Here is a 69,937-nt window from a genome sequence, read left to right as displayed (position 1 = left end):
TCGTGTTCGTTTATTTCCATTGCAGTAAACGCTTTTTTAAGAGAAGCTCCAAAGCCATGAATTAAAAAGAATAAATAAATTACTCAAATTCTGAGTCTCGTGTAAAATGTAAGTTCTAAGAGGAATCGACGACGGATCTGAAGTTTTCCTTAAATACCGTTTACAATAAGCGTCCTACTTCAACTGTCATGGCGACCTGTCTGCTGATTTTAGACATCGTTAATCGTCAGTGGATTTCAACGTAACAAATGAAGCACTCATCAGTGTCGATGTTGGCCATCTGCGTGGTAACCCCTGGGGTGGGGTGGGGGACATACTGCCTCCAGCTTTGCGTCGATAAAACCCAAAACACCGAAATCTGTCTTTACCACCGTACGGACCTGAAATGTCAGCTGTTGGACAGAAATTGATTCTACGTTTGTCTGTCGAACTTGACGAGAACTTCTGTTCGAGTCTTCCTGTTTCCACCTTCGCTCAAAGTTAATTTCTCAAGGTCTTTGTCGAGTGCCTCCCTCCACGGGGTAGCAATTTCGGTCCACTGTTGGGGGTTGCACCTCTGCTCCGGTGGGTGGTCGCTTGAACTCTAATGTAAGGGCATCACTTCAGTAGACCGAATGACCCAAAGAAACATAAAGCCATGACCTGTTCTTCCTGTGCAGGTGGAAGGGGTCGACTCGATCGGTCCGCGAGAAAGCCATGGCACGGCAGTGGTCGGTGTCGACATTTACGTCATCGGTGGTTACGACGGCGAAGAAGTCTTAAGCTCATGTCGCTGCTTCAACGCTGTTACGAAGACATGCCGCGAGGTGGCGCCTATGAATGCCCGAAGGTAAGATGCAGCTTCGTAACTAAAGAAATCCTTGGAACAGAGTCCTTCTTAAAAAGCTGATAGTCGCTGTCTTAGTCAAGATATAAATGTGGGCAGGGGATGTAAAATTGTACCACTCACATTCAGGAGCATCGTGCAGAGTGTGAATAGGTCGGAGGACTTTCGCGACGTTGATTTTAAGAATACGATTTGCCTTTGAATTCATTTGAGTTAAGATTTAACAATGACGAGCGAACAATTGCGTTCTGCGAGAGGAAATGCATCTCCATCAGCAATAAATGAGCATAGCAGAGATTGTAATTTTTTTCGTTTCAGATATAATTTAATGGTGGCAGTTCTGCGAGGTGCAGTGTACGCCATGGGCGGTGGAGTTGATCAGACTCACAGAACGGCGGAAAGATACGACTGCAAGGCGAACCAGTGGTCTTTGATCGCTCCCATGAACACAGAGCGAACCTGTGCAAGTGCGGCTGCACTGAATGGTACGTAAATCCTGTGAAACAGAAATTTGTGAGTTAGCGCAGAAGGCGAGGCGTCTGTCTGTCTGTCTGTCCGCGTGTAAGAACGCAAGAACGGTTGAAGGAATCGCGGGATTTGAGGTTCTCACGGCGGCGAGTACGAAGATGGCTGTCGTTTGGCTGCCGCCGACGTTTCAAAGGAACCTTATGCCTTCATCATCAAGGTATTCCTCTTCGCTCTTGATCTTAGTCTCCTTCATTCCATTGTCCCATATTCTTTCAATATCTCTTCTTTTATCCGTGCCACGGACTACGTTATTTCACAAACTGCAACGGCTTGAAGTTCCGAGTGCGTGATGGTTTCTTCGGCTCTTGTAAGATGTCCCTGTGCGTCGTCTTCTGTCTTTTTAGTGTGCACTAGGAGTGAATGCAAACAACCATCAAACTGTCAAAATGGCTCTCATATAATACAGATGTAATATGTTTTTGAGACAGTCAATAATCTCACGTAAATAGCACATTGTATTACAAATGTAGAGCACCTTTTAGCAGCTCGTTCCGTACATCTCTGGCACCAAATTTAATAAAATTCGTTTCACAGAAGATGTTAATTACCATCATCTCCATTATGCATTAATTTAAGCACTTTGTGCTGTTTATTGTAAATTTTATCAGTTAAACTCATTTCCTTTGACACGCCGATTGTCTGCTTTCGAAACAAAGAAACAAATGAACAGAGACAGCAGTGTCTGTGCAGTTTCTGTGACTCGAAGGGGGATTTATTAGATTTACAAATTTAAGTACGGATTGTCCCATGTCTGTGCTCTGTGTCATTTAGCTAATTTGTTTTTACAGACAAAATATACGTCGCTGGTGGAAGACATGGTCAGAATTGTCTAAACTCGGTGGAAGTTTATGACCCGGACACCGACCAATGGACGTTCGTTGCACCAATGCTTTCTGAACGTTCGTTTCTTTCTTGCGTCGAGTTCCACGGCTTCCTGTACGCCCTGGGTGAGAACTCTGGACATTCCGAGTGAAGCTCCTCTGTCCTTACAGAACTTTCTATTGTGAAATGATTTCCTGGTTTTCTCTGAGTGACTGAGATTTTATGAACAGAATTTTTCTCCCGTCATCACAGAGTTTGTTTGTCAGTAATTTTATCCCTGATTCGTGGTTTCGATTACATTTTCCAAAAAGAACACTTAACTAACTAACTAACTAACAACGCACAACCCCTTGTGGTATCCAAAGTAACATAAGCCCCATTTGTCACACAGTCCCAGTTTTAAAGGTAAATATTTTGTTCTTTTAGCAAGGAAATTTCAGTTTGCCGCGCTGTTATCCCCAAAAAGCCGATGGTTTAAAGCAGTCCCTTCGCAGTCTTTGCTTCAAGTACGAAAATTAAATTGTAGCTGTTCCTGGAACTAATACTGACAATGCAAGAGGGAATGAATTTTCTTTGTTGAATTTCATTCATTCGTTCCGTTTACGGAATAACAAATTTTAAGAGCGTAAAGACGGACGGAGTGTGAAGCATCGAAGTTACGGGAAATACAAACATCTAGAAATTTGTAATTGGTAATCTTGAAGAAAAGATACCACTTGTGATACATTGGCGTAAAAGGAAGGATAATATTAAAATGTTTTAAGTAACTCGAGTATTTGGAAAGGGTTCAACTACAGACATTTGTGAATAAGGTGATGTATCTTGTGGCTCTATAAAGTTCAAACATTTCGTGGCCATTTGACAGAGTAATGAATATCAAGACGGGCCCCACTGAATGGGGTTAGAATAAGTTGCCTTTGGCAGCTTTTCTTTATATACTGTGACCTGTTACTGAATGTGTGTATGTACAGGAGGATGGAACGAGACATCTGTTGAGCTCAGAACCGAAAAGTACGACGCTGCAGAAGACACGTGGACCGAGATCCCTTGCATGAAATACTATTCATATGACTTAATCGCAGAAGTGATGGACGATACGATCTTCGTCATCAATGATTATTATAAACAAGACGACCTCTTCACCCGTGCCGCATATTTCAATGACAAGGAAAATCGATGGTTTGTTTCTTTGTTTCTTTGTTTGTATGATTGTTCAGGGCTGTATAATCACAAACTGTTACTTCCGAAAAGCTCTAGGAAGTGAATCATTTCCGGTCAATGTATCCGCGATCTTGCGGATGCTGCGCCATGTAGTATCGAAGAAAGTGACCGACGTTTCGGATGTTATTCCTGCTCTCTCAGGGCGTCGAATAAAAGCACGAAAATTGGGCGAGTGGATGGGGTAGAATGAAAGAAGGCAGGGCGACGTTGCGGTCAAGCTGATTGGTTAAAGCAGAGGGCGAATGACTAGGAAATGCTAATCAGACGTAAGCCGTGACTGCATTAATAAGAGGCTCTTTGATCAGTGGCACTCTCTTGGGCAGGAAGTGTCTGGCGTTCAGCACATCAGCATCGCCACAATCTTCGGCTTTCGTCAAAGTGTTAGGCCAGTTTCAGGTTTAACGACGCCTACCGTTTCATGTTCCCGTTTCTGATGGACGTTTATTTCAAAATGGCTGTCTCTTGGCGTGTTCGACCACGCAATCTCCTGAAATCTGTTGACGGAGTTAAATAAGGAGCTCCAAAAACATCCCAGTAGACACATTTCTTCATACTTGCTTGTGCAAGAGCCAGAAATCTCACGGAAATTCATTTAATTTTGGTTTGTGTCTGTCTTACGTCTAGCAGAACTACTTTTGGAGGGACAATTTTTTTTTTAAACATATTCCTAAAAGAGGGAAATATTGTCATGGGCGCATGTATCAAACAAGACACGCGTATCTCTCCAAATAAAATTTATGATTAAATTTATTATTCTGACCGAAGGTAATGGCTTAATGAAGTGTACGAAACGTCGCTAGCCAGAACACACGTCATTTGACAGCGTTTTAAAATAGTCATAACCTCTCCCTCCACTTCGATGTATTAACATGTATTACGTTATAATAGCACGCTGACCCATGTTTTATGTGCATCTGAGTAAAAGAGAGATCACGTGGGAACTGTTCTGAAATATGGTGAGGCATTGAATTCCGATTGGGGGAACTTTTGTTAAGGTTGTCAGGAAACAAAATACAAGCAACGACATTTCGGTGGAAGCTGTGCCCTTAGCTTCAAGCAGTTTTCCATCCTACATAAAGGCAGAGCCAACCCATCAGACATGGATATTTTTAGGGCAAAACATTTTACGACTCACAAAGATAATTCTTTTTACTTATTCTACATCGAAATATCTGATATTTTAGAACCCCAAAAGTAAAAGTATATATATACATATTTTCTGTAACTGTGTCCGCGAAATGTGGTAAAAATTGTCTTGAGTGCAGATTATACTAATGGACGATGAAAGAGGGTTTGTTTTCACTTTCAATATTTGAAATTGCAGGCACAAGGCGGCAGACATGAATGTTCGTAGAAGAAATATGTCGACTTGTGTCATCAGGAACCTACCGAATGCAAGCGACTACGCCTACAAACACAGAGACAAATTAATGGAGGAGAAATGCAAAGAAATGTTGGATTCGGAATGTAACCGTCCATCTGCTGATGTAGCCACGGGTTCGAACCCAGTAGCTAGGCCGGCGCTGGTGCGGTTAAAACGTTTGTTACTTCGGTGCGCGGAGAGGGTTAAAGGTCTTCTCAGGATACCTTGACATAGGGTCGGTCGGTGGGCGAGGATCTCCGACTCTCAGGGAAAATACGGAGAGGCCTTAATTGGAGCGGCGCTCGCGGGAGGGCAGTGAAGTCGCTGAGCTGGTGCAATTCTTGACGACACAGTTGTTGTTGTTGTTGTTGTTGTTGAAATCACTCAATTTATTCACGAATTGAGAGACGCTGATGCAAAGACACACTTATGTTCATATTCAGGCAGTGCAATGAATCGGCTGTTTATGTACTGAATCTTTGCGAACAGAACACGTCTGCACGACTTGAAGACCGACACTTTTAGAGACACCGCAACAACACAAACGCGCTATAAATACCCCAGCAACTTAAATTTAGTATTTAATATGGCGATCCGATTCGTCCCCCAAAATCACCCCATAAGGTCGCAAACGCTCCGAAAAGCCACATTAGAAATTCATTGGTCCCAGTCGCAGTGAGTCGACTGTTCTAGGGCAAACGTCATTCCATATCTGGAAAGGCTTAAGTTTTCGCCTCGTAAACAACTTTTACGAGGCGAAAGCTTTGTGAGTGTCACGGAAGGTCTCGACGAAAGACGTTGAAGCAACTGACTGTCGCCACTCTCTTCCAATCCAATAAATTAACAAAGCCAAAATTCATAAAATCATTCACATTTGCATAAAGTAAGGCGTTCAAAATATAATCTCATCGCGCCTCCTTCGTTTGTACAAACCGGAATAATACGCCAAGGCCTGGTTTACCCCTCATCTCAAGGTTCAGCCCGTTCGGGACTCGAACTACGAACCTGGACTGGCACAGGAAAATCAGTAGTTTGCAGTTTATTACAACCACGATGAACACATTCATTTTAATCACTTTCCTTACGAAAATAATGTAGAAAACTAGGAATTGATGTGGGAACTACAAAAAAAAAATAAAAAAATGAAAAGAGAAATATTGTTTGCAGCAAAGAAGGAAAAATTATTTCGCCTCGTTGTTTTCTGCTCAAGAAGTCTTATTGAAATTAATTATTTTAAAGACGTTTAATTTTATCTAAAATATTACCATTCATCAACACACAACAGTTTCTCTTTGCATCTTGTATTAAATGAATCCACTTGTGGCGATATGTTTCGAGTTACGAAACCGTCTTCATGGTATTAGGGGAAGATTCATGAACATCGTTTACAAAAACGTCATTATTAAGGCAACAGACTTCGAATTTTGTATCGATTTCTGATCTACGTGTGATATTTTAAAAAGAATTTTGAAAATTCATTTGGCTGAGTTGCTCCAACATACCGGGTATTGTGTCATGTGCCTGAGGAAGAACCAACTGTAATCGTCTAGCCATGAGGTCGAGCTCGGACTACGACCACCCATCAAGGACGAAGCAATGTTTCCGTTTTCAATACATTCACTCCCGCACATGTCGCGAAGGGTCAGTGGAACATTTGTCAGTCAGCTGTCCTTTCGAAAAATCCACATCCAAGAAGTTCGAAACTTCTTTCAACTGGCCATTGCAGTATTTCACCCCTGGGAGGTCCGATCCCTATTAATTGAGTTTATACAAGAGTAGGCATAAGTGACCTAGCGTCACCACGCGATGTAAACTGTCAGAGTTGACCTCGGGTATCGAACCGACCAATCAGAGACTTGAATTTAAAATATTCCACCAATCACAAAACTAAGCGGGAAGTCCAACCAATGATGTTGCAAAATTTCAGATTTCGGAATGAGTGGGAGAAGTTAATATATTTGAGACGCAGACTTCTTCTGAGAGGAGTCGGCAGTTGTTGCAAGTTGAAACGGTATCACGGACTCATCGGTGTATTACATTGACTTTGACCAATATCTCCCGGAGAATTTAAATAAGCTTCACCTGAAAATAAACAACTAAAGCCTCAGCTGAGGCGATCTTTAATTAAACCCCGTAAACCCAGCAAAAGAGTCTCATAAATCCGTTCATCGAACCCGATACCACCTTGGCAACAAAGCAAAGAAGAAGCGAACGGTTACACAACCTCTTCAAATGCCATGCTTTCAGTTAACAGATGTATTTATTTATTCGCGGTATTTCGTAAGGTACTTTTATGTATTTTAATGAATAAGTTCGAATACTACCACAAAATACACAAAACCAAGAACTTGAATTTCGTTACGGCACATACAGAGTAATAGGAAAATGAGACAGCTCTAATGAAACGGGGAATTCGAAGTATCTGTAGGAGATAAAATCAAATACAGAATCAGCTTAACAGATCATAAGCCAGACCTGAAAGAAGACTTCACGCACCAATCCTGCTTCTTAAGGGCTTTGGTTACAGAATGCCAAAGCATTTCACAAGAGAGATGTGAAACTTCTATAGGACAGACAGTCCTAATTGTAATGTAAGAATGTTGCCACCTGATGTCGAGACCTTTTTATTTTCACAGGTTGAAGTCTTTGGGTAAGAAATGCCAAAGCATCTCACAAGAGAGATGTGTAACTTTCCTATGCCAGACATTGCTAATTGTAATGTAAATATGTTGTCACCTGATATCGAGGCTTTTTATTTTCACAGGTTTAAGGGCTTTGGTTACAAGATGCCAAAGCATTTCACAAAAGAGAGATGTGAAACGTCTCTAGGACAGACAGTCCTAATTGTATTGTTAGAATGTTGCCACCTGATGTTGAGACCTTTTCATTTTCACAGATTTAAGTGCTTTGGTTACGAAATGGCAAAGCATTTCAGAAGAGAGATGTGAAACTTCTCTAGGCCAGACTTTGCTAATTGTAATGGAAGAATGTTGCCACCAGATCTCGAGTCCTTTTTATTTTCACAGGTTTAAGTTCTTTGGGTACGAAATGGCAAAGCATTTCACAAGAGAGATATGAAACTTCTCAAGGCTACGGTACCTGGTGGCCTTTTTATTTTCATAGATTTAAGTGCTTTGGTTAAGAAATAGCAAAGTATTTCAGAAGAGAGATGTGAAACTTGTCTACGCCAGGCGGTACTAATTGTAATGGAAGAATGTGGGACCGGATCGCGAGGCCTTTTTATTTTCACAGATTGAAGTGCTTTTAAAGAATGGAAGTTGTAATTTAGCAAACTGAAAGAAAGTCCCTTGGAACATATCTGCAATAATTTTACAAAATAAATAAAGCATAAGATCAAGATTTTGAACATCACAGATTTATGTTCAACAGAATATAATGCTGAGCAAAAGATGCAGAAACTCCCCGAAGCATAAATATTTTGCAGATGTGATGTGTCATGACCTTTCTTCTACATGTGATACTGCATTGGCCACTGACACTAATGCCATGTTAGCAGTGAAAAAGTGGTATTATACTCCTTTGCAATATTCATGTGTGACTCACTGCTGGATGCAGAAAAGCTTAAACAATAAGCACAAAGTGTGACAGAAAAATCGTAAGAACAGTCTTTGGTGTTCAACTGCCCCCGCTGAAACGGTGTGACTACACAGAATCTTACTAAACAAGAGCTGACATTAGGACAACAAAATGTCAGTATCAAGTACTAACAGAAGAAAAGAATGGCATTACCATTCACCTTGCAAACTATTTAGGGTTTGAGGTTTTCATGGCAGTGGGTCTGAAAATGACTGTCTTCTGTGTTATGTAGTCTGGTAGAAGTTTGCCAACATTTCAGAGGTCCTTGCTGCTTCCATCATCGTCGCCCGGATGACGTAAGACATCCATCTTCATCGCTGAAACCATCCGTGTCTAATACAGAATGAAGTATTACACTGCACCATACTCGAGTACTGCAAGGGAGAGAGCAACTCCTTCCTCATTTGACTCAAAGTATTTTGTGACGAGACACAGTTATCACTTACAGTGGAAAGATAATGCAATGGCACTTAAAAATTATTCATACAGCAGAAATACTTATGATCATAAACCACCAAAAACCAATTGTTACAATACAATGGAATGTACTAACCAGTTGCTTAAAAATTATTTTCCAGATGTAGTTCCAAAAGAATCATATTTCAGGGCATTCCATTTAAAATGAAGCCCAGCTCCTATACATGAAACCCTTTTACAAACAAAATTATGAAACAAATGGCGATATTAAAGCTGCAGTTTGCTACTACAGATGATGAACTATTTTAAATTCGTACAGTCATAATTTGAGGCATATTGTCGCTCAATTAATAATTGTCACAGACAAACACTTTCTCTATCTCAAAACTTTGTTAACTTTCTGTGTATTGTCTTATTTTGCACTTCCTTCAGAGGATATACATTGCTAAATGCCTAACAAACAGCTGAAAATTATTCTGGTGCAAAGAAATGCTTGAGAATAAACATCTTCTGCTCATGATATACCTTGTTTGCACACGCACAGCCCAACAGCTGTGAGCAAGGGTCTAGTAACCAGGAGGAAATTCGGTGGAATGTCATGGGGAAGGTTGAGAGAGTTCATTACACTGGGAGGAACATGCTTCTGATTCCATTTTTGTACCATGGTACATGATACTGGGTTGCATATTCAATGGTATAACCTACATATAATAATTTTACAAGAAAACTTTCTGCGTTATCTTAAGTTATCTCACCAGCTACCTCACAACTTATAGCATGTTGTGTTGCTTACCACCATTTCAAAGGTACATACTGCCTCCATCTTCACATTCATAGAAAACAATGGCAATGTGACTGCATAGTGTCATAATCCAGAAGACCACAATCTGTACATATAAATCTGTCTCCCAACGTTACCACGTTTTCTCAACTACCCCATGCATTTCCTTCCAAGAGAGGGAAAATAAAGCCAAACTTTGGATATAAGGTTTATTTGTAAGAAATTTGGCAACAGAATTCATTAACGTACCCAGAAGCCAAGCCAAGCCCAACTTCAGTGTACACGGGTACTTTTCGCATATGACGGAAGAATCAGAAATATAAATCAAGTTGTCATCCCTGGAGAAATGGACTTGCATGCTGCATCTATACATAAGCCATTTGAAGCTGCAATGTAACACAAAACAAGTGATGGTTGAATTTTTGAAAGCATTCATTCACACCAACAACGAAAACAAGTGGCTCAACACTTGACAGTTTTGCACGTTGATAAAAAGTGAATTGACATTCATGCTGCCTGTGTTAACTTGAAAAAGAGTTTTAAGAAGTTGATGGCACAGAGGATGACCACTCATGTGACAGCAATCCTGACCATTCAAATCAGCTGATGATGGCAGCAGTGGAGAACAGTAATTATAAGTATACTTCTTAAGGGCCGTTTGAGTAGCAAGTCATTAACATACACCACTTTCTTATTTCAGGATAAATGCAAGTATGTGAAATGGACAGGGTTGTCCTCAGTGGTCTGGCTAGTAGTTGTGCCACCAGTCCACTAAAACTGGAGGAATATGAGATGTTTTCTCTTCTCCATTCTGCACAAGCTTTGCTGTTTGCTTGGACGTGGCTTTATGAATTATGTAACTTAACTGCTACATCATTTGATCACGTTTTCATGCACTAGAGGATCAGAGTTTCCAGGCTTCGCATTCATTTGTGCCTCACAATGAAGGAAACTTAGAGAATTTGCCCTTTAAACATGGGTAGACTGTGTGGTCCTCACCAAAAAATATCTCAGTTGAGCTGTGTACTGTGCAAATACTTTTCCTTTCTTGAAATGACAGTAAATTAGTCCCTTTGTTTTAAGAATATTATTTTTGGCATCCTAAAACCCTTTGTTACTAAACAGTCAGTTTTTGGAAACTAGATAGAAATGCTATTCCATGTTTTTTAGAAAATCTATTGTCAAGAAGAACATTCTTGGAGAAACTAAAAACATTGAAATATGGGAGACACTGCCAACCTACATACAACCCTAAGAGTGAATATAAGGAAAACAAAATGTACACCGGGAACCTTTGTTTTGCAATATTATTTTTACCAATGGTTAACAGCTTGCAACAATCTGAGAAAAACTGATTTGCTGGCAATGCTTGATGTTTCAAAAAAGTTGAAATGTTTTGAATTTCAGGGGCCTTTAACAACCATATGACTTACGTGCTTCACGAAAATAAAAGAAAAACATGAATCTTTGGCAAAAACATTTACAGTACACGCTGGTCATTCTTTATTTAAGCCACCAAAAAAATTATGAGCTTCTGGAGATCCAACTTACATTTAGTAGTTCAGAATATAATAAAAGAGTTTGTAAAAACTGAGAAATATTGAAATGGGTCACATGACTTGCCAGATCAAGAACTGCCATTGAGAGGTCAAGAATAATCTGAGTTGCCCCTTGACAGAAGTAATTGTACAGAATCTTTCCAACTGCTAGATCATTATGGTGCTCTGCTGAATGAGCACTGTTTCCAAAGGCCATTCAAAAGGATTTGTTAAAAGCCCTCCATGAAGTGAGCTAGGTGACATCTCAAGACAAATTCAAGAACCACATAAGATTGGCTGAAACTTCTGACTTTCATTTTGTCGTGAGGTACATTCATGATAGTAACAGGTCTTATTGCTAGAATCCTTTCTTTCTGTGTTCACAAATTCTTACATTTTGGTTCATATATTACAGACAGAAGGTCTGGGTATAGATTTTATTCACAAAATAAGAGAAATTCAAAGTCACATGCAAAATGAACATAACACACTGTTCTTAATTTTCTGACAAAAACCAGGGAAATGAAGAAGGCAAATCCTGACATAAGAAATTCTGCAGAAGAGAAGTACAGAAAACTTTTCTACAAAATTATTGATAACCAAATCAGTCATCCATCAGCTTGTTTCTGAAGTACAGAAACATGAATTTTCCTGTTACTACATAAGTGACAAATTCTACATACACAAGTTTATGGCTGCCTTTCCTGAACAGCATACACAAAAACTGCCCGTGTATTTTTTGATTTTGCATTGCTGAAAAACAAACTGTCCTTTATGTCTCTGGTTACTTATCTCATTGTGCAAAACAGAGTAGTTTCTTCGCAACAGTATGGCCATATTTTTTGAACAACATTACAAACTAGTTGATTCAGTATCCACCATTCCAACTGCAACACCATAGATCCAATGAAGCTTTTCAGCTCATAAAAGAGGTAAGGTGACAAGACATTGGTCATCTCGCTCTGTAATCAATATAAAAGCCTTATTTGTAGACCTAATGAAGAATCCTGTTTCTATGATCACGTCATTTGAAAAAATCATGGCAGTGCAAACCGCAGCAGAGTTGCATTCTGAATCTTGACATGCATTTTCCTTAGCCCGTAGGCATATGTTTCAAATCCTGGAGTGTGACTGGCAGCCTGTAGCATGGAATTTAAATCCTACATTCTTGTGCAGTAGAGGTTCTTGCCTGAAATATATAGGAGTGTCCAGAAAACATTCTAGGATTATTCAAGCTTACAAAAACAGCAGATTCTTATCAATGTTTTTCAAACATAACCTCTCTTTTATTCAACTCCCCACACAGTTTAAAGACATTCCTTCTGAATTGAAACCTTGTCACTTACAAATCATCACTGATAAATTTGGGCTGTTAATACCACCATTGTTACACTATATTCACATTCACATTTGCAAGTAAATCTACTTTCTGTGTTATGCAGACCCAACCATGTTTTCCCACACTCTATTGACAGCTCTTAAAATAACAAGTTCAGATACTACTGAATCAGCACTAGCCAATACCCACAATATATCTCTCTTTTATATTCTAAAACCAATTCAATTAGTGAATTAAATAAGGCAGAAATTTAGCACAAAAAGCCTCATACATAATATACAGTTAGGTTAGAAAATTTCTAACATACCAACCAATCAACCAAAAATAATTTAAGCTCATTTCTATTCTTATATAAATGCTCTTGATTCTACTTTTGCAATTAAACTTTAATCACCCACCAAGTAACATCAAATAAGGACACAAGAGTAATCTGAATACTTAGTAAACCACTTCAGTATTAACTGTGTTTCTAAAGCACTTGCCAAGGTTATGTATTACAGGCTAAGCTATCAAATGAATACTAATCAAAAATTGCGGCCAGAACAGTTTGGTTTCAAGGGATAGCCACTGAAAATTTTGCCCAAAAATGTATTCACCAGTTTCAAATTATTGCTACAGCAAACAGCTAGTATCTCCGAAAGCAGCAATAACAACCTGTTCTTTGTAGTGTTTATGGGTTGAGTTTTCTTTGAGGTAAAGACTCAATATTTAAAAATTAAGCTCTAGCATCGCAGGTTTAACGAAATTGGGTGGTAGCCTATACATTGGTTTTATATGGCTCAGGATAGGGGGAGATGGCATGGTCTTGTGAACATGGTAAATAACCTTTGGGTTCCATAAGAGGTGGGGAATTTCTTGACTATCAGAGTGATTACCATCTTCTCCAGAACTCTGCTCTGTGATGTTAGCTTATTAGTAGAAAACAATGTTGGTTACTGTACATGACCAAGGTCTCAAAAGCAGCATGAGTAGCCAATCTTAGGTTGTACTTCCTATCATATCAGTTTCATTTACATGCAAATATTTTTCAAGTTTCTCAGTCAATGGTTTACTACATTTTCTGGGTTGAGAAAGCTGGAAATTTATATTGCAACACATTGACTATTCTAAGCTTTGTAACCTTTGCCCTTCTTCTAGGCTTGGGTATAAGGAATGAAAGTAAAAAAAAAAGTAAAACATGTTAGTAATTTAAGAAATTAAAACTTTAAATTTAAACATATAAATCCATTAATTTGTATTAGATGTAAATAGAACGCAGGTAAAGAGAAATAATCTTCCTTTAATGAGTATTTATATTGATAAAAATTACCTTTACCACAACAACAGCCAGATGTTTCGTAAGAGCCCGCACTTCTTACATAGGGTAATCAGAATGGTTTGCTTGGTCAGAGCACAACTTACAGGACCCTGATATATGAGTATTGGACAATGTTGAAATGATGATTTATTATTATTTAGTGTTCTGTCTGACGACAGGTCCATATGAACAGGATCCTTCCATCCTTTTCTCGGACTGGGACCTGTTCATATACGTTCTTGGCAGATGATCCAGAAGTGGTTTGCCATTGCCTTCTTCTGTGTGTGAATGGAGTAATTGTTGGGATGCCACGGAGGAAAACTCCGTGTTGCCTAGACCACGGCCTTGCCCAACACAAGTTATAAATTCGGGCACCGCCGGGAATCGAACCCGAGACCCCAGAAATGATGATAGGAGGGATAATTCAACAAACTTAAATCAAACCCTGGTTGTCTAGCCTGCAGGCAGTCACTGTACTGACTGAGGAACAAAGCAACTCTAACCAAGGGTCCTCTGATTTTCTCAGCATGACACGGATATAGTAATTTTCTATTGCTCCTGGGCATTCTTCATCAGGGGGTTTGCTGTCTTCAGAGCCAAGGTCAGCATCCAACCTGTAACACACCACAACACACAAATATAAACAAAGCAGACATAATGCGGATTGGTAGAACATACCACGATTAGCAGTTTCTATTTATAAGATACATTTATCACACCATGAATTTAAACAGTGGCAATAATATAACCATTAAATTAAATCCGTGGCGTAACAGCTCCAGAGAGCCAAAGCCGACTACCTTGGCCTCACGTTCTCATGCCTAAGCAGAGGTGAACGATCATCCTACCAGATACAGGGTGACGTGTGGTCAGCACAACGAACCCCCAGCCATTGCTAGCTTTCCTGACCGGATTACGTTACTTATTGTAGCTCCCCAATTTCCTCACTATGCTGGGTTGGCACCGGTCCCATACACTGGTCGAAAGCTCACGAGAAAATTTCTTCTCCCCCGAGACTCGAACCAGCGCGCATTCCGTCCGAAGCATGATGCCTCAGACCGCGTGGCTACGGCGCGCGATAATATAACCATACAATTAGTATATCTGTGTCTTTATTCATTTGAATCAACACAAACTTCATGGTGCAGAGCTCTCCAGCTCAGTCCATTACGGAATTTGTTACCTTTTATTGAACTCTGATATGCTGACAACAGACCAATATTGAACCCTATCCTGAGTTATCTGAATAAAGACTACATGCCTCAGATCTTAATTCAACAACATCAATGTGGGATGTAGATGTTTTCTTGGATGTTACATCATGCTGTGTTTACCCTCATGATGGTGGCATTAAGCTCCTATGAAAAGTATGTCAACTTCTACCAGACTACACGGCACAACATCTGACCCACAGCACGAACCTGAAATCTCATCATTTCTAATCTTATCCTGCCATATACACACACGAGGAATAAGTTTAGTATAATTACAATTTTGTTTAACTTAGCGTAATGGTATCGAAACATCCGGCTGTTTGATCACAAATGATTACTCAACATGCACAAGTACATTTTGTGTTGACACACAATAAATACAATACGACACACTCACGCAGAACAAAATGCTTCAACACAAACTTCTTTACACAGCATTAAACTGTTTCCAGTCATTAAACCCACCTCATCCTTTTCTATCTCCAGATACGCAGCTCAACATAACATTAAATCTACTGGGTGTCCTATATTCTCATCATGGATAATACCAGAAGCCTGAAAGAAAGGATTAACAAAGTGTTTCTGTGTCACACATTAAACTGAACAATGGGCCTATAAAATTATGGGCTTCAATGTTTGTATCTTCCATTAGTATTACATAATAATTAAATAAAGTGATATTATTAATATTTATATCTCACAGCATGTCTTAAATTTTATTTGTTTATTTAATAATGTTGTCAATAATGGATAATTAACTGGAAGGGACATGTGGCCTTAGTTAAGGTACTATCGTGCCATTTTCACCGAGGGGCTCGGAAAAATCACATGACGGTTGAGCCAGGATAGCTGGTCGCAGCCGAGATCTGAACCTGTAGCCTCAGTTATAAAGCATCACGCGAAGATATCAGTTCAGGACACTAAGTAGACAGGACATATAATTGGCTAGGATATATGGCCTAATGTAAGGATTCTGTAGTGACGGTAAAGCGGAAATTTTATAAACTGGACAGTTTGTGACTTTCTACAGCTGACACCATAATGTAAGATGTATAATTTTATTTGCACTATTATTCGGGTGAGTACCTATAATTAGCTGTACAATTTCATGTATTCAACCTAAAATTCAGTATTTCTGATGGCATATTTGCATATTAACTAATGCCTTTAAGAAAAGTCTAAAGCATGGTTGGCTGATAATGTCCGTGAATCTTTTTCCATCCCACATTGTGATGACATAAATCACAATTCAATGAATATAGCAGAAGTGTTCACTTCAAACTCTAAATAAACACTGATTAACAGTTATTGTAATAGTAATTTAAAAATACCAGTCAGATTGAAGAGGAGCAGTATTAAACTGAATGATAAATAAACAGTGTGGATCTGACTTGACTGTCTGAAGATGTGGTTCAGGTTCTAGAAGGTGGGGATTTACGTGACTATTTGAGTGATTATCAGCATCTGAAGAAGTACTCCACTCCGTGGGATTAGCTAATTACGTTTTACATGGCAATGCATATCAAATATTGAGTCTTGCAATCACAGTGCCAATCAGCGCTGTGAAACCAGCAGAATTTCAGTTCTATCGCACACAGATAAAAAAAAAATACTGTGAAAAGATATTGCTCACTGTCGGTGCCATTCCAGGCCTGCAAAAAGTTTTTGTCAGCCACAAGCAGCACTTCTGCGTACTTGGTGTCCTCGTCAACAGATTTCTTGTCATTAAAATCTGCTTGCATAGAATCTGAGGGCCAACTTCCAAATTGAATTCTCTTCTTTGGCTGTACTCAGATTTTTATGGACCTGACCACGCACTTTCCCAGTCTGCTGAAAAAAAAATATCAGGATATTTATTTGTAATTTTTATTAAACCAATGACTATTCTTGAAATTTCACTCTCATTGTCACCATAATCATCATAAATTAACCCTTTAAATGCAATGTTCGTCTAAATAGTATTTAAGAATTCAGTCCACACCAGGAAGAAAAATAGCCTTGTAAAGCAGTACAATTACTCTGTTTATGTATATCCACCCCTTTATTTAATTAGTCAACTGTAAAAAGTTTTACCACTTACCATTTTTAATCTCAAACATTTAACAGTTCAAAATTGATGACTATACAACTTTGAAGCATAAGTTATCTTAACAATTCAATATGCATTTCTAAATTGCAGAATGAACCTTCAAACAGCATTCAAGGTTAACTTCCAAGTTCTTTTTTCAAGAACTGCAATTCTGATGACTTCACTTTGAAACACACTCAATTTTCTTATTTAAAATTTCAATAAGAAATAAATTTGAAGGGATCATTTTTGTTTTTTGTACAGGAACCTACTATCAGAGAAAGAGACCTCTATGTGTCAAAGTCCAGAGAACCACATAAAGTAAGCCTACTTACTTCCCCATTAAATGCTGAAATATCGTACTCCGCATTTAAGAAATATTATGCAAATTTAAAGCAACTATCTGTAGTATAAGGGTAAAACTCGAAACATTACCGATTCATCGATCTCATTGGAGCAAATTCGCGTTAACGAAACATACGTGATTGCGGAGATGACTGTATTTATAATTTTTATTCAAAATCAGCGATGTAAGAATTACGATTTAGTATAAGAAGCAGTACGAGAAACATTGTAAAACATCATAAATAATAGTAAAATATATTTCTTTCACTTTTTGACTTTCTGGTTTCAAAATAGGCGTTATTCTGAATCGACACAAATCAAGGGCTACCTGTATTTTGCAATTATGTTGATTAACTTATGAAGGCTTTGTGTCTAGAACAAAACCACATAAATCCATATTAATTTTAAATTTAAGTTAATGAAATTCTGCCATTCATTTCAACATTGCATAAACCATATACTTATATCTAAGTTATAAACAACCCTTACTTCCATGCCACAGAAAGTCCTGATTTGATGATGAGGTTAGTACAAAGGGAATTCACTTTTACTGTTACAACCTTTGCATTTCTGTCTGGAATTTCTTCACCAAAATCCTTTTCATCCTCTGAATCAGAATATTCCTGTAATTAAAACTACACATGAAATTAAACTCTTCAGCATCTATACGTATCAAAGATTCTCAACACATTAATGGCCACAGTTCATTTCAAAATAATTCAAATGATAAAAGTCTTTACATTGATATGATAAACAGTCAATAAAATGGAGTGTCTTGCCTCCTACCAGCTAGACAAAATAGTTAACAACATAAAAGAGGTAAAACCCCTAAAGAAAGAGATCAGCAATGAGATCCATTGGTAGGTTTTAATTCTAGACTGTGAAAAGCAAGAAGTTCTAATGTTTCCAATATTGGATAAATTTTGGTAACAAAATAGTGTGAGCTTGCAATGGTTTTGATTTATAACGTCTACCAGGTAAATAACAGCCTTTCATAAATAAAATTGTTTTCATTACAAAGTCTTCCTCAGAACTGACAGAACTGTGATTATTTAATTATTACAATGTTACTGGCAATATTTCTGATTCTGCATTGGAGGAATAATTCAATTAAATTTCCTTGATGGATTTCTTGGACAATGTTTCGAAAGTACCGAGTCAAATCGTGCAGAAAACAAATTTTTATAAGAATGAATACATTCACACGGTTTATTATATTTGATTTATTTGCCTCCGTTGGCTGAGTTCGTTTATTCCCTGTATATTTATTTCTCACGTATTCTAGGTTAGGTCCGTACACTTTACACAAACTGTACCACGCCAAAGCTTTCAGAGCACATTTCAAAAATGTGTCTGCATTTAATAACTTTGAATGTAGAATACGAATCTAGTTTTTCCTAAGTGTTCTACAGAAGAGAGAATTGATATTTTAACCTGTACCAACGTATACACGTACGAAATCCACGGCGAACAACATGATTAACGTCGGTACATCATCAGTTTGACCAACATACTTGTTAAGAAAATGACTGGTTCTAACTAAACATGCGTTCCAGTGTTACTTTCATAACAAATGCATTTTCAAGTGTTCTTTATGCTTTCGCAGAAGCTAGAAACACTTTATGGGCCGTCCACACCAGTCTCTACAAAGAATGGGTAATTTGAAAAGTTAGACTGCGTTCCCACAGCATGCAGATTTTCCTTCGATTCAGAAAACAACTTTTAATAAATATTTTTGTAATTTGCATCACTGTGCCTTAACTAAACATGCAACACAATTCACTGTGTGAAATATGGCATGTACATATAGAATTGCTAGTGATTTCGATTTTTAGAAGAGCGTCACATTTCCATAGCAAACACGCAGCTTCCTCAAATAAATGCTCGCTTAAATATACAAGTACAAGAAACTGAGTTCACAAATCATAACTGTAGCAAATAGTGACGTCATGACTAACAAGGCGAGGGAAATGGCAAAAAGACAATCCACTACAGAGTCTGACGGCAGCCTTAAATCCGAAATACATTCTATGGAAAATGCCCATTACACACACCATAACATCCAAAATGTGCTAAAATGCCGTGTGTTCCCATGGCCTGACACCCAGGAAAAGAAGCATTAAGAATTCTGCCTTTAATAACATCGTACTATTTAAAACTTACACTTAATTTTAAAATAAAATATAAATGTAATCAGGCTTGAATTAATGTCCTTGTGTATATTTTGCATGCAAAAGTACATGTAAATTGTAATTTATGTGCACTTATGGAGAAGTTGACAAGCAAAGCACTGCTTGTCCATGTAACAAATAACAAAAACTAACCCAGCAGAGCATGTGCTTCCACTCAGCACGCTTTGATGGCAATCGGGTTCAAATAAATAGGTTCCTCTAAGTAAAATTTTCTGAAATAAAATCCCTTAGAATATTTGGGTGTGCATTCCTGTTAATACCTCAAGTATGCATCAATGTCATTGAGCCTGCTTAGAAAAACTTTCATCTCTGTAGATGATAAGCAGGACACATATGTGAAAATTTAATAGCAGTTTAATTGAAGAAAAAATCGACCTAAAACATTCTGCAAATTTTTTTGTTAAAATACAAAATAGCTTTCATGCTTACCTCTGCATAAGAATCTGGTACTTTGTTTCACCTTACCACGGACTGACAGAATCACAAAAATAATCCATGCAATACCCCTGAAATGACTGAAAATATTATATGACACATTTTCATTAATTGTGTTATCACCTATTAATTAAAACGTAAGTTGTCTGTGATACTTTTTAAGCACCATGCCATGATGATATATGAGAGAGCAGAGGTACAGCTCCATTGTTTCTCGACCTCAGCACTGGGAGGAATCAAGTGCTCAGCTTCATGCTCCAGCTACTTTATATCTCAGGAAAGAGGCACCCACCACCCACTGGAAAGGAGGCTGAGTGGGCCCCTGAGCCAATCTGGATGTGGGCACTAAGAGAAAAACCCTTTGCCCCAGCTGGGAATCAAATCCTGGCCATCCAACTCTTCGTCAATCATTATACTGAGCCCTTATTATGCGTATTAAATTAAGCATGAGGTGAACAGGACAATAGGAGACAAGAAACTGCAAGACATGTGAATAATAAACTCATGAGTGAGGAGAATGAAGACAGAGACATCACAGAAATAGGTTGTGAATATGTCAGATGCACTGAATTTGTTCAGGAAATTGCACAGTGCTTACACTGAACTGTTGTATTCCATAAAACCTGAAAATGTACTGACCAGCCAACCACTGAAGGAAGTCAGTCTGACACTAGAAATGCCGAGAGAAATCACAGTTCACACAGGTACCAGGAAAGGAATTGGACCATTACAAAACACATCAATAACTCTAATAAAAAAATATATTATATAACATAATTACATGATACCTTATATAATGAAGACTTTATACATCTTAAAACATGAAAAAGTTGTATAAAGATATGAACATAAAGTGGCAAGGAAAGAGAAAAGTCCTTCCATGTGAACAAAATTGTTTTGTACTTAATTATTTCAAAATTTCTCTTATTCAAGAGCTCACAATGTCCGGTCAGCATTTAAAGCATCAACCTGTCTCAAGCAGGGAGGCTAAATTTTTTCTCTGCTGTTTCAACAAGAATGGTGAGATTGCTAAACAGCCACTCCTTGCGCGCACTCTTACATGTGTGGCACAAATAAAAATCTTCTTGTACTCTAAGGTACCCGTTTTCACAATGCACTGACATAACATCCCTCTTTAAAAAAAAGTCTGCAATCCTTGAGTCTGGGATGAGAGTTTGGTGGATATCTTAAATATCAAATGGTAACCATATTTATAAAATATGATAAATTAGTTTTTCCTTCCTCTGTCAACAAATTTCAGAGTCTTTTAATTTTGAAATTTAAGCTTTCTTTAAATTTTCCCATATTCTGATTCACTAAAATAATTACACCAATGGTCCTAATTAAGAAAGACAGCTTATTGTTGTACCAATTAAAAGCATCAACGGTAAGAAATTGTAAGGTACAATTTTAGGGTAGTCGCCTATTGCATAACGTCCATACCAAATTACATCCAAATGCATCAGATGTTCTCAACTTCAGTCATAAGGGCAGCCCTACATGTGTTTATTTCAGGCTTCAGTAGTTTGCTAGCAGTGGGTCAGTTTGGGAATAGGCAGTGACAGCCCACAGCAGCATTAGAAATTTTGAAATTGACTTACAACACATATTCATAGTTTGCTTTACCCAGTGTTCAAAGTTTGCTGGTCAAAGGTCAAACACAACTTACGATGATCTATTCCTCTTTAAATTCAGCAGTGCATAGCCCCAACCAAGAGTTCTGGGAGACTCCTCTTCCTCCACATCCTGCAGAGGAGGAACTGACACAGGTAACCTGTTTTGAGTGCGAAAACTTGCCAGTATAGATGCTCTGCCAGAACCATGACTCACGGTTACTGCAGATGGGGGACATGCAACCACTACAGCTGCAGCTCCCGACTGTTACAAAGAGAATCAAGCTCATAAAATGATAAATTACAGACTCTTCAGTCCTGACATCTATAAATTCATAAAAGGGCACAGGTGGAAGCCAACTAGAGATACCCAAAGCTAAATACCGTACAACCAAAAACATTCACAATGTAAAAAAGACAAAAATTTTACCAGCCACACATAACAATTATTCAGGGCAATTACAAGAGACACGGGCATAATAGGGCCAAAAAATTAACATAGTTATCACTTAAATTCTATAACAAACCCACCAACCAAAAACAACAATTCACTGTATAGTCACAAATTAATGAGTACATTTACAGCATACACAGACATAAAAGCAAACTCAGCAACCAACAACTGAAGACAGTCACTTCTATTTCCAAGTAAGCACAGCTCATGAAGCCAACAGGCAATCAGCTAGTCAATAAATTCCCTGGCCTTTATGAAACCCCAAAAGTTCATTACCATACACACAACAGCCTGCCATCTTGAGCAAGATTCCTCCCTCTTCACGACTGATTTTAATATTATTCTCCCAGCTATGCTCAAGTCTTCCTGATGGATCTCTCCTTCAGGTATTCCAACTAGAATTGTGAATGCATCTGTCGCCCATGTGCGCTAAATACCTTGTCCAATTCATCCTCCTTAACTTGATCATCCTAAAATATCTGGTGAAGTGTACTAACTACGCTCTTATTATGCGGTTTTCTGAAGCCTCCCACTACTTTAAAACATTTTCCTCTGCACACTGCTGTCAAACACCAACACTCTGTGCTCTTCTAGTAATATGGCGAGTGATAAACTTTTCTTTACACTATGAAATGGCCCAAAAATTTAGAAGCCAGGCACTTTTTTGCCCTCCAAAAACTTACAAAAAGTTTTCAATATGCTACTCAAGAATGGAAGAAACTGCCTTTTCAGAGGCACACAGAGCACCTCAAAGTCAGTCTGAGTATTCATAGCTATGCATGAGAAACACAAACACAAATAAACTGATTTTGATTAAATCTGATACTGAGACTTTTACAAAAATGTATCAATCATTTTTAATCTTCAGTAAAATTATATTAACATTATACATCGTGTCCCATTCAAAATAGTCTTAACTACTATGCATGAACTCCTACATGCACAAAATGATAAATCCAATGGCAATATTAAATTTATGCAGCCATATCACGTTGGTGCAGCCGATGTACTACTTGAAATTGGTACAGCCATAATTTCAGCTGTTCCGTCATTCAATGAACATTTGTAACATGCAAACACTACCCAAGTCCTTAAACTCCTTTTACTAGCTGACATATTGTTGTTTTATTCAGTACTTCCCTGCAGCAAACAATACTGATGCAGAGTAAACATACAATCTGCTCTGAATAAGCCATGTTTGAACCTGCACAGTTTTTGCAAACTGGTGTAAACAGTGACCTAGCAACCAGAATGATCTTGACTTGGACATACGATATTTTGGGAGAGTCTATTACAAGAGGGTGGACCTGCTTCTGATTAATTAATAAACAGTATTCCACAACCAATGTGCCATTAGTTTTTATAACAATTTGTATATTCACTTTATAGACAAAAAAGGGGCAATTTGTTAAATGAAATTATTAAATCTTAAATATTTATTATTTCTTTCATCACCTCTTTTCCTCATCAGAAAGCAGCCCACTCCCCTGCTCTACCAATCAGCACCACCAAATTCCACTTCCACCTCACATAACACTTCTAAAAATACCCTGTCACCACACATTCACCCAGGAGATGGCAACTGCAGTGTTTGCCAAAACACTGGATAACTATCAACATTTGACGCAGCCTATACCCAAGAGCCAAAGTTGAAAATTTAAAAATAAAAAGTAATGTTGTCCCACTATACACCATGTAGGCACTTGGGGGGAGAAGAGGTACAGCTCCTACTCATTCTTGACCTCGGCACTAGATGGTGTGAGTGGTCAGCATCACGGCCTGGCCGCGCTTTACCCCTGGGAAAGGACACTGATACCGACTGGATGGGAGACTCGGTCGGCCCCAGAACCAGTTTGGACGCAGAGGCTAGAGGAAATATCCTCTGCCTCTGTCGGGGATCAAAACCCCGGTCGTCCAGTCCATAGCCAGTCACTATAATGACTGAGCTATGCCAGGCTCATGATGTGAAAACTTAAGGACAAGAAATTCAAATAGTATCTCAAAGTGAAGCTTTGGGCTACTGGCTGCAGCTTAAGGCAATATCTAGAATACTTAATCCCAGAACACAGTAACAATAAGCACAAAGTATTTCTCAAGCAATAAAATCTACTGATCTGGACCTCAGAGAGTAAACACATTGCTGATGTACTTTCCCACCTGACTCTTATCAGCTTCAACTCCTGGTCGCTGCTGAGTATGGAAAGCCTCCAATATTGCCCCATGACCTCCACGTCCTGCCATAATTTGAACTGTGAGTGGAGAAAGATTTGATTCTGAAACAATATCAGAGCTACAGATATGGAGGAGTGCAAAAAGCAGATGGGAGCTCGACAAAAATATGACGTAAGTGATCTGAAAACAAATGATATTCTTATGGCAACCTATAATATTGAGAATCCAAGATTTTGAGGATACTGGTATGATCTTCGCATCATCACAGTTAATACAAGAAGAAGAGAGAAAGAAACTATTGGCTGTTTATATGTAGGAAGAGATGCTGTACCCTTAGATAACTGCAAGATCGTATTTTGTGATGACATACTGAAGATTGAGAAGCCAATTCCAGTGGCAGATAGGAGCAAAGAAGATGACAGATTGATGCAAACACAAATACCTTTACGTCAGAGCGCTCTAAATTGTCTGAGCTGCCATGACAATCCACATGTAAAGTGCAGGGAGTGCAGTTGTTATGTTTGTGGTGGAAAGGATGATCCTGCTACGCAAATTCTGTGTGATGAATGTAACATGGCTTACCATATCAGATGCCTTAATCCATCTTTGGAAGCTGTTCCAGACAGTGATGATTGGTACTGTCCAGACTGTAAGAGTGATGAAAATGAGATTGTGAAAGTAGGTGAAAAGTTGAAGGAGAGTAAGAAGAAAGCAAAGTTACGACGTATGAATCCCAAAAGTTCACGTGACTGGGGGAAAAGAGTGGCATGTATGGGGCGCACTAAAGAATGCACATTGGTACGACCAAATCATTATGGCCCAATTCCTGGTATAGAAGTTGGAACATCCTGGTTATACAGAGTGCAGGTTTCTGAATCTGGTGTGCATCGACCTCATGTCGCCGGTATTCACAGACGTGAGTCTGACGGCGCATACAGTATCTTACTTAGCGGGGGTTACGAGGATGACGGCGACGAGTTTCTCTACACAGGTTCAGGTGGACGTGACTTATCCGGAAACAAACGCACAGCAGGTCAAAGCCGTGATCAGACACTCACACGCCTAAACAAAGCGTTGGCACTCAATTGCAACACTAAACTTTGTGATAAAGGAGCTAAAGCTAACGACTGGAAAGGTGGGAAGCCTGTGAGAGTTGTCAGAAACTACAAATTGAGAAACTATTCTGAATATGCTCCTGAAATTGGGAATAGATGTGATGGTATATATAAGGTGGTGGAGTATTATCCAGAGAAGGGGAAGTCTGGTTTCATCGTGTGGCGATATCGTCTTCGCCGTGATGATGATAGTCCAGCCCCCTGGACTCCAGAAGGTAAGAAGCTTATTAGGCTTCATGGTTTGGAAAAGGCAGAAGTACCTGAAGGCTACCTCGAGGCTAAGGAAGAGAAACTGAAAGCTGACGTGCAACAATCCAAGGAAAAAATAAGGGAGTCCAAAAAGAGGTCGTGTGAAGCCCTGGAAGATTCTAGCAGCAGCATTAAGAGAACCAAGGTTGTGGAATTTAAGTTAGATAACATTTTAAAGAAGCTGATTGAGCGTGATATCAACACAAAGTTATGGAATTTTTGTAGTCAGTTCCTCAAAGGTGGGAAACAGAAATACATTGCTAAAGTGGCTGAAACATTTATGTGCATATGTTGCCAGGAGTTGGTCCATAAGCCTGTCACCACTGTTAGCAAACATAACTTCTGCAAGCGTTGTTTGCAAAGATCATTTTCAGCTGAGGTTTACAGTTGTCCATGTTGCCGACATGATCTTGGAGAAAAGTACAAGATCACTGTGAATGAAACTCTGTCTTCTATACTGTGCAAACTTTTCCCAGGTTATGATCATGGGCGATGATAGATGGTGATGACATTCAAAAACCAGTGTTCTTCATGTCTGTTGAATGTTGCATGCAACGTCAGAATACCACCAAAGCAGCCTTATTGTCTTCGTCTTATACAGGTTATTCTGATGTTGGCATTTTTTAGTGAACTCTTTATTGAAAAGGTGTATGAAGTTGGACAGACACTTTGATGCAGCTGCTTCACTTATTATTACACACTGTTCATCAACGTTTTTCATAGGTGTTTGTTTAAATGAGTGATGTATCATGTACTTGACAAAAATATGTTTCCTTTAAAAAACAATAAATCTTGGCCAATTTATTTTTTTGCATTTCATTACAACAATGTTTAATTGTAATGAATATTATTTGTCATCCACAAACAAAATAACATTTTTTGAGATGTTACTATACAAAGAAAACAGAACATAATTTGTTGAAAAAAAGAAAACTTGGGGGGAGATGGGGGGAGTAAGGGGGAAGGAGAAAACCACATATGCAAATGTAGAGACAATTGTATATAGCTAACTAGATGGCTTACGGAACCCGAAGGTTCATCACCGAATTAACCAAAGCCCTGTCCTGGGCCAACAAAATCCAGTCTCCTTTAACTCCTATCTCCCATAGATCCCACCTGAGATTATCCTCCCATCTACGTCTAGGTCTCCCAAGGGGTCTCTTCCCCTCAGGTGCACATCTCTTTCCCCATCAATGCTTGCCACATGCCCCACCCATCTCATTCTTCTTGACTTAATCACCCTGATAATACTGGGGGAGGAGTACAAATTTTTAAGCTCATTATTATACAGTTTTCTCCATACCTCATCCTCTTCTCATCTAGGCCCAAATATCCTCAACATCCTATTCTCAAACACCTGCAATCTGTGTTCCTCCCTCAGAGTGAGAGAACACGTTTTACATCCATACAAAACAATTACATATAAAAATCACCTGCCAGTGATACAGAAACAAATTTAATTAAAAATTGCTTATATCTGAAGTTCCAGGTGACTCTGAGGGACTTATATCTGTTCATCATTCAGTAATAACCCTAGTTAAGAAGGAAAAACTTTCAGACAGTAATCCAGAGATTCAGCTTATCTTTTCCTTCTAGTAATGAGTAACGCGTACTTAAACCTAAGTGTGCTCATTTCATCCAAACTGCCGATAATCTAAGATTGTCAGTAAATGACAACGAATTACCCAAAGACAGGAATACAGACAATGCATTTTAGATTTGATGGCGTCTAACAGTTGATAAATACCTAAGATTAAATCAAGTGTGTCTTACATTGATGGAGTCTTAAAATCAAGGCAATTAGCAATGTCCAACATAGTCTTAGAACAAATCAACTAATATTACATTTTTAGAGGGTCATCAATTATCCTGTAAAAGGTCCTTAATGGAAATGGCAGGTCCATGCCACTGCAGTGATACACGCTGCAACAAAGTTAAAGAAAGAAAGAAAGAAAGGAGAAAACTTTCAAACATTCACAGATCCACAAAAATGTGCATGGAATTCAATGGGAATTAAAAGCATAAAAACAAGGCTTACCGGAAAGTCTGGACAAACTATCAAAGGGTTGAGTGGCGACATCTGTTTAAAACACTTCTTGTATTTCTCAATATTTAATATCACGTCTTAAAATAAATTTAACACAAAACAGAAGCGATATTCCACGAACAGTAGGCAACAAATGCAATTCCCTTGCACTAGTTTACAACGGACACTTCAAAATCTATTCAGCAGAGCGGAATTGCTTCATGTGGACAGACAAATGGAGATGCAATACTCAGTACCTGACAATACTCACACAACTCACCTCATGCTCCGCCTTTATTACTGGAAATGTTATCATGACAGGATGCTCCTCCTCTTTCACACCTCCGACATCCTCAACTTTAATATCGATGACTTGATTGTCATCATGAGAAAACCCGAGACTCGTTTCACCATAAGAATCAGGTACAACTTTCTGTAAATTGATGGAGTCCTGTAAAATAACCACACTCAATACGAGTCCTGACTGTGCTCTCTCACTGCATGAAATGGATTAATTATCAATACAATTTTACTGCATCAAACTAATAGCAGCTGCAGAACATCTTTAAAGGAGCCTGACGATGGTGCATTTCATTTAATATTCCTGTTTTTCTTGACGTGATGTTTTAAAACAAGGCCACTACGTTCTGGTATCTAGATCTGCTCTGGTCCCATAGAAGGGACTAATCCCAAAGGATTAATAAGACTGTTCTATGAAAAGGATTTTTCTAATACAAATATGACTTTAATAATATAGTCTCCGTGTCGTAATATGAAATCAAAGACGTCGACGTTCATACCAAAGCAGTGACAATGCCTCAGCTGATTATGGCTTGCTTTATGTAATCAGATGGTAAAGCACATATTCAATGGTCACAAAATATTGTGTTCACTCGACAGTTACAAGTACACATCACTAATAAAGTGCACACAATAATGAAATCACATTTTGTATGTTTTGGAGAGAAATACTGAGTAGAGTATCACATTAACGCTCCTCCCTCCCGGCCAACTTTATATATGAAGTCAAGTTAACCTCTTAAATATTTAATTGAATCAAATCTGTGCCAAAACGACAGAGCAAAGGAGAATATTTGGGTCTACGGAAACAAAGTCAAAAACAAGGCAAAAAATGTTATGACACAATTTGCTTCTTCATTAAAAGTCTCCATGGCTGCAAATTTATCTCCTGATCAATGTTTAATATTTGATACTCAATGTTAGCTTCCCATATGGAAAAAGTTAAGGATGCTTTGCAGAAATGACAACACTGTTCTAATATATGAGTACAATTTGCATCTAGTTACAAAAGAAATAAAAGATAATCTTAAAACATTCATAGTTCCTGTGAATTGTATAAGAGATTCAATAGCAGGCAGTATTTTCAATACAAAGCCCACATAATATACAAGATTTATGGGCCACATTTGTCTAAAATATATCTCAGTTTGGCCAATATTTAATTTCACATGTTTTAAAACTGATGCAACAGAAACTTAAAATGGTATTTCATAAACACTGAGCAACAGAATTCAGTCCCCTGGCGCCATTTTGCAAAATCCAATCACCAGAGTGGAATTGCTTCATGTGAAGATGGACAAGAGAAACACAATATGTAATCCCACACATTTCTTAAAAGTTAATTTGTAATGTACAACTCACCTTATGTTCAGAATTTATCAATGGAAGTTTTGCCATAGGATCGTCCTCTTCTTGTGTATCAGCAAAATCCTCAACTTCTATATTCATGATCTGCGAAAGAAGACGTTACACGTCTCATTCTATGGACCAGGCACAACTTTCAGTAAAATGAAGTTAAGCAAAACCTCCACACCTGAAGCTGATCATGACCACGTTCTGTCCACTTACAATTTAAATGTAAAATGTAATCATAACGCAATAAGACACGCTTGCAAAATAAAGGGCTAGCGCAAGGATCGATAACCTTTCTTGGGTGACAGGTAACTTTGAGGAGCTGATAATTTATTTTAAGCATCATAAAAAAAGCATCCATATATATCTGGACTGAAAGAATTAGATTACAACTGTGGTAGCGCATGTGCTGTACCAACAGCCTCAAGAACAACTAAACAAATTAAACGTAAAATCGAACCTGAAAAAGAGTGTCTTTGTTACTTTGTATTACAAATTAAGATAATGAATATATGCACACTACCCAATTCAGAGTGCAATTTGCTATTATTCTTACAGGGCTGGAGCACTACAGGAGAAAATCAGAGTTAGGTTATAAACGTACAGTAATGTTCTTTCTTTATAATCGTTTAACAGCTAAAAATAACTCATACAGTAAAACCAAACACTCAGGCATGTGTATAAATGGACAGAAAAAAAGCACATCTGAAAGGAAGGCTTACCTTAGTTACATCTTTCTTTATTGAAGTTCCTGATTGTACATGAACCTCATCAGATACCATGCCAATGGGATCTCTTTCACTTTGAACATCAACATCATTTTCCATTTTGATTTTACCCATGTTCTGCTGAAAAATTAAAAATTAATTATAAAATTGTGTTAGATACTTCAAAAATCGAGGAAAATAGTTGTTCTCTGAATAATGCATATGAGCAATATTGTATTAATATGACGAGATTCAGGCATGCCTGTCATTACAGCTAAACATAAAAAATATAAGTAATTTAAAATCACAGTGTGCTATGTACAGAATTCAATACAGATATCAGTTGAAAGATACTTGAAGTGAAGGGCACACATAACGAATTTCACCCAGGTATCCTCCTGATGTACATATCTCAAGAACCAAAGAATATTGTGTAAACACTACAAAGTATAAATAAAAGGGAATTTTATGAAACAGATTAAATGTGCTACAAACGCGTTCCCACTAACCAGTCAAAATGGTTAATCTGTGACTTGAAACCATTCTGAAGGTTTTTGTACTCGCGTTTGGTACGGATGGAAACAATCGAAATACAGCTATCGAATAAATCGATTGATGATCTGACTTCGAAATATTTTCAACATGTAAGATGTCCGATATGTGATTTGGTTTGGAACAAGGAACGTTTAGTAAATCAATTCACATATTATTTCGGAAGGCAATATAATACTATATGGCCTACATTTGTAATTTATAGTTTATCTGTTTTTTGACAAACCGCATCTTTCAGATACATCTATCTCGGTTTGTTGCCAACCTACGGAAATATGAAACGTAAACACAAGGTCTTGAAAGTGAGACGTCCTATTATTTTCTATCAAACAGTCAAAGGAACTAAATGGTTACGAAGTACACTTATTACAGCTGTATTCACTGAACATCACGGTTGAGTAGTTAACATTCCTGTTTCGTATTCAGTATAATGTATAATGAATTGTTTTTTCTAGTTGGCCATCCTGGTTTACAACATCATAGAGTGTATAACTTTTTGTCAAGCATGCGTGTCAGCCTTTCCCAGGCGGCCTCTGAGGATATTGTGCTTCCGTTATAGAAACTACATTGAATTTCTTCAGAAAGTAGAGTAACGTAGTGACTTGGAAGAAATACTTGGATTTTGTTTATGTATGTATTTGTTGCAGTATTAACTGATTTATTCTTAAGGTAATATTCCTGTAATGCAGTGGGTGTGATATCAGTCTGAGAACTAAGAAAATAGTTAGAGATTCAGTTGTGGTGAGTACTTTGGACAGGTTTATCCAAGTCCAAATCATCCAGGATATCTGTCAGAGTTGACCATATCATGAGAATGTTCATTCAATATGTCTAAAATAACATTTGCCATATGTAGTCTTGCCCTATCTTGTTGCGAAAATGTTTCCATCCCACACTGCATCTTTCAGACGCCAAGCATGGGGATCATCAGCGCCTCTGATATTCATATTCTATTTATTGATATTTCCATTTATGTGAAACTGAGCTTCAGAGAACAACATGTGTTGAATAAGTGTTTGCTCTACATCTAAATATTAATGAGATGAATCACAAAAGATGACTTCGCGAACTTCATCAACATCAGTTACTGCGTATGTGCATTACATGTAATCTCAGTTTCATAAAATTCCATTTTTTTATTTATTCTTTTTATTTGTAGTTTAAATGCGTCATGTTTGTGCTTAATTCAGTAGTATATTTATTGATCACTTGTAAGAATAAGACCACATAACTTTAAGAAGATACAATTAATTTATATTTATAAGGAGGTATGGATAACAATTTAAGCCATGATACATACAAAGTATGCCCATTAGTTAAGCTGCCAGTACAGATTTTAGTGTGGTTCAAGATTGAATTATACAATTTTTGTAATCATTAGGCAATGGTCAAAGGGAATTGATATACTTAAAAATGAATACAATAGTAAAGCAATGATTTTCTTGGAAGCAGGAATTTAAAACACAGGACCCAGATATAATATAGAATCAACACCCACTTTCCAGGTCATACAAACAGAACAACTTGTTCAAATTCTTTTCCTGTGAATGTAAAATGTATTTTTTTCAAGAAATAACTCTGCCTTTTCATGTGGTGAGTACAGAAATGTGTACATACCTAACATGGTTTTATATCCTTCAACTATGATTGAAATCTGTATTGAATTCTGGACATTCCATACGCTGTGTGAATTTAAATTACGTATATTTTTTTATGTTTAGCTGTAATGACAGGCATGCATGAACATCGTCTTATTACTACAATATTGCTCATATGCATTATTCAGAGTACAACTTTTTCTTTCGATTTTTGAGATATCTGCCAAAATTTTATAATTTAATTTTAATTTTACAGCAGAACATGGGTAAAATCAAAATGGAAAATGATGTTGATGTTCAAAGTGAAAAAGATCCCATTGGCGTGGTATCAGATGAGGTTCATGTACAATCAGGAACTTCAATAAAGAAAGATGAAACTGAGGTAAGCCTTTCTTTCAGATGAGCTTTTTCTTTCTGTTCATTTGTACAAGTGCCTGAGTGTTTCTTTTTAGTGTATGAGTCGTTATTATCTGTTAAACGATTATAAAGAAGGAACATTACTGTACGTTTATAACCTAACTCTGATTTGCTCCTGTAGAGCTTGAAGCCTGTAAGAATAATAGCAAATTGCAGCCTCAATTGGGTAGTGCACATATATATATAATTATCTTAATTTGTAATACAAAATAAGAGACACCTTTTTCAGGCTTGTAGAAGATCTGTGACCCAGTAATTGTGAATAAATACTAAACAGTCAAAGATGTTACAAATTAAATATAATGCATTTGTTCAAATAGGTTTCTTGTTTGAAAGTGCGTGTGCTCATGTGGAAATTTTTACGAGTAAGAATTTCTTTCCATTATTCATTTAATTTGCTTTGTGTTTTTTTTTAGATTTATTTTCATTTTATTTCTCCACTTAGAAGTCTTACGATAAATCTGTTTTGACAGAATCTTATATTTTGGTGTGAAGCTTTTGTTATAAATTACAGCCCTGCCCATTTTTTTCTTTCGTTACTCTAACAGCACAAGATAAGGAAAGGTGTCTGTTATCACCAACTATTTGGTAATGTTAATAAAGTGGTAGTTTGTTTATCATGATATGCTTTAGCGTGCGCTGTGCAATATTTAAATCTTAATATGTACACTGAAATGCCCTATTTGTCATAAATTTTGTTATTGGCTTATAATATATGTCCATATATACACTGAATTACTACAACGCTACAGTCACCTGTTAAAATAGTTAAGAAGGTTACATGCAACAGTTGGTATAAGTGAAAAATATATTTCCAATTCCATATTACATTTCTGTTACTGTTAGTGTCCACTGAACTCCAAATATCCGTGGCTTTGTCGTGTTTTTGTGTTAAGGCTGGATGCTCGTGTGATGTTGGGTTGGCGCAGTTCCTCCTATGTAGATACGTTTACTGTATTTTGGGATCTTGCTTCTTGCTCTGTGTTCTGTGATAATAGATGTCTGTGGAGTAAATAAGATGAGCAATAATATGTGTAATAAATAACATTTCATATATTTGTGTGTATATTTAAATCTATTTAAGACTGCTATGGTGCATTAACACTTACAGTAGGTCTTGTGGCTTTCGTATGTCGTCTGTTGTGGAGGAGTGTACTGCGCTGTGTATCATGGTATAATGTCATGCTATATGATCTATGTACAAGGGGAGTTTGAAGAGTAATGAGATTGGCAACACTGCTCATCTTTAGTGGCCTTGATCAAGATGGCACACGTTCTGTTTGTTTCCTCAAGTGTGTTCAGCTGTTAATACAGATATCGTCATTTTCCAAGGCGTGTGTGTCTGTAAAAGCTCTTGTACAAAAATCCTGTTTTGCATTGGTGGAACGGAACGACATTTCATATGTTTTAAGGCAGAGATGTGCAATGGAATTTTGAGTGGAGCTCAGAAAAAGCGGCAAAGAGACGTTGAAGGTGTTACAGAATGTGTATGGAACAGAAACAATGAGCCGAGCTACAATGTTTCAGTTTTTGAAATATTTTAAAAATGGAAACAAAAGGGTGGTTGACAGCGCTCGAAGAGGGAGACCAAGCACCATCATCTGGAAAAATGATGCTGGTATTGTTTTCTGACTCAAAAGGCATTATTTTTCAGCACAGGCTACCTCAGGTAACTTTGAATGGTGTTTACTGTGGATATATACTTGAAACTTATTTGGGGAACGTAGTTCAGAAAGAAGTGACTGGAGTTCTTGACGAAAAGGTGGCGTCTGCTTCATGACAATGCACGACCACATATTGCACATGTGGCCAGGGCTGCGGAGTCGGTGAAAATATACCGACTCCTACCTCTGTATAACATCTTAAGAACACTTCCGCCACTTTGTGAGCAGCCAGCGGCCTCACGCTTAGCGAGATTCAACGACACATCGAGGCACATGGTGTGTTATTAATACTTTGTAACTTTGGCTCCGGCACCTCAAGAATGCAAACTGTCTAGAAATCAACCGACTTCTGCAATAACCATTAGACGTGAATTTAAATATAGGTTATAAGTCTAAAAAGTAGCCTGATGATCCACGTGGTGGTGATGAAATATCTTGTGTTACCATTTACCATTATTAATAAATATTGAGCTTTTATGAAGGAGCCAGAGTCAGAGGTTTCGATACCAACTCCGCAGCCCTGCTTGTGGCGACGGAGGCGCTGCCATACATCGATGGACCACCAGTAGAACACCCACCCTACAGTCCAGACTTTCCTTCATTTGATATTTGAGCATTTCCAGCGCTTAAACAAGCTACCGCCTCTGCCCTACGCAAGATGTCTGGAAATGGGCTACTGCACGTGTTTGAGCAGTTGGTGAGAAGCTGCAGAAAATGTATAGCACGTGAAGGCCGCTAACTTTGGCAGAGAAAGTGCCAAAGCCTCAGGAATCATCAGGTGGTGAGTAATGCGAGTGGTCGCATTACTTTTCAAACTCCACTCGTTAGGGGGAGGATGTGTGCTGATGGTAAGAATGCTCGTATAGTGCGTCACAGATCAGGTTATGACTGTATGGATATCGTTCAGCTGTTGGTTTGGTTTTGGGTACAGAATATGTGGTGTTTTTCTAATAGTTTAAACGTCTTTCTTTACTGTCTGTTTTTATTATTTCCAAATATCTTCTATGGTGCCATTGGATTCTCCTGTATTTGGGATATGATGTGCATTACATGATGATCTCTATTGTTCGATATTGAACTTACATGTTCTTTTGAAGTGTGTGATCTCTTTGTGCTATATGATCAGTGCGCAGTCTCTGCATTTTAGCTTATTTGCACCTCCATCATCAATTTTTTTTGTGATTTAGGTTTTTGGTGTTTTTTGAAACATATCAGTGGTTTAGAAAGATATTTTTATCAGTATTTTTTTTAATTTTGTTATATGCCAGGTTGTTTTTCCATGTGTCTGCAAATGTGGTCCATTTCTCCTTATGTCCTTTGTTTGTTTATTTGTGCTATTATCTTGTTTTTATGTTGATGTTTTGTGTTTACCTTTGCTAAATTTGTTCCATTTTATATTTGTGTTATGATAATTTTTTTCTGTTATTTGCCAAGTGGAATTTAATTTCTTACTTTCATTCTTAATTTTATGGTGGATATTTTTGTTACTTGATTGAACGGGTAATCGTCGTCGTTTTGTGCTCTGTAGGATGACGACATGTTTGATGTACAGTCATACTCATTAGAGATGGCTTCCAGTATGTGTTAGTTAATTGATCTTGTAATGCGAATGTGTGGTGTTTCTTTTGAGGCAGGTATTGACTGAATTATTTTATGATATTTAGACGACATCACCTGTAAAGGGTTAAGGGAAGAATATCCGTTGATGCTTTTTGACAGTTGGGTACAGAGCACAATATTTGGAACACTGAAGGAAATACTGGGGAAGACGCTTAATGTGGAGCTTCATAATCATTTGTCTACATCAAATATTAATTATTATTGTTATCACATCAAGGAGGATGAGTAGGGAATGTAAACATGAGAAATGCATACAAGAATTCAGTTACAAAACCTAAATTGAAGAGATCCCTTGGGGGATCAAGACATAGAAGGGAGGATAATATTAAAATAGTTCTTAAAGAAATAGGATATAAGGACAAGGTCTGGATCCTTGTGGCTAAGGATAGCAATCAGTGCCAGGCTCTTTGAACTCACTCTGTAAACCTCTGGGTTCCGTGTATGCGGCTAATTTCTTGACTGCCTGAGGACGACTAATCTGTTCAGCAGACTTAGTTCAGTAAAGAAATGAAACGTTCGATTTTACGTTTAATTTGTTTAGTTGTTCTTGAGGCTGTTGGTACAGCACATGCGCTACCACAGTTGTAATCTAATTGTTTCAGTCCAGATATATATAAACGCTCTTTTATGATGCTTACTATAATTATCAGCTCCTCCAAGTTACCTGTCACCCAAGAAAGGTTATCGATCCTTGCGCTAGCCCTTTATTTTGCAAGCGTGTCTTATTGCGTTATGATTACATTTTACATTTAAATTGTAAGTGGACAGAACGTGGTCATGATCAGCTTCAGGTGTGGAGGTTTTGCTTAACTTCATTTTACTGAAAGTTGTGCCTGGTTCATAGAATGAGACGTGTAACGTCTTCTTTCGCAGATCATGAATATAGAAGTTGAGGATTTTGCTGATACACAAGAAGAGGACGATCCTATGGCAAAACTTGCATTGATAAAGTCTGAACATAAGGTGAGTTGTACATTACAAATTAACTTTTAAGAAATGTGTGGGATTACGTATTGTGTTTCTCTTGTCCATCTTCACATGAAGCAATTCTACTCTGGTGATTGGATTTTGCAAAATGGCGCCAGGGGACTGAATTCTGTTGCTCAGTGTTTATGAAATACCATTTTAAGTTTCTGTTGCATCAGTTTTAAAACATGTGAAATTAAATATTGGCCAAACTGAGATATATTTTAGACAAATGTGGCCCATAAATCTTGTATATTATGTGGGCTTTGTATTGAAAATACTGCCTCCTATTGAATCTCTTATACAGTTCACAGGAACTATGAATGTTTTAAGATTATCTTTTATTTCTTTTGTAACTAGATGCAAATTGTACTCATATATTAGAACAGTGTTGTCATTTCTGCGAAGCATCCTTAACTTTTTCCATATGGGAAGCTAACATTGAGTATGTAATATTGAAATTTGCAGCCATGGAGACTTTTAATGAAGAAGCAAATTGTGTCATAACATTTTCTGCCTTGTTTTCGACTTTGTTTCTGTAGACCCAAATATTCTCCTTTGCTCTGTCGTTTTGGCACAGATTTGATTCAATTAAATGTTTAAGAGGTTAACTTGACTTCATATATAAAGTTGGCCGGGAGGGAGGAGCGTTAATGTGATACTCTACTCAGTATTTCTCTCCAAAACATACAAAATGTGATTTCATTATTGTGTGCACTTTATTAGTGATGTGTACTTGTAACTGTCGAGTGAACACAATATTTTGTGACCATTGAATATGTGCTTTACCATCTGATTACATAAAGCAAGCCATAATCAGCTGAGGCATTGTCACTGCTTTGGTATGAACGTCGACGTCTTTGATTTCATATTACGACACGGAGACTATATTATTAAAGTCATATTTGTATTAGAAAAATCCTTTTCATAGAACAGTCTTATTAATCCTTTGGGATTAGTCCCTTCTATGGGACCAGAGCAGATCTAGATACCAGAACGTAGTGGCCTTGTTTTAAAACATCACGTCAAGAAAAACAGGAATATTAAATGAAATGCACCATCGTCAGGCTCCTTTAAAGATGTTCTGCAGCTGCTATTAGTTTGATGCAGTAAAATTGTATTGATAATTAATCCATTTCATGCAGTGAGAGAGCACAGTCAGGACTCGTATTGAGTGTGGTTATTTTACAGGACTCCATCAATTTACAGAAAGTTGTACCTGATTCTTATGGTGAAACGAGTCTCGGGTTTTCTCATGATGACAATCAAGTCATCGATATTAAAGTTGAGGATGTCGGAGGTGTGAAAGAGGAGGAGCATCTCCAGTAATAAAGGCGGAGCATGAGGTACGTTGCATCTCCATTTGTCTGTCCACATGAAGCAATTCCGCTCTGCTGAATAGATTTAGAAGTGTCCGTTGTAAACTAGTGCAAGGGAATTGCATTTGTTGCCTACTGTTCGTGGAGTATCGCTTCTGTTTTGTGTTAAATTTATTTTAAGACGTGATATTAAATATTGAGAAATACAAGAAGTGTTTTAAACAGATGTCGCCACTCAACCCTTTGATAGTTTGTCCAGACTTTCCGGTAAGCCTTGTTTTTATGCTTTTAATTCCCATTGAATTCCATGCACATTTTTGTGGATCTGTGAATGTTTGAAGGTTTTCTCCTTTCTTTCTTTCTTTCTTTAACTTTGTTGCAGCGTGTATCACTGCAGTGGCATGGACCTGCCATTTCCATTAAGGACCTTTTACAGGATAATTGATGACCCTCTAAAAATGTAATATTAGTTGATTTGTTCTAAGACTATGTTGGACATTGCTAATTGCCTTGATTTTAAGACTCCATCAATGTAAGACACACTTGATTTAATCTTAGGTATTTATCAACTGTTAGACGCCATCAAATCTAAAATGCATTGTCTGTATTCCTGTCTTTGGGTAATTCGTTGTCATTTACTGACAATCTTAGATTATCGGCAGTTTGGATCAAATGAGCACACTTAGGTTTAAGTACGCGTTACTCATTACTAGAAGGAAAAGATAAGCTGAATCTCTGGATTACTGTCTGAAAGTTTTTCCTTCTTAACTAGGGTTATTACTGAATGATGAACAGATATAAGTCCCTCAGAGTCACCTGGAACTTCAGATATAAGCAATTTTTAATTAAATTTGTTTCTGTATCACTGGCAGGTGATTTTTATATGTAATTGTTTTGTATGGATGTAAAACGTGTTCTCTCACTCTGAGGGAAGAACACAGATTGCAGGTGTTTGAGAATAGGATGTTGAGGATATTTGGGCCTAGATGAGAAGAGGATGAGGTATGGAGAAAACTGTATAATAATGAGCTTAAAAATTTGTACTCCTCCCCCAGTATTATCAGGGTGATTAAGTCAAGAAGAATGAGATGGGTGGGGCATGTGGCAAGCATTGATGGGGAAAGAGATGTGCACCTGAGGGGAAGAGACCCCTGGGGAGACCTAGACGTAGATGGGAGGATAATCTCAGGCGGGATCTATGGGAGACAGGAGTTGAAGGAGACTGGATTTTGTTGGCCCAGGACAGAGTCCGGTGGAGGGCTCTGGTTAATTCGGTGATGAACCTTCGTGTTCCGTATGGCATCTAGTTAGTTAGTTAACTAGTTAGAAACAGCGAAACCAAATCACTGATGTAACAAAAGTGATATTTCTCATATGCTTCCTCCGTGTTTCCAAATCATCTGCTTATAATACTTCGAATCCAGTTCTAACTAAAAAGATGGCTTAGGTAACCCGAAGGTTCATCACCGAATGATCCAAAGCCCTCCACCGGTCTCCGTCCTGCTTTCTTTTCTTTTAAAGTACAGTCGGCTACAAATGGCATGAGTAGCAAAACCACCCAGAGCAATGTCGACTGTTTATTGGTCAATGATTTAAACGACGACATACCAACTGCAGAGTTTGTAAACAGCTGCTCATGACTTGAACAAAGGTATCAGAATTTCTTACGTGTGATCTGAAGGACGTCGTTAGTTAAGTTGACAGCCGATGTGGTCCGTCAGTTGCTCCTTTGTTTTGCAGTGCCGCGTGTTGAGAGCCGTCACCTGGAGACACATTTACAGCCCCTACTCCGGCTCTGGACATCCGGCGTGCTTCTACGCCGGCGGTTTGCTGGACGAGTTCCTCAGGTTCCTGCGACTGGCCCGCCATTCGCCAACCGACTTGGGGGTAGCGATGCTTAACCCAAGTGATGAGAACGAAGTCGCGAATCTGTATGCTCTGTGCTCAATGTTCACGAACCACTTCAAGAAAAGAACTGAGAAATTCAAAAGCGATTATTCCATCTCTGAGGCAAATGTCATTGACCTGTGCCATGGCTTCATGAAGTTGGAACACAGGATGAACCCACATGAACAGGCGGTGACGGCCAATGGAACGGAATGCCACGTCAAGGCTCACTATGGGTAAGGAGGGGCACATTACTTTGTGGCCGCGCAATAGGGAAATCCTTTTATCAGCTAAGAACACGCCATATTCATTTTCCACTGCGAATTAGCAAAACTGTGGGTCACCACACAAGCAAGGGGTGGGCCGAAGTAAGGGGTGCATACGGAATTTTGGCAGGGAATCTTTCTGGAAAAAGACCACTGTGCAGACCAGGAAGAAGATGGGAGGATTATATCAAGATGGACGAAGTTGGCGCAGGATCGTGGCCGGTGGCGGGCTTTGGTGTTGTCGGCGTTGGACCTGCGAGTTGTTCTACCAGGAAGTTGAGTTAGTCTGTCGGTCTCCAGAAGGCGCAGTGGTTGTGTGTTCTCCACGCTCGCGCGATTGTATTCGTACGCTTTCAGTTTGGAATGGTTTTGCAAAATAGTTTTGAGAAGGCCTCGTTTAAGTGTCAGGTCCAATGGCGAAGTCAGAATATTGAAGTTACTCAGAGTCGCTCCGCTACAAAACTGGAGCCCCTAAAAGGTCTGAGGTATTCTTACGATATGTTTTTGATGCTTGGTACCATCTTCTGTGTTCAAAGCGAGAGGAAAGCACGGAAGGAAGTCTTACATGTTTTACAGTAAAAATGCGTCTTTCTCGCCGTGCTATAAATTATTGTTCAACTTGAAACTGATGCCGTCAGTCACAGCGACTTGTTTAGTTAGAGTAATCCGGAAACTTAGCAAGGAGTCTTGATCGCAAATTACGTAAACGCACTTTACTAAAAACCCACGTTTATCCCAACCGCACGCCATCGTCTGTTCACTTCCCTGAACCGAGCAATTCTTGCTGTTTGTTATGAATCCCCTTGCTCGTTGCTGAGCGTGAATTTGAGTATGCAAGAAGAAATATCAAATCTGAACCCGGAGACGGTTATCTTGATCGAGGTTTTCCTCGCTAACTTTCTCGTGAGACCCCGTAAAAGCGCCACCTCCATGAACGACGGTCCACTGTTTTATGACTTTTGTTTCTTCGTTCGAAGAATCCCAGTCGATTGCTGACAGGCATAAAGCACAGCACTTCAACAAGAACAAATGATAAGTTATTGGCAGCGCGTTCCTTTACGTACGTCTGTCTGTCGTACGTGATGTTCCGGAAAAAAGAAAAGCTATGTTTGTGTCCGCGTCGAAAACCGTGCGAGGTAGCCGGTTGTCAAAATGGGTCGCTGCCCAGCCACACCCCCTCAGTTTAAGAGCCCCCCACTGGACGAAAATTTCGAAAGTCTTTAACGGGGACTTCATTTTGTAAATCTGATTTCCTGAAAGGACTTGGAACATTTGCCATATCAAGAATCTGTTATAGTGAAATTCGTTGTTCTTGAACTTTTATGTTCGACATCCGCTGGAAGTCTTCAGGTATTTTACAACGCTTTATCAGGTTATGAGGTTCTGTAATCTTGAATAGCGTACGGTGATTTTCTGGGCTTGACACGGTATGATAACCCACTGTCCTCAGGAGTGCAGATGTCAGAGTGTGGTTACATACAATCACAACATTTGTCGTTTCAAAATTCTTTGAATACAAGTAAGACCTCGGACCACTGACTCATGCATGGCCTGAGCTTGATAGTCGCAAAATATCTCCGAGCTTTCTTGCAGTTACAAACAGACAAAGGAATTTCGTTGGAATCCAGAAATCTAGATAGGGGAGTCTGAGGGAAAGTAGCAGAGCCCATCGCGCCTTCGTCCACCTTGACGTTTTCGTGTGACGTAGACGAAGGTCGCTGGAATTTTGCACCCAGTTCAATTCCCTGCAACTAACACGGCACAATCGTTTAATCTGTGTTTATGTTTCTTACAGGATGCCTTACACGTGGTTGAATTGCCTGCCTTCATCTCATGCTCAACCTAATCAGAGGAGCGAAGAGCCGAGGCCGATATATCTGCGCATGCGCCAACCAATCAATGGCAGGAACCATTTCTTCCTGGAGAAAGTTCACCACGGAAAAGAACTGCTACTTCGGAAAGGACCCTATATATTAATATTAAAATACATTGTACCCTCTGTTTACAACGCGTTTCATCAGAAATATGGCTATTTATTTTTTTATGGAATCATGGATCGGTCTGAAGGCCACTTCAATTTCGACATGAAAAAATCTTCAACCGTTCAGCTTTTCGATTATTTTAATCTGGAATTCTTTACTTCACATAACGAAACTAATTCTTCTGACTGCGTAGTTAATGTTCCAGAATCTTCTAACATAGACCTGAATATTGACATGGAACTTCACTCACCGTTAAGAATGGCACCAATAAGATTTTCTGATAACTCTCTAGCATATATTTCGACGTCCCGTGTAGACGTTAACGGTTATCGCCGGATCAACTTCAGGTGAATCATGGAACCAAATTCCTTTTCAAAATTTCTATAAATTGCTCCCCGTCTCTTGCAAACGGCCGAACTTCTACGTTTCAACATTTTACAAGCTCTAGCAAAAATGATTAATACACAAGATGGCTGTCTTCTAGGTTGTTGCAGGTCACACGTGTGATACTCAACTTTGTCGTTAATACTTTCGTCTGTTCTTCCATGCCGGGCCATCTTTACTGCGGGAACAGCCGCACTAGGTCCCACACATCGACAATACGATGTGTGGAAGACGTCTTGCACGGCGTCGTCTTAATCGCCCAAGAAGTAAAATTGTAACTCAGAAATAAAAAAATTGCACAGTCGAGAACACGTGTCTGTATCCTGTGAATGCTCCCTTGTTAAAGAACAGATCTGAGCAAAGGTCTGCATTTCCTTAGATATTATGGATCTGGTATTAAAAGAACATACTTCAGCACCGAAGATGTAGAAAGTACGTTTCACCAAAACATCGGCACCCACCGATGAGTCTACCCAGCACCAAACCTCAGAAAAGCATCTACATAACTGAGATAACCTCAAATCACGTGCCTTCACTTCTCAGAATGTCCTGTTCTTCATATGAATCCGTAAAATACCCACAATGTATATACGCAAACCTACTACATTTCCTTGTCCATGTCACACAAAGCGAAATTAGGACGCACCTGATCGAATGACGGTCTGAAGACACCCAGCTTTGAGAAACACGCCATACCTCCCATTCCAGGGTGTCCAATTCTAAAGTGAAGACACACTTGGCCAATCGACATTTCCTTGAGGCTAACAAGTTCAGTCATCAATGCTGCCAACGTCTCACGGCGTTCTTTATTTCTTTGCTGCCTCGAAACACAACGAAACATAACCTCAACTGAAAAATTACATATCTCGACATACGTTCCAGTGTCTTTCTCAATAACCGAATGACAACAGAAGAAGTTCACTCTTCACTTCGAGTTCCTTACTGCAATGGGTTTTCCTTAATATCCAATGAAAAGACTTTTGACGTAAATACGTCTATAATGAAGGGTCATTCGACAAAAAAGTTGAACGAAAAAGTGTAACAAGTGTACCTAGGGAACGTCGTGTTTACTCGGCATTTTTGTTACCTAGGAAACATGTCATTACATTACATTACATTCAGCTACCACAGACCCATTTTAAGCGTAACTAATTCAAGTTAAATAAGCAAAGTCTTAATCAGTTATTTAACATCGTGTAATAAGAGAACGTTATCTCCTTCGGTAAAATTGAAAGACTTCGACCTAAATCGTTCCTTCGTTGGCTTTTTCAAGGCGGACTACGTACTGCGAGGTAGACCCACTATGAAACCCGTCGTTCAGAGTAGGCGACCGGTTTAAATCGGCCACGTCCAGAAGCATTGCCGAATTTAGAATCCAGCGATCTGTGTGTCAGCATCCACTTCAAAACGCATGAAGGCAGAAGGTGATTAATGTTTCCTACGAACGAAGTCTTGGAATCTGGAGCTGAGTTTTCCTGTCTGAGTCCGAACTTGAGCTGCAAATCTTTTTGCATGCGAAGATGCAAATGCAGGGCTTTCATTTGTATTTTGATGACGTGTCTTTCTAAGCATCGAAACTGTGTCCGAATTATCAACTGCATGGCTTTTATAAGCGACGTGATCAGATGGCTCTTAGTTCGACTTCTCTTCTAGGTCCCAATTCCTTTCTGTTTCAGGGGTGTACAATAGCCATTTCTCGCACCGATGCATTTTCACTGCTTAAAAGGCGAGTTCTGGCAGAACATTCCAGGAATCAGAAAAAATCCAAGGCCACGTCGTTAATTCTTGAAGGAACTTTGATTTGTATTGACTTGTAATTCAAAAATCACGGTCACATGTAGTCTACACGTTCTAACAAACATACTCTGTCCATTTCTCATAAAAAACTGTACATTCAGAATCCAGTTTACGTTTTTATTTTGTTTTTAACGAAGACATTACACAAGTTGCACTTGTTTAATTTATCCTAGTTTCATTTAACTCGTTGTGCATACTTTTCCAAGCTCCTTAGCCCCAAATGTTCTCTTCGGCACTCCGCCCTCAGACATCCTCGACGGAGTTCCTTCACAATAGGAAAGACCGCGTTCTTCTGCATTTGGATCTCGTGGTTCTCAGATCGGAACCACGAAAACAATTAAAATCTCAGACGCTAGATTTCGGCTGTTTTCATCAGGGTGATAAATCACCCTGACGATGGAGGCAGCAAGGGCCTCTGGAACGTTGGTGATATTCTACCGTTCCCCAGGGCGCTATAACCCAGAAGACAGCATTCTTCAGACTCACTGCCGTGAGAACCTGGAAGCCTTCAACAGATCCACGACTGGCTATCGTCCTGAGCGACCTCACTCCTTGCGATTTAGTTTTGTAAGATCAGCGTCAAACTGTCGCACCGATCTCTTCATCTGGATGAACTCCACCAAAACTGGAGTGGATGTTACTGCATCCATGATCCTCCCTCCCCCCACCACGAAACGAGAATCAGCTTACGGGAACACAACAATTGGGTTTAAGGTTCCAAAATAAAACCGAGGTACATCTTCACTATATGAGTACTTCTCAGGTGCCCAATAAGTTTTGTCGGTGGGATTATGGATACAATTATAAAATACTTTCGTTCCTGCATGGATACTCATGATTCAGTGTCCTCGCTGTCCTTGCCACTGTCTCGACGTTGTCCTGCGTCCCCTGACGTCCCATATCGGGTGTTTCGTGTGGCACTCCATTGCTCCGTACGCGGTTGTAATAATAGAAATGGCACTTATGTGTCACAATGGCGCGCGTTCGGTAAGAGACGGCAGGGACTGAGAGCCTAGCGGCATTTAAGTGAAACTGAACGCAAACTGCACTCGTCGCTCGATCCGAAAATGTCGGTGTGTCGAAAGCGAGAACTGACTTACCCGGTGAGCGATTAAATGCGAGCGGTGCGAGTTGCGTGGGTGAAGCGGAAATATCGAACTGGCTGTTTGTGTGGCGCTGTCCTAGGTTACAGCGAAGCGGTCGGCGGCCAATGTCAAAGATAAAATATTTTGATATTTTCGCGCAGGCCACTGCGCTGGCCAGTAAGGCGCATGCGCAAGGAATCTCTGACTGTGCAGTACAGGGAAGGCGCATGCGCAGGAAGGCCGTGTGTTTCTCTCAAGTAGGACACAACAAGCGATTCTCTTATGTCATATGACACCCCATGCTGCTTATGCAGCTCGCACAGCTCGCTTCTTATCGCTCACGCAAGACATTGCCTTAGAGGCAGACGATAAATATTAAATACACCAAGAAGGTCACGCCAGACACTTATGCGTGTAATGTATCAGTAAACATGACGAACAATGAAGGTCAAACTTTAGAGCTTATCGGGCGTAACCGAGGCAAACCACCTTAACTTCACTCAACAAGGCAATAAGAAGCAGACTGCCGGAAAGCGAAAATTATGGAAATTTTAAGGAGCCGCCTAACAAAGTCCATGGAAAAGAGTCCTTCGTGAAGGGCGAACGTAGTCAAGAAATTCTCATCTTTTCCCTGAATCCGAAGGTTCGTCACCGTGTTCACAAGATCCCGCCACCTCTGGGTGCTCGTCCATACATGCAGCTCTATATTTGCAATATCTATTTTAATATTATCCCATTATCTTTCTCAAATCATTGGTTTTCAAAGGATGGACCGAGATGTACTTAACCTTTGTTCGTTTCACTTCGCTGGATATGTGGAAGTTTCTGTCACACTTTTATCCAAGAATTGAAAATAGACCGTAAACATCTTTACGCATCTTACGACCGGAAACTAGGTTATAATAAAATATTTTGTATACATACATTGTTTACAAATCACAATAATAATAAATTACTTACATAATGTATTATAATACATAAATTCAAACTTGACTATTCCAATTCAGATATAAATCAATCATACTCAAATGGCTTGATAAGCATCTTCCTTTCTCAAAACGTTCCTGGTGGACGTCATGGGGATCTAGACCCCCGCAATAATTTAGGGGTTCACCAACCCCCCCCCTTATGCACCTGATATGATCGGCGTGCCTAACAGTTCAAAAAGACAACAAACAAACTGCGCAGTAGACAGCAAAAGAAAAGTCTCTGCCACCGCTGACAACCGGTTCGAATCTCTGGGCTGGGCTGTAGAAAACCACGTGACTCACTTGGCGGCAAAATCGCAGCTATAAAGAGCAGAAACACGATCATATTCAAGGTCACACGATCATTGTCGATTCCGGTTCTGGTCGTCTCACAATCAGTTCTGAAGCCTTCGACTATACCGGGTGTTCCACAAGTGATACCGATGCTTACAAATGTTCAGGCGTCCCAGAATTAGATTTATATTAACATTCCAGTGCGTTGTTTTGTATTGTGTTGTGACAAGGATCTTGAAAACACTGCAATCATCAGGTCCGAGTTCGAACTCAGACTTCGACCACCCATCGAGGACGAATTTGGGATTTTATTGTTTATATCCTGAACCAATAAACGATTTCCAAAGAAACTGTTTGCGAGGGTCATATTTGGACTGTTGCAGAGGAGGACTTGTACTTATCGCTCAGCTGGTCATCCAAGAACTCACACACACAAGAAGTTCAGAAATTCTTGAAACTCAATAATTTGACAGGCCATTGCAGTATTTCACCCAGAGCAGTCCGGAATAACATCAACTGGATTTCTGCAAAAAATTGGCGCATTTGGCATTGGGTCACAACGAAACCCTGAGCGCAAAGTTGGACCTCCAGAGCTGAAAACAACCAGTCTCATGAGAATATTGAATTTAAATAGTCCACCATTCCGGAAACACGCTGAAAAAAGGAACCGATAATCTTATAAAATCCGCTTTTCGGCAGAGAGGGAGAAATTGGCACGTCTTGGTAGAATTAACCTGACTTGATTTTCCGAAAAACAGTGTTAGCAAACATCCAAGGGGAACGGTTATTTATATTTTTGCGCCTGATGTTACGTGACACTTCCCTCTACTTTCTTGAAGTCTGTAACTAGCGGTCGCCCTGATGAAGGATGAAGTAAGGACCTCCGAAACGTCTCAAACTTTTACCACAATCAAGAAGACAGCCGTCTTCGAAATAGAATCGATTCAGAAGTGGCCATGGCCTATACTGAGAAATTCCCTGGCGTCTGGCTTTGGTCTGCAGCCTCGGTTGCGGCAAGCAACAACAAAATGAAAGGTGAAATGCTTCAGCTCCTCGGCGCAGTCTGCATTATACTGTCGCGTAAGAGACTCGCTCCTAGCCTTCCCCTTGAAAATTCCACCGGCCAAAAACCACTGCGCCGACTATATAAGAGCGGCTGGAGACTTACCGGCTGTCACTGTACTGGCTGTGAATGCGCATGCGCGATTTGACAACACAGCGTCAACTTATACCTGCGAGTTTTCCCCAAAGGCCGCAAATCAGCAGTTAATGTGTTATTCACAAACTCCAAAATAAGATTCTAGCGGGCGCTGGTAGAGTAAAACCTCTCTAACTTGGACACTGGCGGTTCCACGATAATTAATGTGTCCAACTTACAGGTGTCCAGGATAGAGGGAAAATCATCATTTCAAATTGTGGTGTAATGGACAATGTGGTGATTGTTGAGTATTATGGAGCCCTTCCCAAAAAAGGAAGTTATTGATAAGAAAATTAAATTTTTACAAATTTTGTTTTCACTAAATTAAACTTTCATGGATAAACTCAAATGGAAGGACACCGATACTTTAAGTTTACCGACAATGCAATCTATTTACTTACGTAATCTAACTACTGTAGGCTTGCTCAAATTAAGAATTAATGACAATAATAATAATGTTTTGAAACCCACTCTCATGGCTGCACATTACACCCCAGCTTCAAATGTTCAGGATGTATTCTTTTTAATTGTACTTACGGCATTAGCTCAACATATGATGTCACTTAATTCTTGTAAAAAATCCATCACAAAACACTGCTTTTTTGCTTTTATCTTTGAATTTGTCCATCCTCTTTCTAATTTTCGCCGCATTCCGAATAAAGTTTCAACCATTGCTGGTTGATTATGAGCGAAAGCATACCGTTCTAATTCTTCCATGCATTGCAAAGTCCTCTGATGTGTAGGTGGTTCTTCGTACATAGATAACTCTTCTTCCTCTGAAGATTCTTTACACACATCGTCACTTGAAGTCATCACTTTGTCTAGCACATTATCGATTGTTCCAGCGACATCGTCGTGAACGTCTAGAAAGTTGTCGAACGTTGAAAGAGCTTGGACATCAGGAATTTGGTTGCGATACTCCTCGAGAAGACAGTTTATTTTTTCATGAAAACTGTCTTCTACCATCCCTTCCCCTTCATCCTCAATGGAATCTACCATAAATCCTGCAAGTCGGAAACAATTTGCAATGGTTTGAGGAGAAACGTCTGCCCAGGCACCATGAATCCACCGAATGGCATCTAAGACTGTAACGCTTCTTGAAAATTCGGTCAGGTCTTTGCACTTATCTGCAGCATTGATTAGTGGATGCATTAGTTCCTTCCTGTAGAGCAGTTTCACAGATTGAATAATGCACTTACCTAGTGGCTGCACTTCGCTGGTCAGATTTGGCGCCAGAAATTGAAAGATTTGAAATGACGTGGCTTGTAGCGTTGTCGACTAAGAATATATTCCGATTAGCCTGCTTCATTTTAAGGTTGACCTCGCTGACCTAGTTTTAGGTTGGGTTAAGACTTCAAATTGACAGCGCCCGCTTCTAAGGTCGACATAACATAGCGTTGCACTTTCAAACGTGAGGTGTATCTGACGATGGTCGTATTCCGAGTTATTGTGCCGTGTAGTCTGGTAGAAGTTTACTGACGTTTCAGAGGTCTTTACTGCCTCCATCATCAGGGCGATGAGTACAGCCCAGAAGACAGTCATCTTCGGACTCACCGCAGGGAAAACCTCGCATCCTTTAATTTTATTCTCTCCCGAATATCAAAATCGTAAATATATGTTTTGGTACCCAATTCCAGTTGCTCTCGGTCTGAGCTACGTATTTAAATTTTGAAACACGCAGTTGAGTAATATACACGTGCACTGTTTGTTAAGTGAGTATTCGTGTGTGTGGAACGTATTTTTTATTATTTATTATTGACTGCAAATGGGTTTATACCCGGTGGCAGTGTCCTACAATAACATACAAAACAATGAGACAGAACAGAACAATAAACAAAAGGACACAACAATAACAATAAGACACAATAAACAATGAGATACATCAACACAGAGACAGAACAAAACAATAAAAAAAGGACACAACAAAAACAATATGACACACAAACAATGAGATACATCAACACAGAGACAGAACAAAACAATAAACAAAAGGACACAACAAAAACAATATGACACACAAACAATGAGATACATCAACACAGAGACAGAACAAAACAATAAACAAAAGGACACAACAAAAACAATATGACACACAAACAATGAGATACATCAACACAGAGACAGAACAAAACAATAAACAAAAGGACACAACAATAACAATAAGACACAATAAACAATGAGATACATCAACACAGAGACAGAACAAAACAATAAACAAATGGACACAATAAAAACAATAAGACACAACAATGAGATACATCAACACAGAGACAGAACAAAACAATAAACAAATGGACACAATAAAAACAATAAGACACAACAATGAGATACATCAACACAGAGACAGAACAAAACAATAAAAAAGGACACAACAAAAACAATATGACACACAAACAATGAGATACATCAACACAGAGACAGAACAAAACAATAAACAAAAGGACACAACAAAAACAATATGACACACAAACAATGAGATACATCAACACAGAGACAGAACAAAACAATAAACAAATGGACACAATAAAAACAATATGACACACAAACAATGAGATACATCAACACAGAGACAGAACAAAACAATAAACAAAAGGACACAACAAAAACAATATGACACACAAACAATGAGATACATCAACACAGAGACAGAACAAAACAATAAACAAAAGGACACAACAAAAACAATATGACACACAAACAATGAGATACATCAACACAGAGACAGAACAAAACAATAAAAAAGGACACAACAAAAACAATATGACACACAAACAATGAGATACATCAACACAGAGACAGAACAAAACAATAAACAAATGGACACAATAAAAACAATAAGACACACAAACAATGAGATACATCAACACAGAGACAGAACAAAACAATAAAAAAGGACACAACAAAAACAATATGACACACAAACAATGAGATACATCAACACAGAGACAGAACAAAACAATAAACAAATGGACACAATAAAAACAATAAGACACAACAATGAGATACATCAACACAGAGACAGAACAAAACAATAAACAAATGGACACAATAAAAACAATAAGACACAACAATGAGATACATCAACACAGAGACAGAACAAAACAATAAACAAATGGACACAATAAAAACAATAAGACACAACAATGAGATACATCAACACAGAGACAGAACAAAACAATAAACAAAAGGACACAACAATAACAATAAGACACAATAAACAATGAGATACATCAACACAGAGACAGAACAAAACAATAAAAAAAGGACACAACAAAAACAATATGACACACAAACAATGAGATACATCAACACAGAGACAGAACAAAACAATAAACAAAAGGACACAACAAAAACAATATGACACACAAACAATGAGATACATCAACACAGAGACAGAACAAAACAATAAACAAAAGGACACAACAATAACAATAAGACACAATAAACAATGAGATACATCAACACAGAGACAGAACAAAACAATAAACAAATGGACACAATAAAAACAATAAGACACAACAATGAGATACATCAACACAGAGACAGAACAAAACAATAAACAAATGGACACAATAAAAACAATAAGACACAACAATGAGATACATCAACACAGAGACAGAACAAAACAATAAAAAAGGACACAACAAAAACAACACATCGCACTCAAAATCAACCAACTCATAAATTACAAAACCATCCAACCTCAAGTACTTAACTTAAAAAAAAGAACTTAATACCACCTAGACATAAGACAACAACTGTAATGTATTACAAACGTCATGAACTGATGCACTCACACAACAATACAACATACCACACTCAAAATAAAACATCTGACACACAATAAAAAAAAACACACATCCACTAATTAATCACAATACTTAAGAGTAGAATATAAAGTCCGCTCTCAGTACATGAAAATTTTATCCCAAAGGACTACAGCCCTTCATCACTTGGAGACTAAGACACTTCACTTCCCTTATCACCATTTATTCTCAACTTAATAACCCTTAGCTTGTAACTACTTTTCTGACCCTCTTTCTAAAGGTTCCTAATTTACAGGGGAAAGACTCTAGCACGCCTGGAGGTAATTGGTTCCAGCTTCTTATGGTCCTATTTACAAAGGAATATTTGCCAACATCCGTTCTTTGTTTCCTAGTCCTAATTTTCCGAGTATGATCGTCCCTGCCCAGGTAGCATGGCTTTAATAATCTATCCTCTATCATTTTCCAAGCCCGGCCCCCCGTGTATGCTTTGAAACGGGCGCACATTCGGGCTATCAATCTACGCTGTGCCAATGTTTCCCAACCAGATTCGTTCGTGAAATTAGCAAATTTAGCCGCTCTCTTCTGCACCCGATTTAGTGCTCTTACCTGTCCTTCCCTGTAAGGGTCCCAACACACAGCTCCATATTCAAGTATCGGTCTCACTAGCGACGTATAAGCTAAACGTTTCGTATTGTTACTTCCCTTTTTTAGTATACGCATTACGAAATGGAGAGCCTTCCATGCTTTAATTAGTGTATAATTCACATGATCTGCCCAGCTCAGATCACTGCGAATAAGTATTCCTAAGTACTTAAAGCTATTTGCCTCTGGAATTAATTGATCCCCAAAAAAGTAACTCAGCTTATCCTTCACCCTAGCTCTATTGAAGCTGACTGCTTTACTTTTACCTGGATTTATCTTCATTTCATTTTCTACCGCCCATTCCCATAATCTATTCATATCTGTCTGTAACTTATCAATGTCACTACTATCCATTATTTTCCTGTATACTATACAATCATCAGCGAAAAGCCGTATATTTGAATCAATGTTTTTCCAAATATCATTAACATAAGCTAGGAATAGCAAGGGACCTAATACGCTCCCTTGCGGCACTCCTGACGTTACCCTGACTTCATGAGATAGCTGTCCGTCCACTCTTACTCTTCGCGAACGTCCTAAGAGAAATTCCTTTACCCATAACACTACCCTCAAGTCCACACCGGTTGCAGCAATTTTTGTAATCAGCCTATCGTGTGGGACTAAATCGAATGCCTTTGAGAAATCTATTATAACCGCATCAGTCCTGATTCCCTCGTCCAATGAATCAGCAACATCTTGACAAACCGTGACTACTTGACTTTCGCATGAGTACCCTGGTCTAAACCCATGTTGACCCTCATATAACCACTCACTCCTTTCCCAGACTTGCCTTAGATACCCTGCTATAACGTGCTCCATTTGCTTGCAAACCACCGAGGTTAAACTGACCGGTCTATAGTTCCCAACTACCGATCGATCTCCCCCTTTATAAATAGGGACCACTATAGCCTTCTTCCAGTCCCCTGGGATAGAATTGTTGTTCATCGTTACCTCCAGCAGACGCGCAAGGTATGGAATCATTGCTTCCCCACCTAACTTTAAAATTTCCCCGGGGATGCCATCTGGTCCGACGGATTTATTTTTCCCGATTGCTGCTATCCGTTTCCTTATGATATTGATACTAATGGTAAACGTTTTATCTGAATCTGTTGATTGGATTAGCTGGTTATTTAGCGGATTTCATAAAATAAGGAATACGAAATTACCGGCCTTGTCACTGTTTCCCTCTGTTAAACACGGTCTTCATATCAGCTTGTCGTTTGGAAGTTTTCGGTATGGTCTGTTTCAGAGCACTGTGGGAACTCCGAAGACCGATTAAGGATGTAGAAAAATCCGTTTTGATTTCGTGACACGCCTGAAATCCTACTCCGTCAAATGTACACATGCACAAAAAAGGAAGCAATATTAGTTACTACATTATTATATTGTAACTTAAATATTTAAACTTTTTCTACAAATACTTTACGTTACCAAAACCAGTCGAAATGGTCTCCAAAAAAGAGTGGAACACACAAGGAAGAAAATTCATTCGGAATTAAATCATTGCAACAAAACAGAAATATTTTGTAAAAAAAAAATTATATTTATGCATATAACGTCGTACAAAACTGAAAATAAATATTCTATTCTTTCATTAAATCGAATTTGGAAAAACGTTGCAAAGCAAAATCTAAAGACACGAGCGATCAGTCTGAGTTATCGGCTTCCGGGTCCACGTTTGAATCCACGACTCAGAAAGTCTCAGCTCCTAAACACGCGGACGGACCGGACCTAATATTTTGCAAAATTCAGAAGATTCATAGCCTTTCTGGGAGCCGAATTCAATAACACGCAGCAAACTTAAACGTGCTCTGTGTCAAAGGTAAAATTGTGAAGAAAATACGCGCCTCGACACCACGCCCTGAAGGCGTATGCGGCTTTGGAGGCAAAGCTCCACGCATGCTTAAACCTCGCACACCAGTTTCTTTACCCTTGGACCTCGCGGGATCAGCTGATAAGAGGGTTAAGCCATTGTGACGTAAGGTTAGCACGAATCAAGTCATTTAATAAGCCGTTCGGCCACGATTAACCAGGAATCGTTATAAACTGGAAAATTCATTGCCAATTATGAGGGACCGACCCGACAGCTACTTCAGGGCTGGCATCTGAGTCGATTTCCTCCCGAATGGAATTAGAACACGTCACTGCTGTGCTAAGCCGTTCTGTAAAGTTCAGAATTCAAATTCAGAAAAATTTACATACAAAATAAAATTTATTAAAAACCAGCTGTTGCAGTTCTGGTGACAAGATCTCAAAAACTTTTCATAATACAGAGTAAGCCGCGGTGGTCTAGCGGTTAGAACGCTGGCCTTGTAATCCTGGGGTCTCGGGTTCGATTCCCGGCTGTGCCCGAATTTATAACTTGTGTTGGGCAAGGCCGTGGTCTAGGCAACACGGAGTTTTCCTCCGTGGCATCCCAACAATTACTCGATTCACACACACAGAAGAAGGCAATGGCAAACCACTTCTGGATCATCTGCCAAGAACGTATATGAACAGGTCCCAGTCCGAGAAGAGAAAAGGATGGAAGGATCCTGTTCATATGGACCTGTCGTCAGACAGAACACTAAATAAATATAAATAATGAGGTGACAATTTAAAATGCAACCCAAAAAAAATCATGACTTTGGCGCTCGAGTCAAGGTCGCCGTGGTTACTAGGCCGCGCAGAATCTGCGCAGATACGAACACTGTTTTCCCACGCAGTTCTTAATGAGGAAATTTCTCGGCGAGTTTTCTGGAACACTCGACAAAGCTTCGGCGAACCGAATAACAAACACTTAACTAACCCCCACCCCGAACGGGGGGGGGGGGGTTGTTTAGTTTCTTACGCAAGACTTTAAAACGCATTTTGTGGCCCGTCTTCGTTACACTTTTTTTCCGAATGACCTTGGTAGACGAAAGGAGCTCCGAAAGGAGCGCTTTGCTCTAGTTATATAAAATTTAACGCAGGAAATGTCGATTATCATCCCCCTTTGGGATGGCTTTGAAATTGTGTCCTCAATTTCACAGTGAAACATAGAATGACCTCAGGTTGACTTGCTTGTCACACCAGTCAGCTGATCAAGAAATACGTTCTGTCAGAGAACCCAAATGTTCATTACCACTCAAACAAAATTTTCAACCTGGACCTTCCGCCGGATCAATAGAATCCAAAGCACATCAGAACATTTTTCTGAGATGAGTTACAGGTTTTTACGTGAACATACTGACACACGAAGAGACACGTCGTATTGGTAAAATAAAAGGTAGAAGGCGTCGAAATATAAGTAAAACTACAAGTTTTCTAAATTTTCGTGCATATTAAATGAGTTGTTCGCTGGCAGTTTTTGTTGCTCACACAGAAATTATTCTCTGTGAGGCAATGGGATTCAAATCCATCCAGCCTTTGGCGAGTTGCGTCACTAACAACGCTATCCGGGCTGATAAATGAATGCATAAACACACAACAGATCCTAGTTACAGTTACGGTTTCATGGCCAATGAAGTTCAGCAACACTTTCTGCCAAGTTTCTTTTCATCCCGACGGTAACATCAGTTGTCCTGTGAAAACCGCACGCGCTTGAATTACGGAATACTGGGTAGGCGCTCTTAGCTCTGTGTATGCCTGTCCTTAATCTAAAATATGTTATAGGCGGAATAACGCACCCGTGGAGACCCCTTCTCAAACCTAGAACACGAAATAATCTGAACTCCTGGGTTAAACCCACATGACGAGTACAGCTAAACAAAGACTCTGGACGTATCATTACAGTACAAACTTAACCTCAAAAATCTCGTTCGTGTGATTACTTCCAGTCTCTTGTTGCTGTTGGTTCTCGCACTCACGCAAACACTTAACTTCAAGGGGCAAATTCTTCCACATCCATAACCCAGTCTGCTCTCAGTGGCACAACCAAAGCTTCTTCTCATGTGCAAAGGCAGATAACACGATAGCAGTCTTCTCCCTCCAGTCATTTTCGTCCTTATTCTAATTTTACTTAACGTGGGGACATTTATATGGATCGTAGCTAAAAACAAGCAGGTCACTGAACATGATAATGAGTCAGTCACCTTCACCATAAGTGGCAGTATGAAGGTAAGCCTGTCTACACAACTCATCGTTGTCCCAATACCTAACTTTTCCAACCTAACATAACGTCCGAGTACGATTTGAGTTTCAGTTCACAGTCACCACGTACCTGAAAAAATATTGAGTAACGATGATTCGTCCATTGTAATTTGTATCGTTCTGAGTATCCGAGTAAGTCTCCCTCCACTCCCTCAGTCCGTCAAACATCTGACTTTGTGTTCCTGTTCGGTCATCTGCCTGGTTGCCTCAGTACTCCAGTGACTGATATTCACCTAACCTCAAACTTCGTGGCACTGCTCACTGAATACACAAATACAGAAGCCACATGACGTAAAATGACCCATTTGCAATTTAGAGAAATGCGGTTTGTGACCTTGTCCTTGCAGAGGCAGAAGACCATGAATGTGGAATGTGTTCCCTCTGGAGATAAAGCATTTGAAACAAAAAATGTGTATATGGGATTTCTCCACATCAACGCAACATAGAGAAGAGACATTTTCAGCTGGATTCACCCAGAATCAAATAATTTTTCGAGAGATTGTAATTCCAATGGAGACAAGTTTTCCTACTAAATTTTACCATTTTTATGACCACTAGTTTTCTGGTTATCCATATCCAAATTTGTCAAGAAAACACTTCTTTAGAAAAAATATGTCTTAACTTCTGCACTAACTGACATACAGAGCTCAAGTAATGCGACGCTCTTTCAGTTACTTATTCCACCAATGTATTAAGCACAGCTGTGGTTTAAGGGCTTCAAATTTTTACCTCTGATCTGATATTTAGAGAAAATTGATATTTTAATTTTTTTGAAATATACGTTGTGCATGAAACTTATTAAAAATATCTGTACATATTAAGTTGGGAATTCGATGGGATTAGTTTCCATAAATCATTTTACTGTAAAGACTCACTTCACAAATTTCATGAGACAACTTCAAGGAATATGCTTCTTGTTTCATTCTTTGCATGTAGTGATTTAGGTAAGCATATATTAACTATATATATATATATATATATAATTTCAGAATCATTACATTTTATATATAGCAAGACACCTTATAATTAGTCAAATTGTGCAGAAATCTAATTAAATAATATTAGTACAATCTCCTATACATTCGAAGACAAAGGAACGTCTATTTATTTAGATACTGATTTGTGGATGTTACTTAAGTATGTAGTCTCTTTACGGGATAAAGTGAATTTATGTGTTTTTTAAATGCTGATTGAGGAATCAGCAGAAAATGTAGTTTAGCCGGATACATGTACGATGATACGTGGAGTCAGTGGTGATACACAAAAATTCTTTTCGCATCAGTTGATTCCTCACTGACAGGTACCAAACCACAAATCAAGTAGGACTTGAGATTTCGCGGCAGCGAGTCTGAAGATAGCCGTCTCCTGGGCTGCAACGCCGTGCAGTCTGGTAGAAGTTTACCGACGTTTCAGAGATCCTTTCTGGACGCAGGAAGAGATTCATAAGGGCTCATGAGCCTGGCTCACAGGTTCACCGAAACTCAAGTGAAAGGGCACTAACAGTTTTGCTGTGAATTCTGTCCCCAGCAGTCGCCTAAGCTCTCGTGAGCCGCTCATACGAGACACCATTGAGAGGGCCCCAACACGACACTACACAATGTTAAGGTTATTTGTGATAACAATCGGACATTACGACTGAGTCCGAGAAATTATACGGAACGAGTTTCAACAAACAAGTATTATCACTCATTAAACACACGTGTAGCCTTCGAAACAATTGGAAATGCTTTACGTCCATTCGAGGCAAAACAATATTTTAACATAAATTACCACAAAATTAACTACATTTTTGACAGCGGAAACAATTAAACGATATGTCGTATACAATCAGAGATTGATGGAGCTCATTGTTCCTCGTTGTGCTGATAACAAAACCTTGCTCTCAGTAAATAAGGTGGCCTCCTTCGATAAATTTGTGAATATAAAGCGAGCGATCGAACCACCAACAACCACCAGAACGTCTGTTGCATCTCACACAAGAGGTAAGGTAATATTTTTCTTTGTAAAGTAACATTGACATTTACACGAAAATAAACTAATTTTACGCTCCGTAATTCAGTAGCAAAGACGACTCCACCACATTCATAGGAAACGTTTGTATACAAATCTAAACGCGACATTGATGCAAAAGAAAATCTCACAAACTGGTTTCATTTTTAACGTGCCAAAACACCATCACAATTTGTCTTCTCCGACTTGTTTCATTCAATCTCACAAATATCTGAGCGCTCACTCAGGATGCTTCTGATATAAATGGCGCCAGGTTAGGGCTCTGTTCTACACACAAGAACAACTACAAAGAGTTGTACAACCACGGGTCCTTGGATATTCCATCTGTAAGTTACGGTCCATTTTATTTTGGCAGAAGAACGGACAGATAACAAAGCAGAGAGATAATGCACTCTGGTAGCCAGAGCAGGAACTACGAATTTCGAAATTGTTTACGATGTTTAGACATGTATTCAATGTTACTCTTGTCGACCATTGATACGCTTTCTTCTAATATTTACAGTGGTTATTATGATACCATTTGTGCCTACTGATGAAAGTGGACAATTTGTCGAAGTTCTGATGTATGTTAAGATTATTTGGTTTTCTTGACCGTGGGTGGGTCAGATCAGGTTAGGACAACGCAGACTACGTAAGGTTAGTTTGAGTTAGGTTAAGTCAGGTTACTTTTGTTTAGATTAGATCATATTAAGACATGTTGAGTCATATTACTTCAGTCTATTTCTTCATTTTATGTTGAGAAAGTGTAGGTTATGGAAAATACCAAATTTGAATTTAGTATCTTGCGTTTGAAATAGTTAAATTCTGAATTAAATTTTGATTTTAAATTGTCCAAGAATTTTGGGTATTTTTAACTCGTGGAAGTTTTAAAATTTTGATAATTTCTAAATTTTTTTGTGTTTCAGTTTCGATTAAACTGAATTTTTGAAAATTTCAAATCTTGAAACATTGAAAATTACAAAATTATGAGACTTCTCAAATGTTGGAAAATTCTGGGATGTCTAAAATATTAATTTTAAACATTTTACACCTTTTAGTCTTAAGGAATTTCAATTTTAAAATAGTGATTGTTTGAATTTTGAAAAATTTGAAGTTGAAATTTTGATACTGATTTTCAGATTTTAGATATTCCATTTAAAATGTGGTTTCCTTAAATTTACTTCGGCCTCACGTTTGTGTTTGTTTAGTCATGATAAACTAAGTGAGGAGAGAACGGATTATTTAAAGTTGGTTTACTCTTGACGGTGGGATATTTGAGCGGTCGAAACGAAGGACCCGGAGAGAAAGCCTGGTTCAGTGCCATCCTGCCGGATACTGACCGCCTGAGCCATGGCACGGCCCATTAGATACATACGTATCACAATGTGCAATCTATTCCTTTGTTTCAGGTCTCTCTTTCACAGTTTCGAAGATACAGAAATGAAGACTTTCGTATGCTTTGTCCTTCTGTGCTGCATTATGGTGATAATGCAGGTAAGCAGAGCCTTTAATCTACAAAATATCCTCCAAAAACCAGCAATTTCTGCCCACCGTTCAGAGATTAGCGTTCAAAAATATGTGCTTTCATTATGAAATTTCTTCCTGATTCACATGTCCATTGTTTCTTTACAATCCATGTAGCATGGCCACCAATTAAACCTGTTCAGTTCTACAAACTTCATTTGGTAATACAGGGCTAGTCTAAATGATGTTCCCGATTTGGAACACATGTTACTCACGTTTAATGAAATTCAGATGCACAAAATTAGAACCGATGGAAAGAGAAACTCTTCATGTTTATGTTGGTATATTTCGCGGCCGCGTAGTAACACTGTTCGCCGTCAGAGGCGATATGAGTAAAAATGGCTGCCATCGAAGACAGGAGCCTTCTGTATCCTGGATTTTCACGTTCACCGGTCTGTTATTTGTGTGCAACGGAATTTCCGAACCAAGTTTGCGGCAGATCCACCCAGTGGGCATACAATTCGTAAGTGGTATTCCGAATTTAAGAAAAGGGGCCGAATCTGTAAGAGAAAGTCAACCGGCCGCCCGTCAGTAAGCAAGGAAACAGTTGAACGGGTCCGTGCAAGTTTCACACGCAGCCCGCATAAATCCAGTGGGGCTCACATTGTACACCTGTAATGTATTGAAACAAAACTTGGAGAGTTTCTCTTTCCATCGGTACCAATTTTGTGCATCTGAATTTCATTAAACGTGTGTAGAATGTCTTTCAAATCGAGAACATCATTTAGACTAGCCCTGTATAAGAATACCAAATGAATATGGAGTCTATCAACTCCCCTATTACGTGGGTCTGTCATCATTATATGACGCCCAGAAATGACTTTCGATAAATGTCTAATGTGAAATGTGTTACATTCCAAATGCAAATTGGTGAGATGTTCTGAACATTCGACGTGATTGTTTCAGGAGCAGTGCAGCGCTTCCAAGAAAAGAATCAGTAAGTAATGTGTACAACTGCCTTCTATTGTAGCCCTGAAGAACGGTATAAGTCTAAATAATTCTACTACAGAGTGAGAGAGCTTGCCTCAAAGGCAGGCATGAAAACTCTGGGCTAACGGGGGCATGCGGTCTTCTTGTGTGTTTTGCGTTTTACGATTCAGATCTCAAATGTTCACTACATTACGTAATTTGTCAAATACTTGTTTAATACGTGCTTGTGCGTCATCATTCTTATCTTAATTAAAGTAAAATTTGCATTTTCATTAAATTCAATTTGTTTGTACTTGTGGGATAACAGTGCACACAAATTATATATTCTTTTTAACATAGGTACCAACGATTATGTCCGCCCATGAAATGGCTTCGAAAACGTCGTCTCTACTTCTTAGCTTATCCTAGAACCAACTGAAGAGCAGTCGTCTGCTGATGAAGAAAGTCCGTTATTTTAAATAAGCCTAGTGTTCATACCATTCAAACAAAAGTTAACAAATGGATCTTCGCTAGATCAATCCAATCCAACCCACATCATCAGAACACGATGTTCAAGGAAGTTATTGGCCTTTACACTAACGCATTGACGCTCAGAGCAATTTGGTGTTTTGGCGAAATGAAGCAACGGAAACGTCCAAACGATAAATGTAATTAAATCTCAAGGTCTTCTAAACACTGACACACATTTTCATGAGTGGTATCCTGACATTTATGTTGTGCTAAACCTCGGAAGACACCTGGTGGCGATCACTGAAATTACTCCTTCGGCAAAAATGGATTTCCACTGTTTGGCTCGTTGCGTCACTGGCAACGCCATCCATTCTGATAAATGCATGCACACATCTGGCTCCAGTCCTTCAGGTCTTCATTCAGAACTAGCTTAAAGAGGGGAGATGGCGTCTTCTGGATTGTTGCTCCTTGCGGTATGTTAGAGGTATTCCAACGTTTCAGAGGTACTTGCTGCCTCCATCTTTAGCGCGATGAGTCGTCACAGCAAGAACCTCTGAAACGTTTGAAATTTCCACCAAAATACACGGGCAACCCAGACACCGGCCATTTTTGGACTCACGGTCGTGAGAACCTCAAATCCTACTTAAAGTAGAAACGTCAAAATCAATCAAAGTTAATAAAATATCCCTTCAATGCATACGATTATTAGCAACTTTCAAAATTATTGGCAGTGGCAAGAGAAACTGGTCGACACAAAACGCACTCACCTTCCCGTTACCCTCGTCTCAATATGAAAGTAACCTTAGCCCTGCTTAGCCCAACTTAAGCTAGCCTAAAATAACGTAACCTAAATTAACTTGTATCATTTTAAAAAAATTAGCCTCAATGTAAATTTTCTATTTGTCCACAGTACTTGATGAACCCTATGACTGTCTGGAAGACGATCGTCCAAGGTTCGGGGATTGCGACGAAGCCTGTGTCAAGAACAAATATACTGTAGGTCACTGCATCAAAAAAAAATGTGTTTGTAATTTATATAAATGAAGCGTCGGTGTGAAATTATAACAATTTGTTAACCGAATTCTGTGATGTTAATTTGTGCAGGATGAAAAATAAAAGCACGAACACGAATAAAAATAAACTAATTGTTTCGCATGGATCGACTGTCAACATCTACACTACCTACCATTTGCCAAGTTTAAATTTTCTGGATTTCCTTGGTCCCAAGTTTTACCTACGGAACCGTCTTCTCGTTTTCTCACTAGACGGCGTAACTTTGTAAATAATAAAGCGACATGCATATTCCACACAGACCGTACGCGTTGGTTGAGGCAATGAATTTCGTTTCCTTCTTCGGGACGTAAAAATTTAGAAATTTGACTTGGACGTCGCTTCAAATTTCACCTTCATGTACGCCTAAATCTTCACTTGCCAAACAGGCCTTGGACCAAGTAAACCAACCACGAAGGTGAGGGCGGAGTCCACCACAAGAGTAGAATATCGCCTCTAGAAAGTTTAGCCATTTCTCCGCATGAAATAATTTCCTGGAATTGTTAAACCGAGCTTTAAATACATAACAGGGGTGTGATGCAACCAACCAATCAAACACCTTTGAAGAAGTTGGCCCCGTTGGGGTCTTACACTGTCTTTCGAAACCCAAACAGATCGTCACTCGGAACCAACCCACGCTCGTTTCCCCCCGTAGGACCCGACTGAGTTGTAACTGAGTTGTATCTCCTCCAAGTCCTCGACGGTGTCATCCGCACTGTATAATAAGGCCTGATGTTTCTCGGTTCAGTCGGTAATGTTCTGTGACCAAACCACTGGAAAAACCTGAGAAGTCTGATGGATGATGGGGAACCCATGTTGACCGCAAATGCAGTGGTGGAAACCATTTTTATGTACATATATCTGGGGCATCTAAGAATTTACCAAACCCATCAGCGACAGTTCATTCCTTGCGTTAGGGAGAATCCTGGAATTATAACAGCGTCCTTAACCATCTTATAAATCTTCCGCCAGCTCACGTAAAATCCAATTTTCCCCTCTTATAAATATATGACACATTATATAACGATACATAACATAAATCGAACGTCGCGGTCAATTGAATAGCGGGCATGCTTCGATTGCAGAGGTCCGCGCTTCAAATCTCGACCTGGAGACCGGATATCCTGAGATAAGATGTTCCTGGTTTTCTTCAGGCACCCAGAGCAAATTCTCTTACAGTATCTAATTTCATACACTATCATTTGACGCTAGTCTAATCTACTGAGAAACCGGTCTTAAATAAATCATTAGTATGTGAACAGAAATTTTCAGTGATGGAGACTAGCTCTTAATAATAGCTCCAACTGAGTTCGCACCTCTCGCCTGATTACGGAAAAAGAGTCAGTTTCCGAAACGTCGTAGTTTGTTCTTATAAACAAAGACGATGGAAAAGTCCAGACAATGAATACTTTTGAAAAAGGCATGAATTAAAGTGTGTTATGCTCTACAGGTCAAACCCTCTCTCTGTCTCTTTCTCTTTTTAGCCATCGGATAAGGACTTTGATAAAGGAGCAGTAAATATGACATACTAAATAAAACTCCAATTACAAAAGCTGCATTAATAATATTTAATTATAAAATGCATTTCCCTGACCCATTAACTAGCTCGAACCAGACCAAGTATCTCACCTACAGTCACAGTAGAACAAACAAGTACTCACCCAGACCACACACCACCGCGAGCACGAGCGACACAGATTCCAGTAGCAACGTTTCTTATTAGCGAGAGCCCCTTTTTAGTACCAACCCTTCAATTTTATACAGATCAAAAGACGCGCAGTTATGACGTGGTTCACGGGAACCGCCCTGGAATCGGCGTTTCTCATTGGTCAATTGGATTCGTAATTCCCCTAACCACATTATGGAAGTCACGTATGCATTATTTCCCGAGAAAACACAGAACTTGGATGTTGACTTCTGCGGTAGGACGAGTGGTTGGTTTAATCCGACTTCTCCGGACTTCCTTCAGTCATCCTGTATATTGCGTAACACTGTGAAATCCCAAGACTTCTGAAACAAGTGCTACCCAGGGGTGCAAATACACGGCAAGGGGCCGCTGGCACAACAGTTCTACTGCTGTGCATTTCCAGCACAAAACAGCGAGCACCTCACACTGACGTGGTCCTGACTTGCCCAAAAATTGTCATGGCACAAAGATAGGTTTCTTCACTAGACTCAAATATTTTTGATCAATATCTGTGAATAATTTATTATTCATCTAGAAATTCAGTCTTATTTTTATATCACCCATAATGAATATATTAAATGTATCACAGCCCATTTAATTGGTATTTTAAATATAATCACATAAGTTATGAGATAGTGCGAGTGAAAATGGGAATATGTAATGTTATTACACTGAGGTCCTCTTCTGTGTTATCCAGGACCCAAGAGGATAAATATTTTTAAGGATCTGGACGAGCGTATCAATAATACTGAATACCCAACACATACAATTGAATGAATTTCAACAGAACACGTTGCATGCGTCTCTAGGAGAACAGAGGCACGACGACTTAGCCTAATGTCAGTGTTTACAAGAATAGGAACTCTTCGAAAACATTCAGCAAGCCCCAAATAAACATTGGAGCGCCTTGGCTAAAAAACCAACCCTGAAGCCACTGCAAATACATAATACGTTACACTGCCTGAGACAGTTCATATGGAACCAATATTAAAGTTAAAAACTAAATAATATACTCGTAACTGTAATAAATAATGGACAATTAAGTAACTGTAGTTATACACATATAAGGTGTCAGTTCACTGACAGTCCTAGAAATACTGAAATTTTAGTTAATTACTACGTGAAACTGAATAAAATCAAGGCTTTGCCTTAATAACTCAAGTGAACCATAAAACAAACTAATAACTATATATATATATATAGGGTAAGTTACGCTGAAACCTTCTTCCACTATCATGCAATCTCTCAAACTCACAAGCAGCAACTTGAGAGAATTTACTTTACCATCGTTCCCAATATCACGTGTGATCTCATTAACAAATCACCTTTACCCACATGGGAAGTAATGAAAAGTACGGCAGTAATGAAGGAACCAGTAAAATTCACTGACAAACCAAGAGAATCAAGATAAATACATTACATAATCCACAAAACAATTCAATTTCAATATTGGAATCAGTTCCTGTGCTGCTGACCTCCATTTAGAATCACGTACTTACAATGGCGTAACCACATAATATCCAACGACGAGTTGCAAAGCTAAATTTTCTAAGACTTTAACTTCAATACAGTAATGATATGGAGCAACAACTTTACAGCTATGCTGTCACGGAGCGTCACCCGCTTACTCGTACAAGTATAAAAAATTGTTATCATCATTTCACACTGAATATTTGCAAAAAGTTTTCAAAAGATATTAGGATTGTCCTCTATAGTTTTCACAACTAGCACTGACGTACCTAAACACTCGTAAGATTTAATTCTGCTTGTGTAAGAAGGAGACCAAAGATCTGCTATTCAAATCCTACGTAAGCATTGGCTTGATAAATAAATAAATCACAGTTTAGAATGTCGGCAATGCCAATGGAACTTCGTTTTCCTTCCAACATAATTTACAGATATTTGCAAGTGCAGTTATTTTAAATTATTTGTTTAAATAATAATATTGAGTACACATGTCCTAATACCGTCAAATGTGAAGAGAACATTACAGTTCGGTCCAGGTGGTCTCTGTTGGTGCTTGCAAATACAAGATAAAGTTTACTTCCTAATAATTAAGTCTTGTTTAAAAACCAGACTGGCACAAATATTTTATAGTTAACCTCAAAGTACCGCATTTACATCTGATATATGGTAAATGTAATGAAATGTATCAGAAATGTTTAAATAATTTTCTGGTTCTTATGTTACGTGGTGAATCAACACTAAAGAAACTTCCAAACCCTTTCTGTTACGTCACTGCAATCAGTGCTTTTGCCAACTTTCTTATTATCTAAAATGACTATACTATGCCATGGGGAAAAAATGATGTGTAAAGCACAAAAATGGTAATTCTGACACGACTTTGCAAAATGCATCGTTCAATGTGCAATTATTTTAAATTATAAAAAGCTTAAAAACTATTTCCATGCATTATGTATATTTAAAGAATCAGGGTCTGTTTTAACGTGGCTGAGAACAATCCCCAGAGGGAGTCTTCGATCAAATAAATTGCAGATAGCGTCTAAGCCAGCTGAGCAACCACCAGCTTCTCAAGGAGGATTCTCGTACGTCAATTCAGTAATACGTTTCTAGGTTCCCACTTTCTAGAAGAGCATTTATTTCTGAAACACAACAGCCTTCGTATTTGCGTGGAAATAACAGACTCCCTCCAACTCTGTGTAAAGAAAGTCCTCTACTTCCCCGCATTGCCCCTTAATTCAACTCGATTTCCCCCCTCTCCCACCCCAAGAAGAAAATAGACAATTTGACCATCAGCCAAAGTGATCCCGCTTTGTTTTTTGGGTTCTAATGGTTATCTTGTGGGTTGATACGCCGTGATAATTTGGTATCAGATTACAGACTCTTCTGTGGTACTTGCTGCCTCCATCTTCAGTGCGCTGGTGGTGGCAAAGCCATCTTCACGCTTCTCGCCGTGAGAACCCGAAATCTCACTCAGTTGATGCGAATTAGCATGAAGTAACAGGGATCAAAGTGGAGGGGGAATACGTTTTTGCTTATGGAATGGAGGGATGGGCGGGGCATACAGCACGCGTCGAATAGAAATCAATCAAAACATGTTTGTTAGGAACCCACAAGGGAGGAAACTCCTTGCGGGGCCCAGAACAAGGAAGAATAATTAAAATGTTTTGGAATATGAAAAGCCTCTGAAACTGCTCTTTAAATGAAATTTCGAATACGAGGCTCCGTTAAAACGTGCGTTTTGGGATTCCTCTTGCATGGGCCACCCCCCGGAAAATCACGATTTACGAAGATAAAGTGTACAATTCCAGAAGTCAGATTTTTGGCGACATTTGAGGTTCTTACGGCGGCGAAGACGTGGCTTAGTCGTCGCACTCTTGAGCCCTGAATGGCTCAAGACTCGATCTTACCGGGGAAGAAGTCGGGCTCACTGGATCGGGCGTTGACTCGATCCAGTGGATGCATATGCCAATTATGTTGGCAGCAATGCCAACTGTATATATATAGCAATCTTCACCCAAAGGCGGACCGTTTCAATGTTTACCCTGGGCCAAGGCCACCGGAAGCAGCAGCACTCATGGCGACTGAGGCAAATGTAGAAGCGTGAAAGCTGAGGCAAAATGAAAACCAAAGGCGAGTCTGATTACATTTCGTAACTCACAACAAAATGAGACCCGTCACATCTGAAATTAAATGTTGATTTAAGTTACGCGAGTGAATCGAAATTATGCTCTTATATTATTGCTGTGTACTTACAAATTAATTGTGACCAAAGGAATTTCGAAAAGGGATCAACAGAAAGTGGATATTTACGAGCATCGATTAGCGGCTTAACATAGCAGCCCTAAGTCCTCATATTTTAAACTGGAGTCTGCTTATTACAAGCAGTTTTAAAAAGCCCTATTAAAGGAAAGAACATGTGACTCGGAGACTTCCTTCGATCTCCGGGATTCGAAGACTGACTTAATTTAGTTTATAAAGAATGCGGAATGTTCGGGCCTGTCAGCGAGGTTTTATGACCTGCAGACTAATTAAATTGTCTCATCAGTTAAGCGAAATTATGATTAGCTCCAATTTGCTCCACTTAATGCCGATCCTAGTATTTTCTCTTTCATAGCAAATTTCCCTACTTGTTAGATCCCGCACTCTCTGCCATTTATCTTATCACTGATTTATTTTGGTTTCCTTCCGTCTCCACTTTCTACGCTCCACTTTCGCCTTCTTTTAATTAATTTACACTTCTGCGCAATGCGACCATGTCAAAGGTCACAGGATCATCGCGGCAAAGAATCTCGTAGATCGTTCAAGGCTTAGGCAGGACCAGAATGGGCGTGTGAGACAACGTGTCACTTACCACGAAAAAGAAGGCGATGCCATTGGAATGAATCCGGCGGTGTTTGTGCGGCCAGTTTTCTTAGCCGTGCCCTGGTTAATCAATCCACGTATTATGGCCGGAATCTGCCCTAATTTCATCATCAACTTTCCTTGTCAACTTTTCCGTTCTGCTGACTGCCTAATGACTACGTCTGCATTTCTCCTGAGAGTAAGGTGAACTAGCCTTGCTGCTTTATTCTAGACAGGAAATGAATCAACACGTTCCTACATGCAAAGGTCTACTATACTTACTTCTAACTACGTTCAATTTTCTACATTCCTAATTTACAATATGTTAACTAAAATTAATTCACTACACAAAATTAAAAGTGGAGGAGACATTTACTGCTTCTGTGAACCTTCTCCTGAAACAGAATTCCTGCCAGCCTCCACACACTCCCTAACCAAGGCTTCAAGGCCCTCACGAGCTTCTGTTAACTCTACTGTTTCCATAACCGCATCATTCAGGAACTCCTGAACATGGTCTCTTTTAAGGCATTTTAAAAACTCGCAATTGATGTTGGATGAAGTCCAAAATAAGGAAATTAGTTACACGTTATAACAAAATTCCAAGGAAGAAAATTCCACCAAAAATACAAAATTGACATACGAACAGCAGAAATTTAAAATAAATTAATACATTTTGTTAGCAGTTTTGATTCTACTAGCAGCTTATAAAACCAAAAGATGATGAAACTGTCAACTTCTTGGAAAACAGTCAGAAGAACACAAGTTTATAGCATTATTTCTAAGTAATACTGAAGTGGATTTCAGGGCTGAATGTAGCAGAAATTCTTGGATTTTCCATTATTTGTAATCGTCTGTGCTACGTCAACCCTCAATTACTGCAGACATTCACTGTAAAAAAAAACACATTTAGAGACCAAAATCATTAATAAACTGATAACAAATACGGAGATCTCACTGGTAATGCACATACGTACCTCCCATTGCAACTTTTGTTTGCCTGGAGGCATGCCTGTCTCCTCATGGATTTTCTTCCCAACCAATACCCGGTGCACACCTCTTGTCCCATCCATGCGTGCTACATGCCCAGCCCATCTCATTCTTCTCGACTTAATCACTCTGAAAATACTGGGGGAGGAGTACAGATTTTTAAGCTCGTCATTGTGCAGTTTTCTCCACGCCCCATCGTCTTCTCTCCTAGGCCCAAATGTCCTCCTCAACACCCGATTCTCAAACATATTAACATTGTTCTTTCACTGTTCCGTAGTAACAGTATCAGAACTGTAACCTGATTGTCGACCAGTGTCTAGGTCGCTGACAATTTATCTGGTCGATTAAGAGCTCGACGTCGCTTTGACTGTGGTCTTAAACCACGTGCACTCTTAGCTTCGCGTTGTTGATGTGACGAGCAGTCCTCGGCCTTGAGCAGTTTTCAGGAACGCGTCTGAATCTGCCCCGTCTCAGTCCGCGTCAGACAACAGGAGTTACGCCCTTCTTTTAGAAGCAGAAATGTTAGA

At 39.0% G+C, this 69,937-nt stretch overlaps 3 protein-coding genes, 1 long non-coding RNA gene and 1 pseudogene across 6 annotated transcripts in view; 4 read left to right on the top strand and 1 right to left on the bottom strand.

The window, feature by feature from the left end:
- Nucleotides 1-6,960, top strand: part of LOC147874689 (kelch-like protein 10) — a 14,219-nt gene extending 7,259 nt beyond the window's left edge. The window contains exons 6-10 of the mRNA XM_087344589.1: nucleotides 660-829; nucleotides 1,145-1,311; nucleotides 2,143-2,301; nucleotides 3,148-3,355; nucleotides 4,722-6,960. Coding sequence (XP_087200715.1) covers nucleotides 660-829; nucleotides 1,145-1,311; nucleotides 2,143-2,301; nucleotides 3,148-3,355; nucleotides 4,722-4,989 — 972 coding nt within the window. The 3' untranslated portion in view covers nucleotides 4,990-6,960. The remainder of the gene's footprint in view (nucleotides 1-659; nucleotides 830-1,144; nucleotides 1,312-2,142; nucleotides 2,302-3,147; nucleotides 3,356-4,721) is intronic.
- A 4,426-nt stretch (nucleotides 6,961-11,386) lies between these two features.
- LOC147874687 (uncharacterized) lies at nucleotides 11,387-30,560 on the bottom strand. Of its 3 annotated transcripts, XM_087344590.1 has the most exons (6): nucleotides 30,295-30,475; nucleotides 29,988-30,113; nucleotides 29,275-29,364; nucleotides 27,893-28,063; nucleotides 21,653-21,861; nucleotides 11,387-14,343 (listed from the first exon to the last, which is right to left on the bottom strand). In XM_087344590.1, exons 2-6 carry the CDS (start codon nucleotides 30,105-30,107, stop codon nucleotides 14,163-14,165), a joined length of 771 nt encoding a protein of 256 aa, XP_087200716.1. In that variant the 5' UTR covers nucleotides 30,108-30,113; nucleotides 30,295-30,475; the 3' UTR covers nucleotides 11,387-14,162. The 3 variants fall into 3 exon arrangements, with proteins under 3 accessions (XP_087200716.1, XP_087200717.1, XP_087200718.1); XM_087344591.1 differs by lacking the exons at nucleotides 11,387-14,343; nucleotides 21,653-21,861; nucleotides 30,295-30,475 and adding exons at nucleotides 21,868-24,323; nucleotides 30,482-30,560 and having other exon boundaries at nucleotides 27,884-28,063; XM_087344592.1 differs by lacking the exons at nucleotides 11,387-14,343; nucleotides 21,653-21,861; nucleotides 30,295-30,475 and adding exons at nucleotides 21,868-24,323; nucleotides 30,482-30,560.
- LOC147874688 (E3 ubiquitin-protein ligase UHRF1 pseudogene) lies at nucleotides 24,349-26,229 on the top strand (annotated as a pseudogene).
- Nucleotides 30,561-31,228: 668 nt separating the features above from the next.
- On the top strand, nucleotides 31,229-42,936 carry LOC110836118 (uncharacterized). Its single transcript, XM_087344588.1, has 5 exons — nucleotides 31,229-31,265; nucleotides 32,379-32,504; nucleotides 36,697-36,786; nucleotides 39,849-40,231; nucleotides 42,057-42,936. Exons 2-5 carry the CDS (start codon nucleotides 32,385-32,387, stop codon nucleotides 42,592-42,594), a joined length of 1,131 nt encoding a protein of 376 aa, XP_087200714.1. The 5' UTR covers nucleotides 31,229-31,265; nucleotides 32,379-32,384; the 3' UTR covers nucleotides 42,595-42,936.
- Nucleotides 42,937-58,335: 15,399 nt separating this feature from the next.
- On the top strand, nucleotides 58,336-62,538 carry LOC110836119 (uncharacterized). The gene is made up of 4 exons (XR_015534023.1): nucleotides 58,336-58,470; nucleotides 59,887-59,971; nucleotides 60,908-60,938; nucleotides 62,292-62,538. It is a non-coding gene; the product is annotated as an uncharacterized LOC110836119 (long non-coding RNA).
- The last annotated feature ends 7,399 nt before the right edge of the window (nucleotides 62,539-69,937 follow it).

Source organism: Zootermopsis nevadensis, unplaced genomic scaffold (genome assembly GCF_977971745.1).
Source record: "Zootermopsis nevadensis isolate Lab colony 2312 unplaced genomic scaffold, Znev_1.0 Znev_ptg000007l, whole genome shotgun sequence".
Lineage (NCBI taxonomy): Eukaryota > Metazoa > Arthropoda > Insecta > Blattodea > Termopsidae > Zootermopsis > Zootermopsis nevadensis.
The sequence above is the reverse complement of the archived record's forward strand: the minus strand, read 5'-3'. Positions and strand labels throughout refer to the sequence as shown.

Excerpts from the sequence above, each read along its gene's own strand:
- LOC110836118 (XM_087344588.1), top strand. The coding sequence starts at position 32,385 with ATGGGTAAAATCAAAATGGAAAATGATGTTGATGTTCAAAGTGAAAAA. Across the intron at positions 36,787-39,848 it reads TGATAAAGTCTGAACATAAG|TGCCGCGTGTTGAGAGCCGT; the intron begins GTGAGTTGTACA and ends TTTGTTTTGCAG. Across the intron at positions 40,232-42,056 it reads CACGTCAAGGCTCACTATGG|GATGCCTTACACGTGGTTGA; the intron begins GTAAGGAGGGGC and ends TGTTTCTTACAG.
- LOC147874687 (XM_087344590.1), bottom strand. The coding sequence starts at position 30,107 with ATGGGTAAAATCAAAATGGAAAATGATGTTGATGTTCAAAGTGAAAGA. Across the intron at positions 29,365-29,987 it reads TAAAGAAAGATGTAACTAAG|ATCATGAATATAGAAGTTGA; the intron begins GTAAGCCTTCCT and ends CTTCTTTCGCAG. Across the intron at positions 28,064-29,274 it reads TGATAAATTCTGAACATAAG|GACTCCATCAATTTACAGAA; the intron begins GTGAGTTGTACA and ends GTTATTTTACAG.